Genomic DNA, 72,089 nt, shown 5'->3' on the forward strand with positions numbered 1-72,089 from the left:
AATTAAAAATAAATAAAAGTAGATTGATTAAAAACTATGACATACTACGCTAAACTATGGGTTTTCCGATGCGTAAGTCCCAGGAAAGGTTATCTTTAAAAAGAGCAATTATTCAACAGTTTATGTACTCTCTTGGCCAATACTCTAGGTAGAGTTTTTTGTTGTTGTTGTTTGTTTGTTTTTTGGCCAGTCCTGGGGCTTGAACTCAGGGCCTGAGTCCTTGGTCTTTTTCTTCAAGGCTAGTGCCATGCCACTTGAGCCACAGCACCACTTTCAGCTTTTTTATGTATGTGGTACCAAGGAACTGAACCTGGGTCTTCATGCATGCTAGGCAAGCACTCTACCACTATGCCAAACTCCCGGCCTTCAATGCAGAGTTTTAAAGCAATATACCACACCTCATCCTGGGCTGATGGGTAAGACACGTGGTATGCCTATAGGAAAATTTAACCTCTTCTCCCTTTCAGATATTAGCTTCACCACCTATGTGTCAAGGAAACTGAAGTTAAAACTAGACATCTTTAGCTTTGTCTTCTCCCTTTTTTTTCCCCTGCGCCTTGCTCTTCACGTCTGCTCAATTCTGACCCCCAAAGACATCCCTCCATTCTCATTCTCTGATGGGTGTACATTTCTTTGCTACAACTAATATAACAAAATACCACAGATGAGTTAGTCTAAATTTTCTCACAACTCTAGTGGCTAGAAGTCAATGATCAAAGGGTCAGTGGATTGGTTTCTTTTGAAGCCTTTCTCCTGGCTTATAGATGGCATCACTCTGTATTGTCAGATGGTTCTTCCTTCTAAGTTTCTGTCCTAAATTCTTTTAATAAGGATAATAGACTGGATTAAGAAAGACCCAACCATATAACCTTGTTTAATATTCATTATTTCTTTAAAGGTCTGTCTCCAAGTGCTTTCCCAGCATGTATGAAACCCTGGGTTTGATTCTTTGGTACCACATACACAGCAAAATCCAGAAGTAGTACTGTGGCTCAAAATGGTAGAACATTGGCTTTGAGAATGCTCAAGGACATTGCCTATGCCACGAGTTCAAGCACCAAGACTGGAAAATAGTAAATAATTTTAAAAAAAAGGTCTGTCTCCAAATACATTTTAAGGTACTAGGGATTAAAGTTTCACTTATGAATTTTGGGGAAGCACAGTTCAGTGCATAATAGAACCACAAACAAAGAGTTTCACAAGTTGGCCTCAGTCTTATATCTTCAATTTAGCTTTGTACACTGTGTTCCACACATTCCAGATACATTCAAGACCTGAAGCTTTCTCAATATGGCTAGTAACTTTGGCCCTCAAGGCCTTGGTTAATGCTGTTCCTTCTGTCTGGACTCCTAGAAGATCGAATCCCTCCATCTTTATTCCCTTACACAGCTCCTCAGCATGGTAAATACCTATTAATTCATCATAGAAAAAATGCCATCCCTTTAGCAAAGTCCTTTCTGAATTACCTAAGTGGAAGGAATCCATCTCAGTGCTCTGAGAACCAGTATATAATTAGCATAGCTTTCTTTCATTGCCTTAAATTTCAATTTCTTTCCTTGTTAGAATGTGACATATTTGCATACTCAGTGTGCAATGAACAGTAGGCACTTAATGCAACTTGTTTAGTGAATGAGAGTATACTACTAATGAAACAAATTCTGCTACAATTTAAAAGAAGATATTATCATATAATAGAATAAAGAAAAATTACAAAACAAAGGCAAAAAGAAATTGCAGTCTAGTGATTTGGGGCTCTCTACTGTTTCCTGGTTATGTTGTTTTCAGACTCACCTTACAGGTAACTGACATAATTACCTGGGTTTGACAAATTAATTTAGTTTATGCCATATCTTACTTTATGTTATATAAATATATTTTCTCAACTTAATTCTAAATGTTAGATGTCAAAAAGAGCCCCAATTATTTAAAAAAAACTTTTTTTATTAAATGAGAAACTATAACAGGTGTGTATATTTAAATATTCTTTACATATTTATAGGTACAACAAATAACTTATCAAAATTACAAGTTTAAAGAATAGAACTATTCTGAAAATACTTTCATCCATAATCAGTGAATATTACCTTTTAAAAAAAGTAATTTATGCTTTGGGGAAAGAGATTAAAAAAAATTACCAATGTTTACCAAAATTGTCCAGGATCAGTCCATCCTTGTAGATCTGAAAGGAGACATACACTTGCTGAGAACTATTTTACCACAGGGCTTCAAAATCACTTGTGCTTTCCTTTGGGTTTAGATGAATTCTAAATTTCATCCACCTTCAGACCACAAAGCATCAACATACACAAAACCAAAACAAGAGTGAGAGTTTTGAGTTGTTTTTCTTCATACAGAGCGAAGAACCTTCTCTTTGGCTGGGTGAAAGACCATGGTATACTGGGATGTCCAATCTACTATGCAGGGCTTCACTAAGCCAAAGCAGCCACACTGAAAGAAATCTGCAAGGTTCTGTGTGAATCCAAGGCTGCCAAGAAAAGAACATGTGTCACTACATTCACTATGCAACTCTTTACAGATACTCATTCAAAATACATTCTCTCTGAGAATCTATAATGCAACATCCTGTAGAGATCCTGAAGAAATCCAGAGGTAACTAGACCTGGAATTAGGCTTATGTTCCTAGGGACATAAACCTAGTTCCATGAGCCTAATTCAATTTCTGAACCTGAGTCACTGTTTTGAGTTTCTCTGAGTTCTGTTTACCAACTTAATTGGGCTTTTACCACTTTTTGTGTTTCCTACTTATGATACTGGTCACCAATCCTTTTTCAGTGTCTGACCCAATCTCAATATATTCAAAACACATGTGTATATAAGGATGCCTGTGTACTATCTATTTGATTGTGTTCTGCAAGAGAAGGCTAGTGCTGCTATCAGTACTTGAGAAGTAGCATTCTAAGAAGAGAGTGTCCTATACAGAATTGATGGAATGGCAGTGGGAAAAAAACAGGTTAGGAAAGCCAGGTGTGGTGGCTCATGTCTGTAATCCTAGCTACTCAGGAAACTGAGATCTGAGCATCAAGGTTCAAAGCCAGTCCAGGCACTAAAGTCCATGAGACGCTTACTTCCAATTAACCACCAGAAAATGGGAAGTGGGGGTGTGGCTCAAGTGGTAGAGCAATAGCCTTGAGCTGAAGAGCTCAGGGACAGGGCCCAGTCCCAGAGTTCAAGCCCCACGACTGGCAAAAAAACCCCAAACAAAAAAAGAAAACAGGTTAGGAATGAAAAGGTCTGTATCAAGACCAAAAGTAACTTGGAGGAGGGAACAATTCTTGGTTGGGGCAGAATTTTGGAATCTAGATTCAAAACAGCTCTAAGGATTTACCTTTAGTTTCTTAAGAACCTGCTTTCATTTCTGTCCCTTGCTTCAAACTTCTTCAGTGCTTGGCATGCCCTTCCTCCCATCTGTCAAGCCAGGCCCTGCATCTCAAAGCTCAGCTTAAAAATCTACCCCTATTACACAGCTTCCATGATTTAGTGAAACAAGTACTTATTCTTCTAGCTAAAATAACTGTCACTGTCAGTCTGAAAATGATCATCATACGTTTTCTACTACTTTCCACTCCCATTACTGTGGCCAATTCTTCTTAATTAAGTCAACTTCTCCCCTCTCAAAGTCCACACAATATTCACACCCTACTCTCTAGTTTTCTTGTCTAGCAAGCTAACAGTTTCATCTCAGATCAAGAGTAGTCTTTAAAATAGACTGCTCATGAGATATGCAGTGAGTGTCTAAATCCTTCAAGGGCTCTGGGTCACCTCTGCAGCACTCCTAGCTTCCAAGACCCTGATGTAGGCAGCAGGGAGATAAAACTTCAAAGCCTAATCTTTCATGTCACAAGATGACAGCCTTCCTACAAACCCTCTCATTTTCAAATGAGAACAGATTTTATACATTGAATGCTTTAAGGGGAAAATATATTAAATCTGAAAACTATCTTCCCTGATATAGGCAGGCACATTAAACTTAGGGCCAAAGAATTACTGGGATAGAAAGCCAGGTTGAAAACATTGGCAAAACACACAATCTAACACTTTCTACAGACAGCCTTGTGGCTGGCTTGCTCAAACACTTGCTCAATTACCTCACACTGATTCCTAGCCAGCAACACAACCTTGTGACCATGAAGCTTGACTGAAGAGATTCTCCATCTTGGCAAAACTTCAAAGTCACTATTTGTGTTGAATCCAAAACTAAATTCCTTATTACCTAGGGGCTTATGACTTTACTGTTCCAAACCTGACACAGGTCTCCAAGAAAGAGGGGCTCAATGGCATCAGATAGCAGGATAGAGAACTGCAGTACAGTCAGGGGTGGTAGCACTAGGTAAGGAAATCATTGGCCAGAGCAAAACTCACTTACTTGTATGGTGTTTTCCTGAGGGATAACGCCTGTTTCATATGCCTGCTCTGCTTTATCAGGCTGATTCTCTCATGAGAGGTCAGGCCTAGAAAAGCAATCTGAAAAAGATGGTTGGAAAGCATATGAAAAGTACCACCTTAAGGTTCCATCACTCTGAGGAATACACAAAAAATACTGGCATTTAGTCACTACTCCAAAGGCTGTAGGACAGTCTTCTAACCAAGAATCACGGTGGTAGCAAAGATTGCACAGCCTTAAACTGTACTCTCTTACATAAATATAGTTTCTGGGATCTTCCATCGATTTTTATCAACCTTCAGAAAGCACTGTGCACTAACTTAAAGAGTTATAAGTAACTTTTATTAATACAAATTGTGGCTTATAGTCATGAGTAGATTTCTCAACAACTTAGTGCACAAGTTTTGGATAAATAAAGCAACATAATGTCAGTATTGGTGCAACTAATTATCTCAATTTGTGTGTTCTTCTAAGAATCTCTTTGAAAAGATGAAGTAATGAATTTCTAAATACGTAAGGTTAAAAAAAAGTAAGAATCAAATTGACTTAAAAACACCCAAACCATTAACCCCCCCTACCAAAAGTAAAAAATACAAGATTATATCTTAAAAATAATTAAAATAGAAACCGGTAGAGACATAGCTCCAGTAGTAGAGCACAAAGGATCTGAGTGCAAACTCTAGTACTGTAAAAAAAAAAAATAATACTCTGTCAATACTATCTTCTCTCTTCTTCCACCTCCCCCTTCTTTCTAATATCATTATTTTAGAACTGGTTACTTTCCATGAAAGAATAATACACTTTGTTTTTCCTGAGTAATGTTTTAATTATCTAAGGCATTACAGTAACTGGCTTAGACTGATCATTGCTGCCTTTTTCATGTTGTAAGGTCAAAGCAACAGTGATAATCAGATTAGGCCAATAGGAGAACATCAGCAGGGAAGGGACAAAAAGCTTTGTAGAAAGCTGAGGGCAACTATGGTCTTATACCTTAAACTTTCTAGTGGCCCTGATTTCTCCAAAAACTATATGTCGACTGTTAGGGGCTTTCGTTTCTTCCTACTCTCATTTACCTAGACATTTACTGCATTAGGCAACAGAGTTGGAAAAATTGAGTAAAAATAGTTGCCTCACATTTGTTATGATGCTTTATAGTTTCTTTGCATCATTCTTTCACATGCCATATGATTTAATTCTGTGACACAAGAGCCTTTGAATGGAACTGTCAGAGGAACTAAATTGTCAATTTTGATTTAGTCACTCACTTTGAGCAACTCTACTGACCTATATGTAACCATAATACAAAGAGGTCAATTTAGATTAGTCCTCGTTAGGTCCAGCCGCAGCAAATTATTTATTATTCTACCCTTTCAACCTTCTCTATAGAGTAGACAGAAATGATCCTCATGTTAGAAAAAATCTGAAATTCAAGACTGATCAAATGTCACATCTACACTCAGAAGAAGGTTGAGAATCTAAGTCTTCTGATTTTAAGTTCAAGTTTTTTTGTTTTATTCCAGGTTATTAGACATTTATTCAGACATTATGAGAAATGCATACCTGAAAGAGTTGATTTATTAATAAAAATGTTGACCATGAGAAATGGAAAGCGGCTAGCATGAAGATATATAAAACCCATGGAGAGCAGGCCACAATCTGATTAAGGTAAGTCCACAGTCCATCTTCTTTGAATGTTGTAGCACAATGATTTGACCAATCTGTGAATAAAAAAAAAAAAAAAAGATTAAAAATGGCAAAAAAAAACCCCAAACCCAAACAAACAAAAAACTCTACTAAATCCAGTGTTGGTTTTCCAAGAAAATAAAATCACTGCAATTCTATTCAGAGAGAAAAGAAAGATAGACACGATATGATGGCATAGATCATTATTTGACTTTAGAGATCGGGGAGTAGTTCAATGGCAAAGAGCAAGGAAAGAACATACAGCGAAATTTAAATAGTCATAGTTCAGTTTCTTCCCCAGGGCATTTGTCAGCCAGTTAAAAAAGAGAACATCACTATGGCTTTTTTTAAAATTTTGAGCATTAAATTTTGCAAAGGTACCTTTGCAGCTAAGAGCAACAGTAAGGAGAAAACAGGTAAGTAGCAGCAGAAAAAAAGGGAAGAGATATTTAAGGTTACAACTTGTACAGCCATCTTGACTATACATGAAGAATAAGTAAATTATTTCTGCAATGAGAATCATGTACATTAATACCTTAAAATTTCATAAAGCCTTCTGATAATTTGATAAGTAGTTTCAGATATTTCTCTAAAAAGCTTCTGGGCAGGAAGAAAATGAGTCCATGACTTTGCTTTCAACTGTCTGATCATTTTAGTCTTACACATCTGGTTTTTTTGTTTTCTTTTGGAGTCTCATTTGATTCCTGGCCATTTTCATGAATAATGGCCAAGAACATTCTAAAAGCAAACACCACAGAATAAGAATCAAGGAAATAAGGAAAATTCTACTCTATTTAGAACTTCTCATGAGAGAAAGAAGCACTCTGTACACCTGATATCTACCTCCTCTTGTACATACGTGCGCGTGCAACCCCCTCCCCACACCTAACAAAAGTGAAGTAAATAGCTGTTGAGTAGGAAACAATATTTTCTTTCAGATTTCTTTTAGATTTCTACTGCTTCTTTTTGGGAATTTCTGACCTATCGCTACACTGAAATTCTCATAGTGAAGAACTGATTTCAGACTCATTGTCAAAGATACAACTGCAAGTGGCTATCTTCATTATCTTATGCAATACCATAATTTCATGTATGCTAATGTGTTCTGATCAAGGAGTCCAAAGTTTATGATAAAGAACTTATTGTTCTAAGCCAATCATTTTCATCTTTAGGTAACTCTGACAGTTATACAGTTCTTCTTGATACTGAGCTAGTTCCTTTGTCACCTTTACCTGTAGACTGCTGACACTTTATAGTCCTTTTACTGTTCACCCAGAAAACATACCTCACAAAAGATGAAGAGGATGAAGGGTATGCAGAGGCAGAAGTAGTAGCTATTAAATCACAAGAAGAGGAGGCCATACAGCAGGACTATTCTGTAATAGCATTAATGTAAATACAGGAGGTGGATGGCAGTGAGGCCTTACTAGAGAAAAGGTGGACAAAGCACAAGTTCATAGCTCCTGTGCTAAGGATAGGGCTCAAGTGGTAGGTCAACCACCTGTATAGCAGGCATAAGGCCCTGAGTTTGTGCTCCAGAACCACCAAAACACAATCCATGTTTCCTGTCTGGGAAATTAATAGTGACATAATTTCAGTGTAAATAATGTTAGAATACAAAGGAAAGTATATGTAGCTAATCCAGAGCTGTAAGCCAGTTCCTCAAAAATAAAATATAATATAAAAACAGAGCCAGAGAAAAGTGTTAAAGTGTGGTGGTGGGGGGGAATATATAAAATAAAAAACTAATATGGAAAGATTGAATGTGATGGAAAACTGCTTGTGTCCTTATCAATATAGTTTTAGCCTCAATTTAGACACCAAATGAAAGTGACTATTTTTAGTGAGGAGAGACAAGAGTGGTGTAAAATTTGGCTTCTCTTCCCTAGAATCAAGTCCAAGGGATAAGCTGGTCCATGGGCCAACTTAGAAAGCTTTTCCAAGAACATGCTTTATCATCAAACCTTAAAAAGGCAGTCTCTGGGAAGCACTGTCAAAAGTCTTATTTATGGCTGGGCACCAGTGGCTCACGCCTATATTACTAGCTACGGAGAGGCTGAGATCTGAGGATTGCAGTTCAAAGCGAACTTGGGCACAAAAGTCCATAAGACTTTTATCTCCAATGAACCACCAGAAAACTGGAAGTTGTGCTATGATAGAGTGCTAGACTTGAACTGAATAGCTCAGGGACAGTACCTAGGCCCAGAGTTCCAGCCCCATGACTAATAACAACAACCTCAACAAAAAGTCTTATTTATGCCACAAAACATAATGTGCAAGAGACATAATCTAGGCCTGCTAGAGAATGTGATGGTTACCTTTACTTAAAAAAGCACTCTAACAGAACCCAAGGGGTCAGGTAGGAGACTGTCAGGCAAGGTAATTGAAGCTCATATAATATCTATACCAAGGCAAAAAAGCAATCCATTTCACACAGATACTAAGAATTTCTAAACATGAAAAACCAAGCCAGGCAAAATCTGTACTGGATATTTTTAGAGAGGAGAATTAATAAGTTAAGGGATAAGCACATTAGGAGATCTTTCAAAAATGAAATTTAAGCAAGGAAACAGGTGAGAGAAGACAAAGATGGCAAGAGTGCTAGGACTCAGGATATAGAAAACATACTTTCCTAGTATCTTCCTGCAATGATTGTGCTCAAGCAACAACTAGTACTCTATTGGTAACATTATGTAGATGGGAACAGATTAGAAGAGAAAACTGTGCCAAATTTTTTCCTAAGGCTTTCAATAGAAATCAATGTTAATAAAATCTTTTAAAAAAATAGGAAGAAATTCTTCTTAGGGACCTTAAAAGAGAGGAAAGCATATTGAAAATGGCAAGTTTATTCTATATCTACAAATCATAGCTTGCAGAAAAAAGTACTTTTTCCATCTGTAAAACATCCTTTCAGTAAAGGGAAAAACTAATTCCTTGTGAAATAAATAGCCTCTGCTTTTACTGCTATGGTGATAGCTAAACAGAATAAAACACAATGGTTCTAATTGATGCAATGACTTTTAAGAAAATCAAAGAATGTATAAGTAAGGAGAATACATTTTGTACTTTGAGGAGAGATTTATCTTCATAATTATACTTTGCTTTGCCTAAATTTAAAACTACACAAACAGACTAAAGAAAACCATATACCAGAAATATTTAAGAGGTAATGGAGTGAACATATTTCTAAATATTCTATAGAAATAAAGTCCTCAAAACTTAATGAAAAAATAAATAATTAACAGTTAAAGTCCAAATAAATAGACAAATTGCCAGTACTACAGGCACTGAGTTTTTCCCTTAGGTAACTACAATAAAAATTATAAAATTTAACAGCTAACCAAGCTAGGTTCAGTGGCTCACACCTGTAATCCAGCTACTTAAGAAATCAAGAGGTAGGTCAGGAATGTGGCCTAGTGCTACATTGCTTGCCTGGCATGCACAAAGCCTGGGGTTTGATTTCTTGGTACCACATACACAGAAAAAGCTGGAAGTGGTGCTGTGGCTCAAGTGGTAGAGGGCTAGCTTTGAGAAAGCTCAAGGACAGTGCCCAAGCCCTGAGTTTAAGCCCTAGGATTGGGGAAAAAAAAAGACAAAAATAAAAACAAAAACCGAAAAAATCCAAACAACAAATGCTCAAGAGGATCACTATTGATACCAGCGCAGGCAAATGACAAGGTCCTAATTTTAGGAGACAAGTGTAAGTATACTCTTGTACTCCCAGGTATGTGGGAGGCACAGGTAGGAGGATCACATTCCCAGATCAGCATAGGCAAAAAAAGACTATCTGAAAAATAACCCAAAGCAAAAATGGTTGAAAGCATGGCTCAAGTAGCATTATCTGACAAGCACACAGTCCTGAGTCCCAAGCCCAGTAACAATCCCCTTTTCCCTAACAAAAAAAGAAGCTAACCAAAATGCTTCTGCTTAAATTTAAATCCTGACTTTAGTTGCTCCTAAAAGTTGTTTTCTTTTCTTAAGGCTGAAGTACTTTAGCTCTAAAGTTTTCTAAGATTTTATTCTTAATCATCAACTGCTCATTTTCCCATCAATTCTCAGTTTCACTCTATACTTACCAAATGATATGTACTTTCAGTTTTCTTCTGTAAATCACCAACCCCCTCTCTACCACTATTCCTTTTTCTTTATTTTATTTACTTAAAACATTCTTCTTTGTACTTGATCATCTAGCTTTTCCTCTACACTGGGAGCAAACCTACTACCGTAAAGTAAATTTCTATTTTTGGCCACTTCTCACATTTATCATGGTTCTCCTGCCAAGTACCTAGAACTAACCTCTTTCAGCATTTCTTAAAGCTTCCCAGTATTAAGAGATTTTCAAAGGCCTAGTCTTTGTATTGGAGGGATAGTTATAGTTATCTAGACAGAATGAGACAGGGGTTTACAAATAAGATAACTAGGTTTGGCTAAACATGGAAACTGTGGAAAGCAGCATTAAAAAAATGTGGAGAAGAACTGCTATAAAGTAGGGTATGTGAAAGTGTTCGAAAGGACAGATGCAAAAAGGAAAAGTGCTTGGAATTGTTTTGTTATACCTTCTCATCATCTATCGAATTTATTTTTCAGATTATGTTAGTTAAAACTAAAATCTTTTTACAAATAAAAAAGATAACTAGGAGTGAGTATGTAAGACTGTAAGAAATATGTATACTTACAGATGAAGGATCCATAGATAACCCAGTCACATACCAAGGAAAGGAAGAGTAAGAAAAATATATAATAATGATGGTTGCCAAAACCTAAATCAGAGAGAAACAAAAGCATATTTACTTATAGTGTTTTCCCACACAATAACTTAGCAACTACTGTCTTATAAAAAGCCTTCATCAATGTAAATCAGAAATAAAGCAATTGCTTTTAAATACTACTAAACCAAAAACAGTCTTGATATGATACACTCTACAAAAGTAGCAATACCCAGCAGCACGAGTAATACTCACTAGGAACATTAGGTTTATGGATAGTTGTCCTTTACTTTCTCTAATCCAGATTTCATATTTATCACAATAAGAGGATATACTACCTATAGCAAGGCAATTAATTGCCTGTGTTAGCTCAAGTGATAGAGCACTAGATCAACAAGAAAAAGGCCCAGAGCTCAAGCCTCAATCTTAGGAAAAAAACTGCAAAAAATTATATATATGATATATTCATATATCATATAGGAGTATATATGTACACACATACATACTAGTATGCATACACGTGCACACACATATATGTACATAGACAAGCTCATTACTATTGTTTTCTTATTGCTATTCAATAGTTGAATGAGGATCAGGAAGCCTGGGACCTCAAAGTTTTCTGGTCAACTTTCTCAAGAAGAAGAGAACATCAAAGCACATCAAAAAACAAACCACTTGAGCTAAGGTAGCCTCCTGTTTCTCAGGACTATAAAAGCAGGCCCTCTACTGAACACTAACACTTATAGCTCCTTAGAAATTCCTCATAATAAACTTCTGGCTTTTACTGTGGATAGTTCAAAAGAAATTCAATGGGAATCTTTACCACCCATTTATTTCCATGAATCACACACACAACCAAATATATACCTAAGTACACAAGAGCAATTGAAAAATTAGGCATCTTACCTACACACCGTCCAGTCCAAAAGCAGTGTTGATCATATCGAGCCACACAAGAGTTGCACACATGGCAATGGAGTGACCTTAGTGGCTTCCTTATCTAAATGGGCAATTAAGAGAGGTCTAAGCAAAACAGTGTCTCTGTGTATTAGCAAATCATGAGCAAAACTTTAACCTTAAGTGATCATAAATACACCACTACAAACAGCCCTTAACAATCAAATCACATAGAAGGAATGGAATATCTTATTAATATTTACTTCCTTTTGTCTACTCTGATTAAACTACCATGAAGGGGAATTTAAATTTCACAGAACACTAAACTAAGAAGAACTGACTGAGGCAGTCCCATAAAGTAGATCAAGCACTGAACTAAAGACAGTGGGGGGAGGGGGCTAAGAGCATAGCATAGAGGTAGAGTGCTCGCCTAGCATGGGTTTGACTCCTCCTTAGTACCATATACACAGAAAAAGCCAGAAGTGGCACAGTGGCTCAGGTGCCAGAGTGCTAGCCTTGAGCAAAAAGTGTCTAGAGATGGTGCCCAGGCCCTGAGTTTAAGCCCCAGGACTGAAAAAAAAAAAAAGAAAAAGAAACAGAAAGTGTACTCTTTCCCCCGCCTCCACCAATCCTGGAGCTTGAACTCTGGGCCTGAGCACTGTCCCCAAGCTCTTCAGCACAAGGCTACCACCCTATCCCTGGGCCTGGGCCTTGTCCCTGAGCTCTTCAAGCTCAAGACTATAACCCTATCCCTTGAACCACAGCCCCATTTCCCCTTCCCATTTACTACTTCTTCCAGGCTTTAATTCTTCAGTTTCAAAATAAAAGGTTTCATTGAGTGGTTTCTAGGTTATTATTAGTCTATGAACATAGGCTCACTGGTTTCCCTCATTTGTCATAATCAGTAGAAACCTTGGGCTCTCCTAGCAGAGATTTGCAATAGAGCAAAATCTAGACATATAAAGCCATACAGTATGATGCTAAATGAAAGGACCTCTAGGATATAGAAACAAAAGCCATATAATGAGTGATTGTGGTCCTTAATGTACTGTTATCTCTCATCTCTGTTGCTGTCTCTTGGTTATCTTATATTGGTTCAGTATCTCACTTTGTTATCTGATATACTGGATATATTTGTATTTGGTTATTTGAAATCGGATAGGGAAGGGGGGAAAACAAGGTGAGGGGTGGGTGTGGGGGGGAGGGAAATGGGAACCAAGACATGAGAAAGGGTATCAATGTATGTGAATGCACCTTCTATCTGGCGAATATAATGTAACCCTTCTATTAATTACAATAAAAAATATATAAAAATTATTTACATGCAAAAAAAGAATATATGCTTTATGACAGAGAAAAGCAAAAAACGCATTTCACAAAGATAATTAACTATCAACAGTGTCATAAGATTATCAACATTCCTCCATATGTTAATGGCAGAAAATTCTTCCTGACAATATGACAAAAATAGAATCGGGTAGAAACAAAGGTATATAAATACGATATGAATATTTGTCAAGTGCTTATAACAGCAATGATACCAAGAATTTGTTTTTACTACGGAAAACAAATTTATGGAGAAAAGACTCACAAGACACAATGTACAAAATGTTCTGAAGTCCAGGCAGCCAGTTTCTGCAAGGGTAACAATATTCTGAAAGACACAAAATTTGACCTTATGACTTTATTTTATTGGCGAACATATTATGTATGATTATATACCATTTTCACAGCTCTTACTCATAAGTAGCTAGAAAAGCAATTTGGGACACTTGCCAACAAATCATTCTCTGCTTGAAATACTATATCATTTTTCCAGGCTGCCTTTTACTAATAGTTATTAAATTCAACTATAAAATTAATAACTTTGTCCCACCTTCCTTATCACTTTCTCATCATGAATTATAAACTTTCCCCAGTTATAATCTTGCTAGAGAAAAGTAAGTATACACATAATTAAGAAGAAATATCAAATATAAATAAAAAAACAAAGGCTATATGCACTGAGGGCAGAGTCTTTGAGGATTAGCTTTAAATAACAAACGATAATATTCTAGCTAACTTGTAAGCATCATTGAGCATGTGAAAAGCATATCCTGTCATCTGACAACTTCATAGTTGAAGAGAAAGTGTATCTTCTTAGCTAGTAAGAAAAGTAATTCTCTTGGTCCCTGCTTATGTAGTAAGTGCAAAATGCAGGCTAAATGATCCTTATCTAACTTATAAAAAAGAGAAAACTTGTATCTGATAACAAAAATCAAATCTGAAAAAAATCTTGATGATACTATTTTCAAAGAAAGCTTTCATGTACATAACTAACATAACAAATACATATTACATACTTATATATTATATACTTATATATACAAATTACATATATTATATATAGAATATCTGTAATATAACAAAAGTTTAAGAATAAAGAAATCATATGTTTGCTAATTTAATCCCTGTACATTTATGGCATTTGCATTGGGTTGCAAGAATTAGATAGCCATGACAAAGAGCAACATGGCCATACCTTGATGAAGTTTATAGATCCTTTGATTACAAAGCAAAACATAAACAAAAAATTACATAGAAAGCTCACCACTTTCCTTTCTTCTTCAGAAGTCTTGGTAAATCCTGGATCAGTTGCCCAAGTCTTGTAGAAAAAGTAGAGAAAAGCTAAAATGCTGAAAATGAAAACAAAGTAGAAAGGGCTACCTGCTGTATGTTAATGACTAGTTAAGGAATATATTAGCCTTCTACCAATAAGAGTACATTGTGATATAAGCAAACTTCATCACAGGTGCAACAGAACTTATCTTCTCCGCACTGTGCCCCTATGACATACATCCCTATCTCCAAATGTGGCTCTCTCCTATCTCTTAATCCTACAGGAATCTGTTATTATTTGGTTAATAATTAATGCTTCCTCATTATCTGAGACTGTATTAGATATTGATGAGTCACAATTTCTGAAGACTATAGAAACTAGAAAAACATTCAAGACTCAAATAAATTAACCACTTAATTCCATAATTGTGGCTCTCCCACAAGTATCCAGAAAAATATTTTCAAAGTTCACAAATGACTTGAATCAGAAATCCAAACTAAAAAAAAATTGGGGGAGGGGGTAGCAGTTCTGTATTAGAGATCAAACTTAGTGCCTCAAACTTGCTATGTAGGTACTATGCCATTTGAGCCAGAACTCAAGCCTCTTTTTACACTGGTTATTTTTGAAATAGGTCTTGCTTTATGACCAGGCTAGCATTCTTTCTTGTACATTCTTACACTGGTAGGGATGACAGGTGTGTGACTGTCCCCAGCCATTGCGTATTTTCTTGTAGTTGAAACAATAAGCCCAATAATTGGTTGACATGGCGTCTCAAAAACTTCTTTGCCCAGATGTCCTTGACCTTTGATCCCTTGGTATCTGACTGTCAAGTTACCACACCTGGCTTTCCAACCTACAATATTTCTCTACATAGCAGATGAATGCTTATAAAACTTCCTCAATGGAAAAGTTTAAATATCCTGATTACTGTTTCTGGTTAACTTACGAAACCATTCTTCATGCAACAATCATTATAAATCACATACTATTTGAAAAAGAAGGCTATTACACATAACACAAAATAATTTGAGGATAAACATTATTTGCCTTGAAATGTATACTAAATTGGTACAATTTGTGTAAAAAGTTAACTTTTGGGCTGGGCGCAGTGGTTCCCTGTAATCCAAGCTAATCAGGAAGCCAAGATCTGAGGATCACGGTTCAAAGCCAGCTCAGACACTAAAGACTGTGAGACTCTTATCTCCACTTAACCTCTAGAAAACAGGAAGTCGTGCTGTGGCTCAAGGAATAGGTTGGGTAGCCTTGAGCTGAAGAGCTCAGGGACAATGCCCAGTCCCAGGGGTAGGGTGGTAGCCTTGAGCAGAAGCGCTTAGGGATAGCACTAGAGTTCAAACCCCAAGACTGGGGGGGACGGGGTGGAAAGAGTAAAATTTTGCTATAGAAAAAGAAAAGCAAATATGTAATAATAAATCAGTAAAACACGAGAAAACTATTTTATTTATTTTTTTTGCCAGTCCTGGGCTTGAGCTCAGGGTCTGAGCACTGTCCTTGGACTTTCTCAAGGCTAGAGCTCTACCACTTGAGCCTCAGCATCACTTTTGGTTTTTTTCTATGTATGTGGTACCAAGGAATTGAACCCAGGTCTTTGTGCATGCTAGGCAAGCACTCTACCACTAGGCCAAACTCCCGGCCCCAAGAGAAAACTAATTTTTACTGACACAGTAACTCTATGTACCTTATAGTATGTTGCCAAGCTAAAATCAAAATTTCAAAGTGGTCCTAAAAGGAGGCCATAAAATAGATTCTAAACCCTTGCTACTCAAAAAGTGGTCCATAGATCAGTAGAAAATGCTGAATTTCAAGCCTCACAGCAGACCTACAGAATCAGACTCTGGCTTTTAACAAGATCCTCAGAGACTTCATTCCTACACTGAAGCATACAACTATTATTTTATCCAGAGACCAGCACAACCACAATTGGTTCAGATAGGCAGGAACAAATCTTGTAAGTTGTTTATCATAGTTTAACTGCACTTGGGCCTACCTTTAAAAGAGAGATAAGAACCAGGGAGTTTGGGTGAAATTAAATTTTAACAAAGTTCACTCAGAATACACTAAGAATGCTACTAAACAAAACATAAGGCAAAATAATCCCATCTGTTTATTTTTTTCCCCATTAAGTCTTAATCAATCTATGGCACATTCTCAAAAACTTATCTGGTTGGGGAGGGGATGGTGAAGATTGGAATACTTTGCAGACTTGTATGAAAATGTCACAATGAAATCTCCTTTGTGTGGTTAATGTATGCAAAGACAGACAGACAGACAGACAGACACACACACACACTTGGTTGAGTCATATGGTGATCCTGCAGAGTGAACTGTCTGAATTTGAAGCTCCTGCTCTGAATAATTTATTGAGATTAATCCCAAGACAATCACTGGATTCCTCCCTCCAGGTAAAGTGAATTACCTTGTCCCTTCACATAAATCCAAACACATATCCTGCTTTCTTCCCCTTGCTTATGTGGCTGCCTGATTACAAATACTTTCAACTTCCTCTAAAGGCACAATTTTAGTATGTCCAAGTCCAAATTTTCCTTAAGATTTAATTCTCCCTCTCCTCGTTAATCTTTTCTGGAGCCTTGGAGAGGATATTCTCCCTTCTGTAAGCCTAGGATTGCTTTTTTCTATGGTCCTTAGACTGTAGTTATTTATATATTATATAAATAACTGGTGACTCTTTTTCAGTTAAAGTCTCTCTATAGATCTAAAATTTGGCATTCTATAATGTGATCTATTGATTTTCCATTCATTGGCTTCATTAAAGCTACAATATAGCTCAACTTCAGATTTGCTCTACATAATAAGCATAATCCCACATTTGTTCAACCATTTTTAAAATGAATGTCCACCTTCCCTCAATGGCATTGAAATAATAAGATTTTCAAACACTTGGAAGTAGGAAGCAATAATCCTACCTCAAGAAAAACAGCAATATTATTCCACACACAAATTTATTCAGCATGTTTCTTTGTGTGCCTATTCATTATTATCCCTAAAAGAACAGAATTCAAGAAAGGAAACACATTTTGAGTACGCAGTAATCCATGCAGAGGACAGTGAGATTATTGCCCTTTGTACATTCAAATACTTATAACATGAGAATATACTGGTTTCTGTGACAGCTTAGTCACTGGATACATTGGCCTGTTCTCTTTCCTTCCTATCCTCTTTTTTTTTTCCTTTTCTTGTGGTGTTGTTGATCCAACTCAGGTCTTGTGAATGCTATGCAAACACTGTATCACTGAGGTACACCCCAGCTTTTGTTTTTTTTGAGACTATCTGCTACTAAGGATGGCCTTGGACTTGTTAACTTGAGTGGTGAGATTACAAGCACAAGCTATCACATCTGGCTTCTATTTTTTAAATACTGAAACTATATTGTTTCTCTTTACAGCAAGGCCTTGTAAATTGAGGTATAGCTAGTATTATAAACATAACATTAAGTAGATCATTATTTCTTTGCCAAGTCTTCAAATTTATTAATAAGGTTATATTTACTTCCATTCATTCCCCCTCATAAGGACCAAATACGTTACTTGCTGAATACATAAAAAGGACCTAAAGGAGCTGCTCACCTGAGAAGCCAACTTTAAGAAAGATTTTCCTAAAATTACAACCTGCACCTACTACAATTTCATTCAGCAACAATATCAAGTATGCAATGCCAATATGGTAATAGTTACTGTGGCTGGCCTTTTAGAGACAATAGCATAATAACCCTTGCAACTATCCCACAAGATTGGTACTGTTACATCACTTTATACAAAAACTGAGACTTAGGTGGGAGGAGGGGAAAAACTGAGACTTGGTGAAATCAAATAACTTGCCTAATGTTACATTACTAGTATTAAAAAAAAATTCTGCCTGATTTCAAAGACCATATGCTTTTCACAATACTCCAGCTTCTGTTTCTTTAACAGACTGAAGCCTGTGGGAAGAGAAACCACCACTCACATCCTTCCTGGAAAACCTGAAGCAACATTGGTTTGATAATCTGGGGTAGGTGTACAGGACAGTTCCAAGAGCTTTTCACATTCCACTTAAAAAACGCTGATCTATGGTAAAGTGTGCCACCTAGTGACTCAATGCTCTATCAGCAAGCAGCAGGTTCATTCAGATCAATGCCTACATCAAATGGTTTCATGGTGTACAAGCCAGTAAAACCTTCCACATTGACAATCCAAACATATTAAGACTATCCATAGATATAATATAGAAATAAAAGGAATATGCTAAAAAGTATGTTCTTTTTTGCCACATCCCTACTTACCATATCCTATATGCAAAGCAAGAATATGTAATGGACTCCTATGCAGGATCTTTAGAAGAAGGAAGTCCTGAAAGACCAAAAATGGTCCAACCTAATTGGCATTATAAACAGACATTACCCAAGTAGTCATCTTCTCTAGTTTCTAGGTGACTGGCCTTGGCCAGCCTTAAGAGAACAACACCTCTTTGAACTTTACTCGGAAATGGGCCCTGATCCTCAACTTATAAACTTATCCAACAGATAGGAGATTGCTTTCCATTTCAACCATAGGTTGTCATTCATTAGTAGGTTATGAAAGGATTAATTGGGCTGTTGCTACAATTTTTTTAAAGGATATGCTTTTTTAAGTATGATAAAATAAGGCTGAGCACACAGTGGGAGTATTGTTTTCTGAAACCCATGCCCACATGTATTTTTGAGTGGCAAAGCAAATGTATTTTTGTTCTACATTAAGATCACTGCCTCAGATAATGCTATTTATTAATATGAAAAAAGCTATGTTTTCTTGACTATCTCTCTTACATAAGCCATTTTGGTACCCAGATGATTGACTCATGAACTGTAACTGCTGACCAAAGAACCATCTGACCTTGAAGAAATCTCAGAGGCAGTCCAATATATTACTACAGGTTCAAGTAAAGTAAGAATTCAGTCTACTATTCCTCTAATATATGGAATAAATTCCAGATGCTGTTTTCACAGCTGAGTTTACTTCTAGTCAAGTAGATTTTCAGTATAGAACACCCAAACAGAACCAATGAATGCATGCAATTAAAAGCTGCATTCCCTGTATCTTTTGGAATATACAGATTAACTATAGAATTATTTTTAGAGGCAAATGAAATATACATCTAAATTTAAGCTTAAAGGATATCAGGAAAAAATAAGATGAACCAAGTTATAAATATCCAAAAAATGGAACTTAGCAGAAAAACTGCTGGTAAATATATAAGGCTCTTATATCCAACCAATAACCTAAGGGGGGAAAAAAGACACAGATGGGTATTAGTGAAATAGTATATTAGCATAATTCATACTTAAGTAACAATTATAGTAGCTTTCACTTCCTAGGTGTTTACTCTAGGTCACATACCACTGCTTTCCATGAAGTAATAGACAGGCACTATTATATCAACCAATCTTACACATGAGAAAATTGAAACCTAGTATGGTGGCTTATACCTGCAATCCTAGCTATTCAGGGACAGAGACTGGGAAGATCAAGCTTGGAAGCTAGCCAGGGAAAATGACCATGATAACCTTGATAAGTGATGGTTTAGATTTTAAAAATATTTTTTGCCAGTCCTGGAGCTTGAATTCAGGGCCTGGGCACTGTCCTTGAATACTTTTTGCTCAATGCTAGCACTGCCACTTGACCCACAGCACCACTTCCAGCTTTTTCTGTGTATGTGGTACCAAAGAATCAAACCCAGACTTCATGCATGCTAGGCAAGCACTCTACTCTAGGGGCTCCCAGTCCCTGGATTAAAATTTATTTAGTGATCAAGTCAATACAATCGATGAACAACAACAACAACAAACTCCCCCCCCCTTTTTTTTTGGGTCGTGGGATTTGAACTCTGGGTCTGGGTTCTGTCCTTGAGCTCTTCAGCTCAAGGCTACAGCCCTACCCCTAGAACCACAGTGCCATTTCCAGTTTTCTGGTAGTAACTGGAGATAAGAGTCTTCTTTTCTGGGCTCGCTTTGATCCATGATCAACGGATCTCAGCCCCCTGAGTAGCTAAGATTATGGCGGGAACCACCAGTGCCTGGCAAAAACAATTATTTTTAAGTTACAAGTTTTCTGAAAAACTGATAGTTTCAGGTGTTTTGGTAATCTTCAGAAATTTGAACTTTCATTTTTAGCCAAATTTAATTCATTTATATCCAGTTGTCCTCCTCTAATAATATGGCTTTTTTTTTCAGGTCAAAAGCAATGCAGGCTTACTCCAGAAGATGCTGGCAAGCAAAATGATTTAGAAACTTGCATGACACCCTATAAATAGCAACACTGCATTGCCTTGTAGATTCTTTTCTATGTATCATCACCATTACATATTTTTGTTCAGTGATGGAAGTGCTCCACAGAAGCTTTATTTACTTAGCACTTACTTTACTTAGCCTTACTTACTTAACCCTTACTGTAGGCAAATACTATGAAGGGAATAAAGTAAGTGGTGCAACAGAGTTAATCAGCAATATTCTCTCACTAAAGGAAGTCTGAACTGACTGACACCTGAGTCACTTCTCCAGCTACTCAAAGATAGGGTATCAGAACAAACTACATAAGCAATAAGACGTGAGAAGCATAGGTAGGGCAGCTTGTTGTATTCCAGGAACAGAAAGGTGGAGTGTGGTAGGATGGAAGGAGAGGGATAATGTCAGTGAGAAAGGAACAAATCACATAACACTTCATAGACAGTCTGGTTTTTATTCTGAGCACAGTAACAACTATGAGAGGGATATAAACCAAGAAAAATGGATATAAACTGACCTGTACACTACAGGAGAAGTATTTAAGACACTAATTAGAGGCCTGATATGCCACTGAGTAGAAGTACACCATGAGGACTGGTTATAGAAAGTGAGAAGGATGTGGCAGGAACTCAGGGGTGATAAATACATTCATGTGAGGAATTGGATACCACTTCACTGAGACACAGAGAAGAAGAGAATGGGATATGACAGTATCATTGAGTAATGACTACATGTCAGGCATTGTCCTAAGCACTTGTTTTATCTATGAAGCAGGTATGATCACAGTGATGAACTATATTTAACAGATGAAGTAAAACTAAGGCTCAGAAAGGCAAGCAATTTGTTTGAAGTCAGGCTTCTATGTGTTAAAGCTTGTCGTGGATCCATGCAAACTGACTCAACCATGAGCTAAATACAAAGAAGTATAAATATTCTCATAAAAGAAGAATCACAGCTGGGCACCAGCTGTCATCCTAGCTACTCAGGAGGCTGAGATCTGAGGATTGTGGTTCAAAGCCAGCCTGGGCAGGAAAAGTCCATATGACTCTTATCTACAACTAACCACCAGAAAATGGGAAGTGGCACTGTGTTTCAAGTGGCAGGGCACTAGTCTTTAGCTGAAGCGCTCAGGGACAACACCCAGTCCCAGAGTTCAAGCCCCCTTACTGACCAAAAGAAAATAAAAAGAATCACTCCATAGATACTATTTTAAGTTATCTCCCATTTAAATTAGATTGTTCTAACAACAATTAAAAAAATCATTGAGCAAAACTATAAAATGAACTTAGATTTTTTTAAAGGCAAGTTCTGAAAAATGGAAAATTAAGCTTTAACATGCAAAATAACTATAAAAATCTCTATTATTCACCAAAACGATTAAAAAAGTAAACTGTGTAATCAAGTCAATCAGGTACTAGATTGAGCAAAGTGCTTCCAATCAAAAAATATGTAACAAAGCTCTTCCTTCCCACCAGATCCATCATATTGTCATATGGTTAACATTTATAGCTCAAAAAAATCTGCGATTTTCAACAACAGAGATAAGCAATTACATTGGAAATATAATAACCAGCCTTGTAAAGACTAATATACATACCTTGGAAATAAAGATGTCAGGAAAAACAATGTCACTAGAAGACATCCTTTTAAAAGCCAAGAATCTGAATTGAAGTCCAGAATGTATCCAACAGCCCACAGGGTACTCACAGACAGCAACAGCAGTAGGAAGAGCTAAGAGAGTAAGATTTTTTTAGAACCGCCTAAGTAGTTAATAATAATTTGTTCTGTATAAGAACTTACTAAATATATAAAAACAGTATAGCAAGAGAACCACCACAAAGATTTTTCTCATTAAGTCTGAGCAATTTATACATCTTGGATGTCACAAAAACCTTATAGTCCCTAAAATGTTATTTAAGCATACTTTGTTCACTTCAAGAAATAGTGGGATGGGCCAGGAATTTGGCCTAGTGGTTAAAGTGCTTGCCTAGCATGCATGAAGTACCGATTCCTCGGTACTACATACATAGAAAAAAAAGCCAGGAGTGGTGCTGAGGCTCAAGTGGTAGAGCTCTAGCCTTGAGAAAGTCCAAGGACAGTGCTCAGGCCCTGAGCTCAAGCCTGGCAAAAAAAAAAAAGAAAGAAATAGTGGGATTTATTATCTTTTGTTGTCATTATTTAATTTTTTAGGAAAGTACCCATGAAAATTGACAGTTTTCATATAGTACTCTGTATCAGAAAACATAAAGCAAGCTAAAGGTACCACTCAAAAAACCAGTACTCAATTGAGGGGAGACAAAAGCTTTAATTTGAGCACTGTGTTACATCACCTTCCAATTAAAAATGTAAAGAGAAACAGTTCTGCAAAAAAGATAAGCTTGGTTTGGGACAGGTGAAATAAACAACTAAACCATACAAGAAATAGCCAGGGGGCAGTCAAAATGGCAAGTTTTACTATTACCAAATATTTAAAATTTATCAGTATGTCCGTAGTAAAGGAACAATGTCTTCAAGAATGGGTGTAGGTTCAGCTCTTCCTGTAAGTGACCTGAGGTGACCTGTAAAAATGGTTCTCTACTTTATAGACCCAGAAAATACTACAAAATCATGTAAGTCAAGAGGCTCAAATCTTTGTGTTCATAAGAACACCAGAGAACAACCCAGGCTACCCAAGGTATCTGATACCCAAGGTATCTGATACCCAAGGTATCTGAAAAGCTACAAAGTATCTGAAAGAGGTAACTTTAAAGAAGCAATGTGTGCCATTCCTGAGTTACAATGGTGGAGTTGGCAGGTGTGCCCAGGCCAACAGTGGGGTTGGACACAGGGTCAGTGACCCAAAAAGAGTGCTGAGTTTCTGCTGCACGTGCTAAAGAATGCACAGAGTAATGCTGAACTGAAGGGTTTAGATGCAGACAACCTGGTCATTGAACACATCCAAGTGAACCAAGCATCCAAGATGTACAGTTGAACTTACAGAGCCTGTGGTAACCCATACATGAGCTCCCCACGCCATGAGATGGTTCTTACTGAAAAGGAGCAAACTGTTCTTAAACCAGAAGAGGGAGTTGCACAGAAGAAAAAAGTATCTCAAAAGAAACTGAAGAAACAAAAACTTATGGCACGAGAATAAATTTAGCATAAAATAAATGAAAAAAAAAAGAATGGGTAAAGGTTCAAAGGGTCAGAAGTTGGGCAAGATGGGCTGGAAGAGGACCTATTGAAAGAATATTCTGGATAAACCAGAAAAGTTTCAAGAAGGGTAAGGTTCTCCATTCTAAATTTCACATGGAGATGAAAGATGGAAATATCATCCTTCCTTCCTTTTTTAAGGCCAATCCTGGGGCTTGAACTCAGGGCTTGGGCAGTGTCTTTGGATACTTTTTTTGGCTGAAGGCTAGCACTCTGCCACTTGAGCAACAGTGCTACTTTCAGCTTTTTCTGTGTGTTTGGTATTAGGGAATCAAACCCAGGGGTTCGTGCATGCTTAGGCAAGCACTCTACCACTAGGCCACACTCCCGGCCCCCTTCCTTCCTTTTTTATGCCAGGTCCGGGGCATGAACTAAGGACATGGGTGCTATCCCTGAGCTTCATTCTGCAATTCCATTTGAGCCAACTTCTGGCCTTTTCTGAGTAGTTTATTGACGACTCTCCCAGACTTTCCTGCTCAGGCTAGCTCTGAACCCTGATCTTCCTCTTGAACAGCCAGGCTTATAGTATAAGCCATTAACACCTGGCATGCAGTATTTCATGAGGATGATAATGACTCAGGTTTTATTTAACAAAGTTAACAGAATAAATGCAGACCAACAATCTGTCTACACAGAAGTAAGGTTCCACATTTGTTCAACACAGTCCCTTAACTATAAGTTACTGGACCATGAAAGAAAGGGCTTTGTAACAGCAAAAAGGTAAAATACACTTTGCTATTTTAATTTCTCTGAGCCTACTGTGGGATGAAATAATGCATCTAATCTTTTAAATGTTTTCAATTCTAATATGCTCAGAGACATGAAGTAAGTTTAGATTTGTTTTCTTAAAGTAAGTTTACACATATATAAGCAACACAATGTCAGAACAGAAGAGCTGGGTGTGGTGATATATACCTGCCTACTTGGGAAACTAAGGCAGGAAGATCTCAAGTTCAAGGACAGTCCTAGGGGCAAGGTTATTTCAAAAATAGATACAGATCAAGGGGTAGAATATTTGTCTAATATTCACATTCTAGTACTACCAAAAAAATTTGATTAAAAACTAAAAGTAAAAAATGGAATGTGATCTCAGTGTTAAATTCCAGACATAACGGTCTTACAAAAGAGCCATACTGTTTCTTTGTTCCATAAGTGTATTTCACAGGGACAAATCAATGAACTTAAGGTCTTTTTCTCATGGAACTTAAATTCTAGCTGGGAAGACAGACAAATAAATGTGTGAATTTATAGTAAATAAAAAGGCAAGCCACATGAAGTCTAGCAGGCTATTGTTAGGATTTAGCTTTTATACTGGGAAAGAGACATCAAAGGAATTTGAGATTAATGACAGGCTCTAACATTTCCAAAGCACAAAACATGCACAAAGAAACACACAGTTTTACAGTCATCTAGCTGAGGACTAACACTTAGTAGTAGAGTATATGGGAAAGATACAGTCAAGAGATCTGATACATCACACAACGAGACAGACTCTACTTGAAAATACCTCACATTTCTGTAGCCATTTCCAAAGCCTGAACTTTTGGTTGACTCTTGTTTTGGCTTCTGTTTTGAGCATATGAATAATGAGCTGATTTTTGTTTTGTAGAGCCATATCAAGAGGTGTTTCTCCCTTTTAAAATACAAACAAAAAAAGACAGTTATATTTTTGACATATTCAAGGATTTTAAAACATTTTCACCAGATACACAGATTCAACACATTTATCTTAAAGGTAAATAGCTTTTATGGTTAGTATTTATTTTGAAATGCATAGTTATCTACATATTAAATTATCAATCTTCTGTCTAACTGAAGCTATAATAAACTATAAGAGGCTAATACCTGGTCATACCTTAACATTTCGGATGTCTAGGCTAGAACCAGCTTCCAAAAGTTTATCAACTGCATTAACATTTCCCGATGCAACTGCCCAGTGGAGTGGAGTGTTTTGATGTACTTTATCAACAACATTGAGAGAAGGGTTAAACTTTAAAAGAAATCCAGTTGGTTCTGATCTGTCTCAAAGCAATGAAATGGCAAGAGGTATTAAAAGAATAACATTGAGAAGTAAATTTAAAAAATAAAAATTTCAAGCTAATGTTTCAATTACAAGCAGTAAGAATTCTGAAAAATTAAGTTTATTATACTATTCTAATAGGAAAGAGTACACAAACAAGAAAGACATCTCATCAATGACAGCCTACTAAACAGACATTATAATTTAGACATTAATAACATAGAATTTTAAAAAAATCTTTTTTTCATGTAATTTTTATTGGATTTAATAGAGGGTTTACATTATATTCACCAGAAAGAAGGTGCATTATGGGACCCGGAGTTTAGCCTAGTGGTAGAGTGCTTGGTAGGGTTCAATTCCTCAGTACCACATACATAGGAAAAAAAAAAAAGCTGGAAGTGGTGATGAGGCTCAAGTGGTAGAGTTCTAGCCTTGAGAAAGTCCAAGGACAGTGCTCAGGCTCTGAGTTCAAGCCCAAATTGGCAAAGAAAAAAAAAAAAGAAAAAAAAAAGAAGGTGCATTACTTCACAAACATTGATACCCTTTCTCATGTTTTGGTCCCCAATTCCCTCCCCCCACTCCCGCCCCTCAGCTTGTTTTCTCCCCTTCCCTATCCTATTTTAAATAACCAGATAAATATATATATATATATACAATATATGAGATAACAAGGTAAAATGCTGTAACAATATGAGATAACCAAGGGACAGCAAAAGAGATGAGAAATAACATAGTACATTAAAGACAACAATCACTTATTATATGGTTTTTGTTTCTATATCCTGGAGGACTTTTCATTTAGCCTCATCCTATATGGCCTTATGTACCTAGGTTTTGCTCTATTGTAAATTTCTGCTAGGAGAGCCCAAGGTTTCTACTGATTATGACAAATAAGGGAAACCATTGAGCCTATGTTCCTTTGAGTCTGGCTTACTTCACTTGATATGAATTTTTCTAAGTCTTTCATTTCCTTACAAATGGGGTGATGTCATTATTTCTGACAGCAGCATAGAATTCCATTGTGTATAAATACCACATCTTGTTGATCCAATCATCAACTGAGGAGCATCTGGGTAGGCTCCATATCTTTGCTATGGTAAATAGTGTTGCAATGAACAACATTGTGCTAGTGGATTTAGTATGTTTTTGTTTCTGGACAAGTGGGGAAATGCCAAGTAGTCAAATTGCTGGGTCATAAGGGAGCTCTATGTTTAGTCTTTTGAGGAACCACCATACTACTTTCCATAGTGGTTTACACTCCCATCGGCAGTGTAGTAGTGATCCCTCCTGGCTACATCCCCATCAGCATCTGTTGTTATTAGATTCCTTCTAACTGGAGTGAAGTGGAGTGTTAAGAGTGGTTTTGATTTGCATTTCTTTTATGGCCAGAGATGCAAAACATAAAAAAAAAAGCTTTTTATGTTCACGTTGTCAGTCTATGACTGGTTAACACTTTTTCCATGTGTGGATTTCACATTAGTCAATTTTCAGTGCTATCTAATTAAATATTAAATGTATGTTTTAGTACTTGAACAGATAAACTAAAAGCTACTTTACACTCTCCTTCAAATTATTTACTACATAGAATAGGTACAATGTCAGGCTGAATATCTCTTATCCAAAATGCTTGTGACCAGAAGTGTTTCAGATTTTGAATTTTTTTGGATTATAGAATATTTGATATACATGAGATATCTAAGGGACTAGATACATGTTTTCGATTTGGAGCATTTAGGACTTTGGATTTGGGAACTGGGAATGCTCAACTTGTAATGCCCTACAAGTACTTTTTAGAAAGCCACAGACTAGAAAATAGAATCCAGTAAAATATTTTCTCCTTACTATCAATACTTTCCACTCCTTCACAAATACTCAAAGAGATTCTTTCAAAAGAAACAACTGTTCTAGTTGTTTCTATTAAGATCTTTAGACTGGTTTTTGAGTTATCAGTAAACATAAAATGTGTTGTTTGTTTTTTTGTTTGTGCCAGGGTTTGAACTCAGGGCTTTCTCAAGGGTAGAGTTCTACCACTTGAGCCACAGCAACACTTCTGGCTTTTTCTATGTACGTGGTACCGAGGAATAGAACCCAGATCTTTGTGCATGCTAAGCAAGCACTCTACCACTAGGCCAAATTTCCGGCCCCCAAAAAATGTTTTCTAAAAATATTCTATTCCTTCTACTCCGTAAGAAGGAAATGACATTTAGAACAAACTTAGTTTCTAGAAGTCCTAAAGGAAAAACCAAAGCTAGAAATTCAGGGTAATGTTAGAAAAATTTGATGAAGTAAAATGTGGTAGCACATATTTGCCTATTTGAAGTTGGGATACATGGCAGATATTAAGAACATTGTTTATAAATAGAAAAGTTGCTGGGCACGGTGACTCATGCCTGTAATACTAGCTACTCAGGAGGCTGAGGGTCTCAGTTCAAAGCCAGCCCAGGCACAAAAGAATGACTAAAGATAAGATGACTCTTATCTCTAACTAATCACTAGAAAAAAAAAAAAAAAAACGGGAAATGGGGCTGTGGCTCAAGCAGTAGCTTTGAGCTGAAGAGCTCAGGGACAGCACCCAGGCCCAGAGTTCAAGCCCATGACTAAATAAATATATAGAAAAACCGAAATGTTTAAGTGTATGGTGTGAATATGCAAATGATTATTTTCATAGATTAGTTATAATTAATATTTTCAGAGATGTTAACATTGTAAAAGAATTTCAAAATTTATTATTTTAAGGAAAGTATATTATCATCTAGATTTCAACTTGTAACAACTTTTTAAAAGGTAAGATAGGAATATCAATGTTGATTATCAACACAGTGCATGTGATGTTTTTCTATAAACTTTAAAAATTCAGCAATTATCACTAGAAGAAGCAGTGGTATTTTGAATATAGATATATAACAAGTAAAAGACAAAACAAACAACCAAAACCCAAATATATGCTAAGGAATATTTACCTCTTCTTCTTTTAAAAAAAATTTTTTTATTGTAATGTATAGAGGGGTTATAGTTATATTCACCAGATAGTAAGTGCATTACTTCTCACACATTGATACCCTTTCTCATATTTTTGTCCCCATATTCCTCTCTCTACCCCCTTCTTTACCTCTTCTTTAAGGAAACTTTTCTTATTAGTAACTTTTGAATTTTTCACTAAAGCTATCAGAAAAGGGAAAAATGTATTTCAATAGTGCATTTATAACTACAGCTACTTAAAAATTCATGTAACATAGTCCCAGGGTGGAAAATATTTTTTAACAGGTACTATCATATCACACAGACTAAGATACTTGAGAGTATATTCATAGAAATTAAACTTACCCAATTACTTTGTATGCTGATAACATGAGAGGTGTCTGCCCATTTACATCTGTCATATTCACACTCTATTAAAGAGCAGAATCAATTAGCAAAACTGTAAACACAGTCAAAACTTTTTCTTCTAGTGCCAGGAGTTTGGCCTAGTGGTAAAGTGCTTGCCTAGCATGCATGAAGACCTGGGTTCCATTCCTCGGTACCATATACATACAAAAAAGCCAGAAGTGGTACTGTGGCTCAAGTGGTTGAACTCTAGCCCTGAGAAAGCCCAAGAACACTGCTCAAGCCCTGAGTTCAAGGCCTAGGACTGGCAAAACAAAAACAAAAAATCTTTTTCTTCTAATAGAATCATTTACTTGATACATCAGTTCTACCATTGTTCTATAGAAAAATTCAGTATTATTGAAATGAAAAATGTTCTAGTAGTTTATTGAAGATAAAGAGTCTCATGAATGCTGGGTACAGTGGCTCACGCCTGTAATCCTAGCTACTCAGGAGGCTGAGATCTGAGGATCAAGGTTCAAAGCACAGGCACAAAAGGATCTGAGACTCTTTACTTCCAATTAACCTAAAGAAAAAGGGAAGTGAGGCTTGGCTCAAGGGTAGAACAGTAGCCTTGAGCTGAAGAGCTCAGGGACAGTGCCCAGGCCTAGTTCAAGCCCTATGACCCACCAAAAAAAAAAAAAAATCTTATAAACTTTTCTCCCAAGCTGGCTTTGAACCATGATTCTCAGATCTCAGTCTCCTGAGTAGCTAGGATTACAGGTGTGGGCTACAAGTGCCCAGCCTGCTTCACTTTCATAGAGTAAAAATCCACAAATTTTGCCAGGAGGGTAGCTTAGTGGTAGAGTGCTTGCCTAACATACATGAAGCCCTGGATTCAATTCCTCAGTACCACACACACAGAAATGGCCGCAAGTAGTGCTATAGCTCAAGTGGCAGAGTGCTAGCCGTGAGCAAAAGAAGCTCAGAGACAGTGCCCAGACCCTGAGTTTAAGCCCCAGGACTAATAAAAAAGAAGATCAACTGATTTTTTTTCTTTTTTCACTCTTTTTTTCTTGTCTTGGTCCTTGAACTCAGAGCCTGAGCACTGGCCTTGGGCTTTCTCAAGGGTAGAGCTCTACCACTTGAACCACAGCACCACTTCTGGCTCTTTTCTATGTATGTAGTACCGAGAAATTGAACTTGGGTCTTTGTGCATGCTACGCAAGCACTCTACCAGTCAAATCCATGAATTTCTACAAAATATTTATTTATTTATTTATTTAATTATTTATTTATTGCCAGTCCTGGGCTTGAGCTCAGAGCCTGAGCACTGTCCTTGGACTTTCTCAAGGCTAGCACTCTACCACTTGAGCCTCAGCACCACTTCTGGCTTTTTGCTATGTATGTGGGTTACCGAGGAATCGAACTCGGGTCTTCGTGCATGCTAAGCAAGCATTCTACCACTAGGCCAAACTCTCGGACCTTCTACAAAATATTTTTAAAGGAAAACATGTGAATGTATAGTATGAGTTATATGATGAGTTATAGAAGTCATGCATCTCATATATGAGTTATATAATGTGAATGGAGGACATCGAGAAATACAATGTTGACAGCCACCAAATATGAGAGGCTTTTGAAATCATCTAGTTAATTTAATTCATACATGAGTTCATGCTCTCATTTATCATGCGAAGTGTGCAGTTTCTACTTGACACAATGCCAGTAATAGTGAAATCCCTATCTGAATCCACTTGTATTTTTGCACCTAATTTCTTAATATTAAAACAAAATATATGTATTTTCTAGAATACAGGACAGAGAGAAGAGTCATACCTCAATGAGGATACACTCCTTTACTAAAACAGGCAAAAATTTAAGGTGTACAATGATAAAGTGTTTTGCTTGGGCCTTGGAGAAAAACTTGGGAAAAAACCCAGAGAAAAGCAGAAAGCAGCCAGGCGCCATGGCTCACGCCTGTAATCCTAGCTACTCAGCAGGCTGAGATCTGAGGATCATGGTTCAAAGCAAGCTCAGGCACTAAAGAATGAGACTCTTATCTCCAAATAACCACTAGAAAATGGGAAGTAGAACTGTGGCTCAAGGGTAGGACAGCAGCCTTGAGTTGAAGAGCTCAGGGACAGTGGCCAGGCCCAGAGTTCAAGCCCCATTAACAATTAAAAAAAAAAAAAAAAGCAGAAAAGACATTTTCTCAGACATTACTCCAAAATGAACCTTAGAGGCTGTAATTATCATACTTCAACTGGATACGCATGAGAGAAAAGTATATACATATTGAAAGGCAGCACAGTCATTGCAATAGCATTTGTGCAAACACATCTCCATGACTATTCCAGGCAAGACTGCTAATATGTAAACTACTTTGTGTCCAGAAAACACATTCCAGAGACATACAGCTGACAGTGAAACTCTCACTGACATTAACCTATAATTCAACCTGTGCCTCTTAAGGCAAGTCATTTTTCATGGAATTACTTCAGATATAAGAAGCACATATTCATCAAACATATTCATTTCGACTCAAATGGTGAAAGCCAATGATGGGTTAATATAATGTTATTATTACTATCATCTCTACATTCAATAGAAAGAAATGAAATGCTCTGAAAATGTTTTCAAATTACTGAGTTCACAAGAAACACCATGAGAAGCTTACAAGTATCAGAAACCTATATTACTGACAAATAATCTGTACTTTTCCCTCCAATGAAGCTGAAAACAAAGTATTTATTTAATAGTTAGACTTATTGAGGTTAAAGTTTGCCTATCTGGATAGTTGTAAACTTCTACTATAAAAATGATGCAGATTATAACTAATAATCTCAACACTCCTCAAATTATAGTAACTGGAATAGAAGATACATTCCAGAACATGCCTGCCCCAGGCTGGGAATGTGGCTTAGTGGTGGTGTGCTCACCTGGCATGCTTAAAGCCCAGGGTTCGATTCATCAGTACCACATACAGAGCAAAAGCTGGCAGCAGCACTGTGGCTCAAGTGTTGAGTGCTAGCCTTGAGCAAAAGAAGCTCAAGGATAGTGCCCAGGCCCTGTGTTCAAGCTCCAAGACTGGCTTAAAAAAAAAAAAAAGAGGGCCGGGAGTTTGGCCTAGTGGTAGAGTGCTTGCCTAGCATGCACAAAGACCCGGGTTTGATTCCTTGGTACCACATACTTAGAAAAAGCCAGAAGTGGTGCTGAGGCTCAAGTGGTAGAGTTCTATCCTTGAGAGAAAAAAATCCAAGGACAGTGCTCAGGCCCTGAGCTTACGCCCAGGACTGGCAAAGAAAAAAAAAGAGAGAGAGAGAGAGAGAGAATATACCTGCCCCTTTGAGATGAGATATGCTATGATAGGCATGTGCTGAAATAATACTGCTAGGTGAATGCTGCTGAATCCTTCTCCGTCAATAAGAGTGGGGTCTGCACCACACTGGAGTAACAATATGACCATAGGTAAATGCCCTTGCCTGTAAATAAAAATAAAAATAATGCTGTACAGAAATACATGCAGAAAAAGAAAAAAGTAGAAATAAATATCCCCAAGGACATTTCCTACCAGTACTATTTTGGAAACATTGGAGATTTTACTTAAATGCTTCAAACCCAGAACTACATACATACTGCTTCCTGCCAGCAAGTGATAGACTAATAACTTCTCAATCTTCCTTAAACACTATGCTGCTATCATGTGCAAAAGTTTCCTATGACTAACAATGAAAACTTTAAAAAGCCTTAGACTTCATTGTTGCTAAACCATAAACCATCAGAAATATACTATTTTGACATTCAGGAATATAATATTTAGACTGTGGGTACATAGTGACAGTATTAAGAAACATTCATTAACCTAAATACAGTTCATACAAAACAATAATATACTTTATTAGCTTACAGGGATGATTTACCCTAGGTTCTTCAAAAGTGTAAAAAAGAAACAAGTTTCAAACTCTTTACTTTACAGGAACAACTGTTTATTTGCTTTTTCTTTGATACTGATACTTACTGGGACTTAAACTCAGGACCCCAAGCTTTCACTTGGCTTTCTCACTTAAGGCTGGCACTCTACCACTTAAGCCACACCTCTATTTCTGGCTTTTGGGTGGTTAACTGGAGACAAGTGTCTAGGACTTTAGACTGGCTGAACTGGCTTTGAACTTGGATTCTCAGGTTTCAACTTTCTGAGTAGCTAGGATTACAGGCATGAGCCATTGACACCCAGCTCGTAATTTCTTTTGCAAAGGAAAAGGAAAAAAAAACAAAACAACAACCAAAAACAAAAACAAACCAAAAAAGCCATTCAACTGTTTTTAACTGTTTCTCAGTTGTCTAACTGGTTTACAATATGGTGGCCACTAGCCAAATAGTTAATTTCAGCATTTAAAGAAACCTTACCTGATAGCCCAATGAAGAGGAGTTGAATTTAAATCTCCACCCAACTGATCTACAACAGCACCTTTTGATATATAAAACCTGTTAAAAGCAGACACAAATGCAAATAAGGTTTGAAACTTATACTTCACATTGAGAGAGAAAACACTATTTTTTTCCCTTCGTAATAAATGTGCCATAAAATAGAAATTATACACTTTCTTTAGGGTCCCAGATTTACAGTAGTCTCAATGATTTACATGGCACAAACACCTAGTAAAACACCATGGTATGTAAATAATTGATCCTGCTATAATTTACATTCCATTGTAATTAACATACTAAACATGATAAATATTCTGCAAATCCCAACTAGCACAATAACTCTGAAATTGTTCACAGTAAAAGATTTGGAATTATAAATTCTACTTAACTTGGGAATATAAAGACAAAATTATGTCATATTTAGTGGTTCAGAATGAGAATTACTATGTCAGAATAAATTTTTGAAATAATAAAAAAATGAAAACCTTTTAGAAAAGATTTGAAAATATTTTGAATGATTCATTTTCTATTTTGGAAGCACAGGTATGCTTTCATCTATTATGAAAGGAAAACCTACAATGTAACAAACATGACTTAGAGAAGTTAACTGTATGACTTCAAAGCTGTATCGTGTTATCTAAACAATCTACCTATACCAGGAGTTTTTAAATATGCGTCAGTATATTTCAAACATTAGTAAATTTTCATTTCTTAAACCTCAAGGATTTCAAATATATAAGTCTATAATACAAAACATTCACATGCACATTATATTTTGCATGTTAAAATATTTTAAAAATGAGGTAAAAGGGATTTATGAAGGGGAAATATTTTATAAAAATCCAATGCAAGCCAGGTGCGGTGGCTCAGGAGGCTGAGATTTGATGATCAAGGTTCAAAGCCAGTCCATGCACAAAAGGACCTGAGACTCTTATCTCCAATTAACTTCTAGAAAATAGGAACGGGAAGGGGAGAAAACAAGATGAAAGAGAAGGAAATGGGGACAAAAACATGAGAAGGGGTATCAATGTGTGTGAAGTAATGTACCTTCTCTCTGGCAACCATAACTGTAGCACTTCTATTAACTACAATTTTAAAAAAATTAGAAGAAAATGGGCAGTGGGGCTTGGCTCAAGTGTCTTGAGCTAAAGAGTTCAGGGACAGTGCCCAGGCCCAGGGGTAGGGTGGTAGCCTTGAGCTGAAGAGCTCAGGGACTGCGCTCAGGCCCAGAGTTCAAGCCCCATGACCCCCCCCCCCCCACACACACAAAAGTCCAATGCATGCTCACCTAAAACTGTACTCTATATCTAATTGTGAAAAAATAATTCTCTGCCTTTATATTACTCCTGACATTAAAATGCAAAATATTTCAATGTTTCTTCTTGAATCAGATGAAACTTTCATCTGTTCTGAGAAAGTTTTACATGTTTTTCTGTTTAAAAAATAAAAAAGACATATCCTGGTGGGCCCCTTTGACTTCCTCCAAGTTTTTCTTTTTGGGTCAATAAGAATCCTGGAATTGTGGATCTCTAAGTTCCTCTTCAATCTGTAGCAACCACAGGTGCGGCAGGAAGTTTCAGGTACTCATTCATAATAGAGATTGATTATAGGCAATTTAATACTCATACTTTGAGAAAAAGACAAACAAAAGAGAAGTGTGGAATTATAAATATATAATTAGCAAAGACATATTAATCTTACTTTACAAGATCTAGTCTGTTGTTAATAGCAGCCCAATGAAGAAGTGACACATTTTCTTTGTCTGGTTGTCTGACATCATAGCCTGCTTCAACCAATTCTTTACATCGGTCAAAAATCCCATATCTCAAATAAGAAAAACAAAGGTATAATTAATATCATGAAAATAATTTCATATAGCAAAATCTTTTCTTTAAACTACCTTTCTGACAACAGAGAAATACAATATTCCATGTAAGATGGGTTTCAGGATACCTTGTAAATAAAAAAAACTATTACATAAGTGTATATACTCACATATATATTAATCATCTCTAGATTATACCAAATGTCTAATATAATGTAAATTCTACATAAACAGTCATATTATATTATCTAGGCAATAGTAACAAAATCTATATGTTCAATACAGACACAATTTTTTAAAATTTTGAATCCTACATCAGTTGAAACTGTGTAATTGGCTAAATATGTGATGCAGAACTCATAGATACATAGGATCAACTATAATTAACAGATGTAAAAAGGGAATATAATATAAAGATCAACAACAAAAATGCTTTAACAATCATATTAACTCATTTAGAGTTTAGTTTGATTTCTTTTTTGTATTTTAAAATTTTTTTATTGTCGGGGTAACGTATAGAGGGGTTACAGTTACATTCAACAGATAGTATCATATATTGATACCCCTTCTCATGTTTGTGTCCCCATTTCCTTCCCCTCACTCTATCCCAACCATCTTGTTTTCCCCCCCTTCCTTTTCCTATTTCAAATAAATAAATGTATATACAATATACCAGGTAACAAAGTCAGATACAGTAACAATATGAGATTAACCAAGGGCGACAAAAAAGAAAAATAACATAGTACATTAAGAAAAACAATCAGATAAGACAAACCTCTTGTTTCCATATCCTAGAGATCCTTTCATTTGGTCTCATCCTATATGACCTTATGTACATAGGTTTTGAGCTATTGTAATCCTCTGCTAGGAGAGTCCTAGATGTGTACTACTTATTACAAATAAGGGAAACCATTGAGCCTATGTTCCTTTGGGTCTGGCTTACTTCACTTAATATGATTTTTTCCAAGTCTTTCCATTTCTTTACAAATGAGGTGATGTCATTCTTTCTGATGGCTGCATAGAATTCCATTGTGTATATGTACCACATCTTTTTGATCCAATCATTTACTGAGGGATATCTGGGGAGTTTGATTTTCTTAAGTATACTTTAATATTCACATTTGCCTTCTTTCATTTAACAAATTTCATTGGATCTTTTACCATGTGCCAAGAACATATGGTGCTGCTATCCTGACTACATCTTATCCTTGTGAGTCAAATCAAGTCTGTGCATAAACTCATGATCTGGGACAAAAACTAATAGCAAAGTTTGAATGGGATAAATTGAAAAACAAAATGTGGACATGATATAGATTTGGCAGAGGAAGAGATAACGAGCCCTTCTCAGAGGGGATGAGATAGATAGATAGATAGATAGATAGATAGATAGATAGATGATAGATAGATAGACAGAGATAGAGATGCTGTATGTTAAAAGCTGATAAAAGAATGAAGAACATTTTGGACAGGGCAAATACAAAAATCTATGTGAAATAATTCATGGATATTCATTATCTTGCATTACAAATAGAAAAGCAAAATATGTCATAAATAAAAGGCAAACAAAGCACAGGGGCCTTCTTTAAAGTTTAGACTTTACCTAGATCAATGGGAAATAAATAAAAGATCTAAAAAAGAGAAAAGCTCAGAATTTTATGAAAGATCTCCTCAGTGGCAGTATGGAAGCTGCTTAGTTCAAAGTGAAAACAGAGTCTGGGAGGACCAGCTTAGTGTTTCCTATAATGAAAATAGGTAATAGGCAGTAAAAGATTGAAAAAATAGAAAGGGGAAAGGAAGAATGAACCCGAAAGACAGTCAACTGACTGAATGTAAAGTATCCTTTTAAATGCTTTAATAATTTAAAACATAAAAAATAATTTAAAATGCTTAAATAATTGCTTTTCAACAAAAATTACAAAAGACCTCTGAGCAGTTTTTTGAAACTTATTTATACTAGAAGGTCTCAAAGTTTCAAAAGGTCTTCAAGGGTCAAAAACAAAACCAAATGTCAGAATTGTCTATTTCTTACACTATTAAACAAGAATACATCCTATTACCGGACCTCCTACCCTGAGCAGTTCCTATATCCCAACCCCCTCCTGCCTCTCCTGAAGAGGCATATAAACTCCTGTGTGAAAAATAAAATTTGCAGCTTGATCAGGACGCTTGTCTTGCTGCCTTCAAAAAAAAAAAAAAAACCAACAAGAATAATTTATGAGGAGGAAGATGTGCATGTGTATCCTTTTGACAAAAAAAGGTTGAGACACCTCCCTGACAATATAAAATGAAAATAAGTAAATTTTTCTTTTTTTTTTTTTTTTGCCAGTCCTGGGCTTGAGCTCAGGGCCTGAGCACTGTCCTTGGACTTTCTCAAGGCTAGAGCTCTACCACTTGAGCCTCAGCACCACTTCTGGCTTTTTCTATATATGTGGTACTGAGGAATCGAACCCGGGTCTTCGTGCATGCTAGGCAAGCACTTTAACCACTAGGCCAAACTCCCGGCCCCGGTAAATTTTTCATAATGAAAACACACACTCATACATATACCATCTTTTCTTTTCCTTCCTTCCTTCCTTCCTTCCTTCCTTCCTTCCTTCCTTCCTTCCTTCCTTCCTTCCTTCCTTTCTTTCTTTCTTTCTTTCTTTCTTTCTTTCTTTCTTTCTTTCTTTCTTTCTTATTTTTGCCAGTCTTGGGGCTTGAACTCAGGGTTGACCACTGTCCTTAGGCTTTCTCAAGGCTAGAGTATATCACTTAAGCCACAGTACCACTTCCAGCTTATGTTTTTTCCTATATATGTGGTACCAAGGAATCATACCTGGGTCTTTGTGCATGCTAACCACTAGGCCAAACTCCCAGCCCATATATCATCTTTTAAATGTCAATTTTAATGTTTTACTGGAAAAAAAGACAGCCTATTTTAGAAATACTTTAATTAGGATTTTGGTGGTTTAAAACACATAATCACGCACATATACATGCACACAAGCACATGCAAACACTATCTTTGGCTCTTCTCAAAGTATCTAAAGATCTCTCCACAACCAGCCCAAATCTTAAGCAAGATATGTGAATTTCTACTGAGATTTTGTGAATATAGCTAAATTTGAAACATTTATGTTAACATTGCTTATTAGGTAATAAACATGTAAATGTTTCCACTCTGTGTAGAACTAATACTGACCTTAAGAAATTCTCATCCCCAGGAAATGGGGGCAAAAACATGAGAAGGGGTATCAAAGTGTGAGAAGTAATGCACTTACTATCTGGCAATTATAACTGTAACCCCTCTATACATTACAATAAAAAAAAGAAATTCTCATCCCCAAATAAATATAAACAAAATAAAGTAATATTCACCTGAAGCATTGAATCACAGGGTTTATAAAGTTCACTTTAATATTGAAATTATCAGTATATTTTAAGTAAATATACACATTAATCAATGTTAAGTCCAAACAGGTTAATCACCAAACATCTTTCCTTTTAACACAAATGTTAGTGGGCTAGCTAACACCAATACCTTTTATGCTAATTAGGTGGACATGATTTACATGGGTAATCTAATGGAGAGATTTACGCTTGTTTACCAAAATAAGGGTTATTATGTGTTATAGTTTGATAAACAAAGTATTTCAAAATATATTCAATAGCAAGATACAACACAGCTGCTAATAATTAACGAGATCCAAGCAAATGATTGGCTTAATAATATAAATAACCACATATGGTGATCTGAGAAATTTTAAAAATGTATTTCTGAACAAGTAAAACAAACTCACTATATATTTCAAGTGATCACATTATTCCCTCTTCCTTCTAGCACAACAATAGCGCAGGAAGCAATAAATGTATAAAATATCCAGAAGTGTATGTTGAGTGCCCATGGCTCATATCTGTAATTCTAGCTACTCAGGAGGCTGCGATCTGAGGATGGCGACTTGAAGCCAGCCCAGACAAGAAAGTCGTGAATTTCAATGAACTATTCCTCAACAAAAAAGAAAAAAAAAAAAGTGGAGCTGGGCACCAGTGGCTTATACCTATACTCCCATCTACTCAAGAAGCTGAGATTTGAGGATCACACAATTCAAAGCCAGCCTAGGCAGAAAAGTCCATAAGACTCTATCTCCAATTAAACAAAAAAGCTGGAAGTGGACCTATGGCTCAAGTGGTAGTATGGTAGTCTTAAGCAAGCAAGTTCCGGGATAGCACCCAGCCCGTTAGTTCATGCACCAAGACAGGTACAAGATGAAAAAAAAAAAAAAGCAAAGTGATGCTCTGGCTCAAGTGGTAGAATGCTACCTTAGAGCAAAAGAAGCTCAGGGACAGCACCCAGGCCCTGAGTTCAAAGACCAGCATACACATAAATGATATATCCAAAAGTGTTAGCTGAAATTTTCATCCCACTCATGTATTTAAGTTGAAGCACATTTTACACTCAAAATTTAGTTTCGACATCCTTCTAAATCATTCATTTGTTCAATACTTACTGAATACAGAAATTATATAGTAAAAAAAAAGCAAAAACACACCTTTTTGTACAATGATGAAGTTCTTCAGAAGCTTCTCACTATCTAATGAGAGACTGATATACATAACAGTACATGCTTTGATAATGGTATGTCAAACATACTTAATGCTGTATTAGTGAATTGCAGAGTGCACTGAAACTATAAAGTACCATAAGTTGTACATTACTTCAATCAACACAAAATAAAGATAAAACAAAAGCATTTGGAAGACTTACTGGGTAGCTTTGACAATGTCACAGTTACTACAGTCCTCTATAAGAGGAAGAACTTCTCTTGCCTTGGCAAGGTCTTTGTTCTCATGTGCACAGATACCATGTCGACCAACTCCTGGCAGGTGGGGGCCATGGCTGTGATTTCTGCACTGAGGAGTAAGAGCAATTTGATAAAACATACAAAAGAATTAATGTCATGTTCAATTACACAGGGAACATGTACTCCTATCAATAAATCAGCATTATCTTAGAATCTTAGAGGTACATCCTAGGGAAGATTTTCTTCCTCCCTGAATTGCTTACTAAAAAAGGAAATTTAATATTAGAAAAATCCAAATAATATATTTTATCATAAAACAAAGATCACTTAATAAAGTATGAATGGTGTTTCTTAATTTGTAGTGGGATAGAGAATTGTGACTACTGACCAGGTACCAGATTGTTATGAGACACTCTATGAATACTGCTCCTAGCTCCACAATGATCAAGTTCTTGAACTATCTCTTCCTCTGTAACTTGCTTATAGCTATGCCAAAAGTGATAGGACAATCCCTCCTATGGTGCAGTCATATTATGGAAGCCTGCTGCTTTCCATATGAGAGAATCATATGAAAAGGAACTGCAAGAAGTGTCTGGGAGTCAACGTTCCCCCTGAAATGATAGCCAATAAGAAAAAAGAAATCTGGACTAAGCATTTACAAAGAACTGAATTCTACCCATAATGACACAAGCTCAGAAGAGAATCAGCATGGAACATGGTTGTGCCTTAATGTCAGATTTCTGAGACTGAGCAAAAAAAGGACCTGAGACGCTTATCTCCAACTAACCTCTAGAAAACAGGGAGTGGGGCTTGGCTTAGGGGAAGGGCAGTAACCTTGAGCTAAAGAGCTCAAGGACAACACCCAGGCCAGGAGTAGGGAAGTAGCCTTGAGCTGAAGAGCACAGGAACAGCGCCCAGGCCAGGTTCAAGACCCATGACCCACGGAAAAAAACAAACTATCTGAATTTTGTCTTGGCATCATAGCTATGGAAACAGGGTACAGTGTATTTACTTCATCTTATCCAGAACCAGAACCACAGATGATGTTTTGAATGGGTAAGAAGTGATTTTTTTTTCTAGTACATACTCAGAAAGCTATACACAGGTAGAAGTAATCTGTAACTAGTTATATTAAAATGTAAATAAGCAGGGTTCAGTGGCTCATGCCTGTAATTCTAGTTACTCAGCAGGCTGGGATTTGAGGAACAAGATTCAAAACCAGCCCAAAGCACTAAAGTCCATGAGACTCTCATCTCCAATTAACCACTAGAAAACTGCATGTAGTGCTGTGGCTAAAGGGGTAGGGTGATAGCCTTGAGCTGAAGAGCTCAGGGACAACACCCAGACCCAGAGTTCAAGCCCCACAACCTACATACATACATACATATATATCTATATATATATATATGACTAGTGCTTTTAATGTACCTAAAATTGCAATCATATTCAACTGGAAAAAGAAATAAGGTTAAGGAAAAGCTTAACTAATTTAGCACTCTCAGTGTTAATAAGTAACAGAAATAAAAAGCACAGTTAAGATTCACAGAAAAAATACTCTATTGTTTTGATGGAAATTGAAAGCTGGTAATATCAATTTTACAAATGCAACAGTACAGAAGTAAATAAATGGTCAATGTTCAACCACTATGGAAAGCAGTATGGCAGTTCCTTAAAAGACTAAACATAGAGCTCCCCTATGACCCAGCAATTCCACTACTTGGCATTTACCCAATCGTCCAGAAACAAGGACATACTAAATCCACTAACACAACAATGTTCATTGCAGCACTATTTACCATAGCAAAGATATGGAACCAACCTAGATGTCCCTCAGTTGACGAGTGGATCAACAAGATGTGGTATTTATACACAATGGAATTCTATGATGCTGTCAGAAAGAATGATATCGTCCCATTTGTAAGGAAATGGAAAGAATTAGAAAAAATCATATTAAGTGAAGTAAGCCAGACTCAAAGGAATATAGGCTCAATGGTTTCCCTTATTTCCTAATGTTATATGCAGCTTTCTAAACGTAAAAATAGTTCTACAGTTCTACTTGTGTATGACTGATTCCCCAAAATAGAACTTCTGGGTTAAAATATGCATTTTAAACAGAAATACATACTGAGTAAATATCCTTCCTAATTCATACTTTCAATAGCTAGATATGTAGGTGTGCTTTTCCCAAATAACTGGGCAGATTACAATCTCGTCAGTATAATGGTTACAAAAAAAATGGCACTGTACTTTTCTTTAACACAGCCCTAGCAGCTAATGAGTTTGAGTGCTTTGTTGTTATATATACTGGTTCCCAAAATTTTCTCTTTGGTGATCTACCTTTCTATTTTTACTTGTTTATAGTGTACTATGTATAGCTCTTTTTGCTTCTGCTTATAAGTTTATATATAGATTTGTCATCCCAGAAATTTGGATTCATTCTTACAATGCTTTTAAGTGTTATAATATCTTTTATTTTCCTTTTATTACACATTTCAAGGTATAAAATACAATTAAACGAGTTTATTGATTCAGGAATTGATTACTATGTGTCTATAATGTATAAATACACTGTCTATCCTTCATGAGCTTAAGTGTAATAGGGGAGATACATCAAAGATGCACCTACTTAACTGAGAATGAAAGACAATCAATGATTAAATGGCAAAAACAGATAAGAGACAAGAGGTACTTCTGTTCATGACATAATTTTTTTAATCTAAATCCAGACCAAAGCAAAACCAAAAAATGACTATATAAAGTCTATGTTTGAAGTCAATGGTCTTCGAAGTGAGATGTATTCAGAGGCAGTGAGCTACTAGGTAACAGAGTTACAGTTGAAGTATCTATTTTAATTTTCATCTAAAAAGAAAAGATGTTGGGGCCAGGAGTTTTGCCTAGTGATAGAGTGCTTGCCTAGCATGCATGAAGAGCCAGGTTCAATTCCTCGATACCATATACGTTTAAAAAAAAAAAAAAAAAAAAAGCTGGAAGTGGCACTTTCTCCAGTGCTTTGAGAAAGCCTAAGGACAGTGCTCAGGCCCTGAGTTCAAGGGCCAGGACTGGCAAAAAAAAAAAAGTCAAAATTTGTCAATTTTTTTAAGCTTTATTACTTTTTATCATTGCTATTAGATTTGTATATAAGCAAGTCATTCCTTATAGCCTGCTAACAAAGTAATGTGGGGATTATACAACCAGAGAGACTAAAAGTGAAAACTCTGGCTTACTTACATGCTGAGCTAAAAAAAAAAAATCTCCAAATATTATCCAATTTACCTTTCCCAAATGAGCATGTAGTTTGACATGGCTTCTACAAAAACTTAAAGAATTAAAATAATAACAATATAAGAACAAACAATAAAATGGCAGAGCTGACATGTTTATTCATAGCAAGTGCTTTTTCATTATTCACATAAACTGTAAAACTAAAACAATCTGTCATTCCCCCAGTCTAAGAATTCAAAATTATGAAAAGGATTACTTTGAAAAAGTTTATATGCATTGACCCTCACTAAAAACTTAATTAATGAACATAATTTAGAAATTTGTTGTGAAGTGTTAGAATAATAGAAACTGTGATTATATGAATTTGGCCACTGGCTCATGCCCCCATGTTCAAAGAGGGGGAACTGAAATTTTGTTTTGTGTGAAATTAAGGAGAATTAAGAAAATGGTGATGAAGACATATAGAGAAGTAGGATAAAAACCACCAGTTGCAAAATTTAGGAAAGAGGAAACTGAGTCTTGTTTCTGTAGTATTCTTGGAACCCATTTCCACCTGACTGAACTGATGAAATAAGTGCTAACCACTCAGAGCCTTTCATGATTACTGTTAGAGAGTAGTGAATCTTCTACTATATTTTTGGTTCCAGTTTCTAGTTCCTAAAATGAGTACAGCATATATACATATAAAGTCTTATCCAGCTCCTGTATCAGATGGTCCTAGAAGGAGCTGTTACAACAGTCAATACTGACTGAATAAAAAGAGCCCTTATAAATTTGGAAACTTTTCTTGTTCTGCCTTGAGACCGGTTGCCAGGGAAACACCTGTTAGAAAAGGATGCCCTATATCCCTTCTACTTGGCATAGAACTTGTACAAAAACCATCGTTCAGAAAAAAAAAGGATGTTGAATACATAAGTAAATGGACCAACAAGAGCTTCTAACTCTGTGAATATTAGAGAATTTTATAATATTAGAAAATATACACTGAATAAAGAATATATACAGAATTTTAAAAAGTAAATAAATATGGAAACTTAAAATACTACAAAGCTATCTACAATGTTTAGGGAAGAGAACAGACAAAGTAATTTCTTGTGAGATTTTTGCAACTCCCAAGAGTTTTCAATTAGGGAAGTATAAAGAATGCCATAGTAGTCAAACAAGATCATTATCATAACTGGACCATCTGAATAACAAGATAAAAAGAAAGGCACTGCATCAGGAATCTTGAGACCTAGACTCCTCTGCTATACTGCCACAAATCTACAGAAAATAAGCTAATACTTCTGAATTTCAAATTTAAAGGGAAATTAACCAGGTTAGATTAGACCAACAGGTATAAAATCCTATTCTCATGCTATTAAAACTTAATGATATTGACCTCTTCGCAGCTCTTGAGATGCCTTTTATTTAGGTTTCTTACTCAGAGAATACACAAAACTATACAAACAAACTAGCTTTACATATCATTTTAAGATATTCATGGATACCCTGAAGCTTATTCACAAAAAGCTTTCCAGCTCCTTAGTACTTTGTGATTCAATTTCAGTTTACATCCTCTGTCCAAAAATGCCTCAAGACTATGTATTAGGATAACATGTTTGTTTTGGTTGGCTTTTAAGTCAGATATATAAGGATAGGAAGTGGGGAAAGTAATATCAAGAAAGAGACATGCATTTGGCTGAATACTCTTTTCTATAAAGGGGAAAAAAAAACAGAACAAAATATTTGGAAAATTATGTAAAGGATATATATGTATGGTGATTTGAACTCTGGGCCTGGGTGCTGTCCCTGAGCTCTTCAGCTCAAGGCTACTGCCCTGCTCCTGGAGCCACAACACCACTACCAGTTTTCCAGTGATAAATTGGAAATGAGTCTTACAGACTTGAGTGCCTAGGCTAGCTTTGAACCGAGATCCTCAGATCTCAGCCTCCCGAGTAGCTAGGATTACCGGCGTGAGCCACTGTACCCAGCTCTATGGTGATTTAAAAAACAACAACAACAATATATCCTCCAAATTCCTTTCTACATCTCCATCAGTGTGTGTGAGGGGAGGGGGACAGAAGTCTATGTTTCTTCTAGTTCCTAAACTATGTGACTGTTTTACTATCGAAATCTTGCAGAAAGTAATCATGTGCCAGTTTATAAACCTAGGCCTTAGAAACTGGCAGCCTCCTCTTCCTGTCTCTTGAGAAGTCTATTTTTAGAATCTTGCCACCATATGCTGTGCATTGCCTAAGCCACATGTAGGTGTCTCTGCTGAAAATTAGCATTGACTGCCAGTCCTGTGACTGAAGACACTCCTAAATAATACCATCCCAGCTATTTGATCTGCCTTCACATTAAGGTAGGCTTTAGACATAGCAGAGCAGAAACAAACCACCTTGAACTAACTTGTCCAAATTCTTGAAGCACACAGTCCATGAGCATGGCAATAACTGTTTCACAGTACTGTTTTAGGGGTGGTTTGTTGCACCATAATAGGTACCTAGAATATCTTTAAGCTATTAGGGATCATGTAATATTCCTTGCTTAAAATACCAAATTATGCTTTAGATAGTAAATAAATACAACATTAACAGAAAACCAAGATGTACTAACTCTAATGAGGGTCACTATCTGTCCTTATCAAATAAAATACCAGTTGGTGGGAATATGAGAAATAACTATTAAAATCTGTCATGATACAAAAGTACCAGAGTTGTTTCCAACTAGTCACTGGTTCTCAATGCTGGGACCTGGATCACTGTTGTCATACAACTTACATTCAGTGGAAGGGAAAGAGACCATCCACAGGATCAGTGAATATGTTAAATAACATTCAATTTTAAAAAGGTAGGGGCAAGGGAATTTTGCTGACAGTAGTTATGATGAGAGAGCCTGAAGTTTTAAACTTCATAAGAGTCAGAGGATACCACATTGAAGTGACATTTGTGACAAGACCTTAAAGAGGTAAGGGAAAATAAGCCATGAGGCTATAAGAAGAGCATTTCAGGCAGTAATGGTAATACAAAGGCATGGAGGCCAGCATGGCTGGAATTCACTGAGCAACCAAGAACACAGTAAAAGATGAAGTCAGAACCAGATGAAGGGAACCAGACTCTTCAAGCAAATCTAGCAAAAAGCCATCAAACTTCAGCTTGATGTTTCTGTCCAGTTGTGTTTTCCCTGCCATCAAGAATGACATCAATTTCTAGTAGAAACTGAACATATATCTGCTAAACGAATGAAGTCTTTGCTCTATTGCTTCACTACCCTTCTACAAGTGACACCAGTATTATGAGCGTCAATTCTCACCCCTAAAATTTGAATCATCGCTTCCCACTTCATAGAATTACAATCAGAAAATAGAAAATTATTTTGTAAGCTGTATATAGTTTTATAAACTGTGTACAGCACCATGTTCAGGTAAGATCTTCACATCATAACTGAAAAAACCTAACAGCAACAATTATTAGTAACATCAAAAACAATCTTTCTACCTTGACTCATTAATCTCAACCTCCAAATTATTCGCTTTTCCTGTGCCATAGAACTGGAAGAGTTATCTCCCCTTCAGAAAGGAATGAAGTTTAAGTCCTTGAAGGCATTTATAATTTATACATGAGTGGTAGTAATTAAGACATAGTAGTTACTCCTACCAACTTGTCTTTGAGGATGTGTGAGAAAAATAAGGAGACATAGTATCCATAGGATACTATGTAAAAATCTAGTTTCTTCTGCAAACAGTTTTTAATTCATTCAAAGTTCAAGAAAACCCAATAAGACCTTTAGACTTCCCCACGGTAAGCCTATACTAGACTGTTAGAAGGGAAGCAGAGCTGAGAGTATCAGTCACACTGTCAGGACTGAAAATTTTTGGAATCCAATTATCTCAAATTGTTTGAAAATCTACCACCTAACTATTTGAACTAAGTGAGGTCTTTTTTTTTTCCTTAAAGGATATCTCAATTCTGGAATAAAACAATACATATAGAATTATCTGGCATATATATTAAACATTCACTAAAACTAGCCAAAATTATTTCAAATTGAAAATCTACCACCTACTTATTTGAATTAAATGTTTGTTTAAAGAATATTTTAATTCTGGAATAAAACAATACATATAAAAAACATCTGGCATATGCTAAGCTGAAATCTGGAAATAGACTGTCTTCTTCTTATTGAATCAATTAGAACTACAACTTGCCCGTCGGTATCACAAGCAGTGGGTAAAGGGCCCGGGAGAAGTGACAGGATTCTATATCTCTTGGGGCTAAGATCCACCTCCTTTTAACTTCCTACTGCAGTAGCTTCCAGGGTTCTCCATGTGATTTGGGGTGATGGGAACCTCCTCCACTGAACTGAGTCATGGGATTCTGCACACACCTTTGATCCATTCTACACACACTGTCTTCATTCTCTGAAGGAGTAATCAAGAATCTGGTTCTCCTGCAGACTACTGTTAATTCAAGAGCCAGGACAGAGCTGAACTGAGGTGAGGGGAAGGCCAGGACCTTTGCCCAGGCCGAAAAAAAATAAAACAACTGAATTACTCAGACTCTCCGCCAAGTTCAAGACCGGTGGGGTCCAACTCGGGTATGTGACGTCTCTCCCCAAAGGGCTCCTCTCATCTGCCCGCCCCCCCCCAACCCCGCACTTCGCCCCATCCCCAGCCAGAACCCATGGAAGCCTGGCACCGGGGTCGGACCCTGGGGTGGGGAGGGGGGGTGCCCCGGCCTACGGATGGACGCTGAGAGTAGTCAGTTCCTGCCCCTTGCCCGTCAACCCTCGGTTTTTCCTCCCCGGTCGCCCCAGAGAGAACTGCCACCGACCTCCCCGTTCTCCCCGGCACCCCCCCTCCCCGCCCCGCCTCCGGAGGCCCCTCACGGAGCTGCCGTACATCCACGCCCTCCTCCTCGCAGCCGCAGACAAGACCGACACTGGACAGTCACTTTCTGGTCATACTCACCTGGGAACCCAGCCCCGGCCCCTCCATCTCCTCAGGTAACCGCAGTGGCCGGGATTCCTCCACAAAATGACGGGGGCGCAAGCGTCCACTCAAACCCGGGAACCCGCCGCCGTCGCCGCCGCCCCTTCTCTCCCACTTCCGGCTCCAGACCCCGCCTCCGTCGCTCGAATCGCAGCTCGCTCTCTGCTCCGTCAATCAACCTCACTTGGCCAATCCCCGCCCTCTTTCTGCCAAGGGTGGGACTTTCTCTCCGACTGGAAGGCCAGTGGTGAATCTCCAGCCAAAGGCCCCTCCCCTTGGCCCTCCCTCTCAGCACTCTCACCCAGTCCTACCTCCAGCCAGTTTCTCTCCTCTAGACCTCCACTACCATGGGTATATGTATAAATAGGTAAGGTATCTGGCCATTATTTCAATGTCAACCACTGTCTATTGAGAGAAAACAGATCTGGCTACTTCACAGCTAGATGTCCTTGGGAAAAACCTCTTTACCTCAGTCTCCTCATCAGTGAAATGGGAAATATAAGGCCACCTATTTCATGGAATTGTCAGGAAGATTAAACCAGAAAAAGCCTGTAAAGGTGTTCAGCCAATGCTTGGCATATGAAAATGAATCATATATTACAGACAGTTCTCACTGAGTATGAGAACTGTATTTGATCCATCTCTGAACATTCAGCGCCTAGCATAGCACTAAGACATGGGAAATGTTCACCATAATTGTATGGAATGGATGAGGGTAGGCATGGCTATGTCCTCAACTTTTCCTATCCAAACTGAATGACTAATAAAAGACCAGGGACTTCCTTCAAGAGCCAAAGTAAAAAGCAATTCATCTGGACAAAGTAGAATAAAGTATTGGGCAAGATTTACAAAAAGGAGAGAACTTGTGGGTGTGGTTTATTTCCTTTATGTAATTAGAGCTCTGTTTGTTGATTGTTTAGTATGTGTTGGCAACTGTGCTAGTGTTTTGCATGCATTATGTCTAATCCATGAGCTGAGTATTATTTCCCCCTTTTCTGGGGAAACAGGTTCAGACTGATTACATAAACCCAAGTCAGTCCATTAGTAAGTGGTAGAAAGAAGCTTCAAACACCTTTCCTTATTACTATGTATTTTGGCCTAAGTAATTACGTTCTTTCCTTTCCAAGAACTTGTTTGGAATGCATTATTGAACCTGAGTCTGGAGTCTACTGTTCCAGGCTCCTGATTTTACTTTTCTCATTTGTTTACTGCCTCCAGTGATCTACTTCACATTTGGATACACATATCCATGTCAAATGCCTATATGAAAGTAAACTTGGTGAGTCTGCTAAAGTACTGCCATTACCTCTCACATTACCACTACAAGCTTTGGCTTGTAGACACACCACAGTATGATATCATGGCTGTAAAGACTCCTGAAGCTGCCTTCCTGGATCTGAATTCCTACTCCAGCACTTAGATTTGTGCTCTTGGGAGTATGGCTACTTTCCTTTGCACTTCAGTTTCCTTACCTATAAAAAGTGGGACAGTAATGTTGTTTGGGTTTAAAAAAAAAGTGGGATAATAACAGCATTTACTTCACAGAGCTGTGGAGAACACTTAAATAGCCAGGTAAATGTATTGGGACAGCCTGATTTCTTCTGCATCCCTAGTAAGGGAAGGAACATTGCTTTGTTGTTGTTGAACGGTGGGATTATGGGGGTAATCATGTTTGTGTTGGACCCACGTGATCCTTGGGAATGTTAACACACAAAACAAAACAAAAACACCTCACATGTTTGTAGAGAGCTTCTCAGTGGTTGAGATAATAAGCTAGAGGGCTAGGTGCCGACAACTATGTTTGCTGAGATCCTGATGTGTTTAGAAATAGACTAAAGCACAGAGGTGCAGTGGTAGACACTGAGTCTGCATTTCTGGAGTTCAAGGCAAGAAAATTCTGATGCATCCAGATCAAGATATAGTAAGTGCTAGGGAAAAGAAAAAGTTACAAATATACTCTGACCCACTTTTACATGAGTGGTGGTGCAAGATAAAAGAGTCCGTTTCAGAAAATCATATGACCAGTGCATGCAAAGGAACATTTATAAATGGGGAGACTTAGGGTCATGGAGGAGAAATGACATGCAAATCATCCTATAAAGTAGTGATGAAAACAGAACCAGAGTAATTATTTTTGCCCTCTATGGCTATTTCATCAGTTTCTAGAGCGCCCAGCAGTCTAACTATTGTAATTATAACTCATGGATTCTCAGAAATGGGAGATTAGAAGACAGGATAATGACTCTTCTACTCTTGTTGTTACCAGTCCTAGGGTTTTAACTCAGGGCCAGGGCACTGCCTCTGAACTTTTGGTCTCAAAGCTCTACCACTTTATCCACAGTTATACTTCAGGCTTTTTGTTAGCTAATTGGCAATAAGAGTGTCATGGCTTTTCCTGCCTGCACTAGCTTTGAACCATGACCCTCAGATCTCAGCCTTTTGAGTAACTAAGATTACAGATGAATCTTTTTACTCTTCAACAAACTTTACTCATCAAACAAACAAAAAACCCTCAAATGTCAAAAAAGATGACATTAATCAAGATACAATGTACCATAAACTTCTTCATTAAATGTAAATACATTGTACAACTAAAGATAATTTTAAAATGTAAAAATTTATAAAGATCTAGCCATGAAATGTTAAGATATTTTAAGAACAATTGTTTATGAGTTTGGAGTCCATGTGTACATTTTATTTGTTATTTGCCAGATTAACAAAATTTATGTATTTCCTCTCTCTCTCTCTCTCTCTCTCTCTCTCTCTCTCTCTCTCTCTCTCTCTCTCTCTTTTCTTTCTCTCTCATTCTGTGTGTATTATGTAAGGTATGAAGGGTGTGTATGAATAAGAGAGAGAAAGAGAGAATATTTATGCCATTTTCCCCTGTTTATTATATCGAGTCTTAGTCATTTACTTGTAATGATACACTTTAAATATACTGATATAGAAACATTGTGTGTCAAAATTATGACCATGACACTCAGGATTGGGCAATAAACCCAATAATAAATGTGTGTCAAGATTTCCTTCTCTACCCTCTAAATACAGCTATCCACTGAGTACTTCCTTGGTTTTTGTGTCAATTACCAAAGCCGGGCTTCTCTTCCTTAGGAAGGCCTTCCGAGATTCGTAGTCTAGATTAGTGCACCCTGATAAGTCCACATAGAACCCTCGAATGGAACATTCTGACTTTGTTACCTTCAAATGTAATATATCTGCTTTATCTGCTGTTCTATAAGCACAGTCCAGAGCCTGTCTTAGACTCAGTTGTATCCCTAACACACAGTACAATGGAATTCATGAAAGCTGCTCAACATTAAGTTATTGAATGAGTAAACTATCATTGCCTTTCATTTCTATTTATTTCCCCACCACCTGCCACAAAGGCTCTGTGCTCAGAAATCTTGATCTTAATCTGCATTAAAGAATCTCATCTTTGACTCTATAAGATTTGCAAATATACTTTTCTGTCACTTAGGCTGAGATGCATACAAGCCCAGTGAACCAGGCTGATAGAATAGTATTCCACTTTATAGACTGTGGCTCAGGGAGCCGAAGTAGTGATTTGAGATCATCCTTGAATCCGGGGCCTCTAAGTCTCTCACGTCACCACTATTATCACTGTCACTTTGAAAACTCATAGAGATGGGATACTTACTATAAATTCCATTATGTTGGACATGACTCTACCTCGCTGTTGGTCTTGTTTTTCCCTGTTAAGGACACAAAAATCTCAATGATTTCTATTTTCTGGAATGAATAGACCTCTTCAAATAGGAGCCTTGTTGATTAAGCGTTCCCACCTTGTTTGTTTGTTTGGCCATTCTTCTGTTGGTGTAGAGACCAAATAGGGGAAATACTGCTGTTCCTGGAGCCAGGCTCTTGTGAAGAAGAAAACTTCCCTCCACCAAGTCACACAATCTCTGCAGTTCTCTTCTGACTTCATAAGGTTGTTCAGAATACTAGATGAGAGGATCAACCTCACACGTGTGATGTTAGAGTGGGTACTTTATAAGCTAGTAAGTGCCAAGGTCATTATGGGGTAGGGATGACTTACTTGTGATCACTTCTCCTTCAGAAGAAGTCTACATACATAAATAAGAATGAGATTGAGATGTGTGGAAATGGAAATTCCCCTGCCATTAGCAGGGAAAGGTATGGAATGGAATGGAAAACAAAAAGAAAGAAAGAAAAAAAAAGAAAACCAGTGATGCAGCCAAAGAAGGTACTGTAAAATGAGGATGTGGATGCTTACTTCCTAGTGGCTAACATTGAAAAGAACAGAGCATAGAGTATATGTGCTCTGTAGGATGAAACACTCAATCTTGTCAAAAACAGCTGGTGTTTTGCTCCCTTGTATTGTGATCATTTGTCACTGGGTTTTCCTCATCTTTTATGTAACTCCTCCCCTGCCAAGACTGTAAGTTTACCTTGATGGGAAAATGTTAGCTTCTCTTTTCATCAAGAAATGCTTCTGGGTCATCTTGTTAGTCTCAGCATGTGCCCCCATGAGTGCTGAGCAAAGGTCATCAGCCAGCCAGGCCTGATCAGTTACAGAACTCTATCCAATCACAGTCCTTGCACATCATTAAATCTATGGATACTAGAAAAGACAATTTTCTTTTTTCTTTCTTTCTTTCTTTCTTTCTTTTTTTCTTTCTTTCTTTCTTTCTTTCTTTCTTTCTTTCTTTCTTTCTTTCCTATCAATTCTAGAAACATAGCTTAGGCTCCAACTTATTTAATACATATCAAGTGCCTAGATATCAGCATTGGGAAAGTCCTGCTGTGGAAACATACACCTCTGTAGATACTTTGGGCGGAAGAAATTAACATACCCAGTGTTGGAAGTACTGAAAAAGAAAAACAGTCACTTTGAATTGAACTTCTAAAAGACTGTCAGTTCTGCTTCTTCCCTACAGTTCCTGTGCTCTAACTCAATCTTAGCTGTTTCCCAGGAGTATTCCATAATGCTAATAAGCCAGATAAATTCTAAATGGCATAGAGCCCAATGATTCAGATAAACTGACTTTAAATGATGCTTCTTTTTCTTTACACTTCTAAGTGTAAAGTGGCTAGTTTTCAGTTTCACCCAGAAAATACCTGTTGTGGGCTAATGATTCAGTAAGTGTATTTTTAGGAAGGTTGGAGGTAAGTCTCATGCTGCCTCTGAAGAGGAAAGCAATGTGTGTGTGGGGGGGGTGTTGGGGGGCGGGATAACAGGGAGCCAGACGGATGAACAGAAGAGGCAAAAACCTAGTAGTGATGCTGTTGTTGCTGTTGTTGTGTTTGTTTGGGCTTATTTTTTGACACAAGGTCTTGTTATATAATCCTGGCTGGATTCACTCTCCCATCCTGCTGCCTCAGCCTTCTGGGTGCTAGGATTGTGCCTGGTTTCTGTCACCTATTAATTCAGTCTATATTGAGTTTAGATCCTTAATCTGTGGTTTCTCATCTGTAAAAGAAGATGGGGAAAAGAGTGAGTTAAATACCTTCTAGAATATTCCAAATGGAGCACCATGAGCCATCAGTAAAATCTTCACTGGTGCTGTTTTGACAATGTTTTTTTAGATGACTCTATATCCTACATGTCTTCCTGTAGCAGGTGTTGTCAGTTGAGTATAGCATGTGTAGAAAATTAATGAAAACATAGTGGCACATTGATTCATAATTTTGTGTTTGCACTATGATTATCTTTGACAGCCATCTTCTGAATCTTTGGAATTAACACTCCAAACCTCTCCAAATCTTATTTCATAGCCTCCCCAAACACTCATTCATTCATGGAAAGATTTTATTATTAAGAATTTAATTTCTCATCATGGATTTTCTTTTCTAACTTGGGCTTCATAGGCAATTAGCTTAGATTACATGACTCATTGCTTCTGGTTTGCTGGCCTTGGACCGTCCTGCCTGCGTACTATTTTTTTTTTTTTTTTTTTTTTTTGCCAGTCCTGGGGATTAAAATCAGGGCCTGGGCACTGTCGCTGGACATGTTTTGCTCAAGCTTAGTACCCTGCCACTTGAGCCACAGCACCACTTCCAGCTTTTTCTGTGTATGTGGTACTGAGGTATTGAACCCAGGGCTTCGTGCATGGTAGGTAAGCATTCTACCACTAGGCCAAACTCCTGGCCCCTGTGTACTAATTTTATGGTACATTATGCCGCCATTTATCAGCTCCTTATCACAGAAGGAAAAGCTATATCCTTAACATCTTCAAAACAAAACCTAGCAAATAAAAATATCTCCCACAGGAAAAAAAAAAAAAGACTGGTTTGCTCAAAGCGCTACTATCTTATCCATGCACTATTGAAAATGAGCTAGAAAGATTAGACAAGTAACTGTATTGGTAAGAAATGGTGCAAATGGATTAATTATTAATTAGTATCCATGCAGAATAAGCATTCTGCATCCTGGTAACAACAGTCATTTAAGCTTAAAGCCTATCTCTTTTTTAAAATATATTTTTATTGTAATTAATAGAAGGGTTACATTATATTCACCAGATAGAAGGTGCATTACTTCACATACATTGATACCCTTTCTCATGTCATTGTCCCCATTTCCCTGCCCCCACCCCCACCTCTCATGTTGTTTTTCCCCCTTCCCTAGCCAATTTTAAATAACCAATCAAGCATATATATACAGTATAACAGATAACAAGGTGAAATACTGTAACAATATGAAATAACCAAGGGACAGCAAAAGAGATGAGAGATAAGGACAACAATCACTCATTATATGAAAGCCTATCTCTTCATAGTAGACATCTTTCCTTTTGGCAAGGGAGTATAAATGGAATACATACTATTTATTGTATGTTTCCATATTTTACTTTGAAGGATTGGAAAGAGAAGGAAAATTAATACTTAATAAGTACATTGTTTCTTGTGGCTGTTGTAAAAATTACCATGACAAATATATTCTCGTATAGTACTGGAGAACAGACATTCAGAATCAGTGTTGATGGACAAAAGTTAAGTTGTTAAACAGGATTACAAGCTTTCCAAAGACCTTAGGGGGAGAAACCATTATTTGTTTCCTCAGCTGCTGGTGGCTGCCCTGACAATGTCCCTTGACTTATGAATAGAGCTCTTTCTGTTTCATCTTTATATTACCTTCCCTAGTGTGTGAAATTCTTCACTTTCTCCTTTTTGTAAATATACACATGATTACATTTAGGCCTCCCTCTACAGAAATCTAGAATAATCTTTCTACCTCAATGTCCCTAATTTCCTGGTACTTGCAAAGATCCATTGGCTTCTTTTTGCCTTGTATAATATCATTTACAGACTCTAGGATTAGGACTAGGCTATCATTTGCAGATCTGTTTTCACTCTGCTACACTGAGCCATTTTCCTTTGTGCCATTTTCTGACCTATAGCTGTCTCTGTACCCTTTCTAAAAGTTTTCCTATGAAGAACATGCAGTAAAAAAAAAAAAGGCTGGGGTCCCACAGGCTAGTGACCACAAAACCTAAATCTTTAATTACCCTCTTCCCTATACTTAGGAAAAACATTACTAATAGATCACAGCATTAATTTTTGTTGAACCTTTGGACTTGACCTCAGAATTTTTAGTGCAGTATTTCAGGAAGTTGATGTGAATTAAAGCCTACTTAACACTTTTGTCTTGAACTCTGTTTCCTTTTCTGTAATAAGTGCTCAAATTTACAGGAGTTGCTGTTTTTAAATAAATTGCTTTAATTAAAGGAGATGATATTGTCACATAAGAGACACAGCTAGGCAGAACAGAGGACTGAGTTCAAACAGGGAACCCCACAGAAGCACATAAAGTGTAGGGAGTTGGCCCTGGAAAGGGAGATATAGCAATGTGAAGCTCAAGATAGGTTATACTGGAGTAATCATAATGATAACAGTGGATATTACAGGATGGAATTGCTCTAGGCATGCACAAAGTTATTTAACCCCTCACTAACCTTTGGGTCAAGTGTTATTATCTTCTTTTATAGGTCAGGAAAAATAGGCTCAGAGAAGTGAAATGATTTGGTCAAGTTCACTTAAAAGTCAGGGCTTTGAATCCATATCTGTCTGTTGTTGATGCCCTTGCTCTTAGCTAAAGGTAAAAATGGATCAGGTAGAGTTCCTAGCACTGTGCTGGTGAGAGAACAGTTATTTCCACATTGGTGGCTTTCCTGCCACTGCTATGAGAGTGACATTCTAACCTCAGGAAGGAAATCTTGATGAGTGAATGTTTCACAGAAAAGATTCTAGTATACATTATAACACTTTGTCCATCTTTGATCAAGATGTGAAATACATGGTAAAGCTGTACTAGTTTATTTGTACTGGGCAGAACCAGCATGACCAAGACAAGAAGCCTCAAATGTGTATAGGATTGGCTTTTGGAGAGAGTAGATTATTAGTGGTTCTTCTTAATGGAAAAATATATCAGGGTTAGAACCAAAAAAGACAGATGAGATTGAGGATATAGACTTATGGGAGATCAACGTGGATGCAGTGGAGATCTACCAAATATCTACTGAATGAAGTTTGCATTGAGACTGCATGGTTATGTTTTTGGAGGAAGACTCAACTTTAAAAGGCTCTTCCATTTGACTATCTTCTCTCAATACCCTTCCTTTAATACTACTCCATCATGATTTTAACTGCGATCATGTCAGATAGTGCCTTTATTCAGGGAACAATTCTCTACCTCTTTCCTCATACTGCACCCTGGTCACAAGTGTGTCCCTGGCTCGTACCCACAAAATAGGGAAGCTAGGGAATGTGGTTGTCAAATACGCGATGAAGAAGCCAGCTATGACAGCAAGCAAGGAATTGCTTTTAGGAATCTAAATAGGACATGAAATATAAACATAGAAGCCCAAGGTCGACACCTTCCCTTCCTCCTTCCCTCTCCTGGGCCCACACATTAAGGCAACAATTCCTAGTCAGAGTCAGGCTGGCATATGTCTAGCTGTAATGAAAGGCAGATTGAGATAAGTGCCTAGTAGAAACTAGTATTATTTTATAAGTGAAGAACCTGTGGCTTATTGAGGTTAAATGACTTGTCTGAAGTTTGTGAATAACAGAGACATTTGTCACTTTCAGGCTTTTCAAGGGCTCATTTTGGGCTGTTTCTGCCATACTGCCCTGAGATTGGAGCAAAAGCAGAAGTTTGACTCCATTCTTGCCCTGCTTTCTTCTGTACTTTTTGTCTCTAGTGGCTACACCATTCTGGAACTATTGTTCATCTCATTTGCCATCTCAGTGGGAAATTCTCACCTATGCTTTCAGACCTGTTTTTCCTTAGTGCTCACCAGGACACTGCGTAAGGAAGGGACCAAGCATGAAGTCAGTAGAAGAGAGACATTCTGAGGAGTATGTAGCAATGTGCCTCTTAGCAACGTGACTATCTAATGTGACGATTCCCCTACAAGAAATTTATACTCAGAAAAAAAAAATTTATACTTAGGAAATAAATTAGCATTGTAAAAGCACAAACACAAACAAAACAAGATCTTAGTAAGGAATAAGGTAAATTATGCATCTTCAAAAAAATGGAATACTAAGTAATCATTCAAAATGATGATGTCATTAATTATGTGCAAATGAGCTACATGATAGGCCCCCCAAAAGTTATATGAGTAGTATGATACTATCTTTTGTCAATAAATTACATTTGGGTGTGTATGTATGTTTAGATAGTGTGAACTTAGTCAACTTCTAATCACTTAGTTGACTCACTAGTTGAGTGGGTCCTCCCCTTTCCATCTGCAAAGCCTCTAGGGCTATTGCTTGGGTCCACTGAAAGATCTAAATAAGAGGCTGAATGCTTTGGTTTCCACCCACTTCTGCTTCTACTAGACAGCTTGCATACTTAGCAAGAGATACTTCTATAGCTGTCTATGTAATTCCCTTTATAATGATTTACTGCTCTTGCAAATTCATGATTATATATTAAATAAATTGAAAAAGACTAAAAAGTAAAAATAAAAGCTTACTTAAAGCTAATTTGAATGATTTGAAAAACTCAGTGATTATTTTTTTTGGAGGAAGTTAAACAGCTTTAAAGTTGTGGAGGGAGACATAAAAGTTTCTTTTCCCAGAATAGCGTAATTTCTCTTCTTCAATGTCCAAATAAGAATTTTAAGGGAGAACTCAAATAGTGTACTTTCTTAGAAATGCAAATTCAAAGCCCCCAAAAAATAAGCATCAGGAAATGGATACTTGAAAGGGGTGGGATGGAGCCAAGGAGGAAACGGTAGACAAATGAAGAGTAGAAGTGAAGGAGAATGCAGTCAAAAAGTCAATATCAGTACGACGACATTAAGGAAAGGAAAGGTGGGTGAGAATGTTAAAAGTGTGATATCGATCAAGATGCATTGTACTTATAAACTGCTTTGTTAAATGACAGTTCCTTTGTGCAACTAAAGATAATTGAAATAATAATAAGACCTGTGCTGGTAGCCCATATCTATAATCCTAGTTACTCAGGAAGCTGAGATCTAAGGATCACAGGTTCAAAGCCAGGCTTGGTAGGAAAGTCTGTGACACTCTTGTCTCCAATTAATCAACAGAAAACTGGAGGTGGAACTGTGGCTTGAAGTGGCAGAGTGCTCGCCTTGCCCTGGCCCAAAGTTCAAGCCCTAGGACTTAAAACCAAATAAAACAAAAAAAGTTTATTCATTTGGTTGACATAAAAGAAATACTTATTGAAAACCAACTTTCAAATGTAATCACTCATCTTAAAATTTTAATAAAGCTTAAGATCATACACAAAAGCTCAAATGGAAATAAAAGTCCATTTTTAGTCCAGTGCTTTTCTGTGATATTCTCCATTTCCTTTTTTTTGGAGAGGCTTGAGAGATCTGGGAGTAAATCAAATCAAAACAACCTTGGTAAGTTCAAGTCCTACCTTTGAAAGTAAGATTACTATTACTTTGAAAGTTCTGGAGATCTGGAGTTAGCAGCAGCTCCAAGTGAAAGGAGTCAGGACTATGAGACCACATATCACTTAAAAAGTTCTAGCAGCAGTGTTGGCTTTGTGTGTAGGATCTACAGATTTGAATCAGTTTTCTTCACTTACTAGTGTTTGATCTTGGCAAAGTACTTACCACTTCTGAGCTGAACTACAATACTGGCAGAACCATTTTCTTACTTTTGAGTTCACAGATACTGTGCTTGATATAGAGAAGGCATTTTCATAAATGAACAAACTATGTGGCACAAGGTAGATATTTAATAAGTGTGTTCCTATGTTAATTCTTTCCCACTCCATTTGAAAAAATTTATAGTTTTATCATCTTTACATATTTATACAAAGGCATCACCTTCAGTTTCTAAGTACAATACATCTTGATTATTCATCATTCTCCCAAACTTCCCCTCAGTGTTCCTAGATTCCTAGGCTATACATTGAATACTGTGTATTCCCTTCCTCCATTTCTATCTTCATTCATCTACCCTCTTCTTCCCCTTGACTTTCTGCCCACATTCAAGTACATGCTTAGTGGCATTCATGTTGTTAGCCTGGAAGTTAGTTGTTCTAAGAAGTTACCCATTTGAATTCTTCCCCACACCACTTTTTTCATATATATATATATATATATATTTAATTTTAATTGTAATTAATAGAAGGGTTACATTATATTCACCAGATAGAAGGTGCATTACTTCACAAACATTGATACCCTTTCTCATGTCTTGGTTCCCATTTCCCTCCCCTCACCCCCACCCCTCATCTTGTTTTCTCCCCTTCTCTATCCTATTTCAAATAACCAAATAAACATATATACAATATATCAGATAACAAGGTAAAATACTGTAACCATATGAGATAACCAAGGGACAGCAAAAGAGATGAGAGATAACATAGTACATTAGAACAACAATCACTCATTATATGGATTTTGTTTCTATATCCTGGAGGTCCTTTCATTTAGCATCATACTATATGGTCTTATGTATCTAGGTATTGTTCTATTGTAAATCTCTGCTAGGAGAGCCCTAGGTTTCTATTGATTATGACAAATGAGGGAAACTATTGAGCCTATGTTCCTTTGAGTCTACCTTATTTCACTTAAATAAGCTTTTTTCTAAGTCTTTCCATTCCTTACAAATGGGGTGATGTTGTTCTTTCTGACAGCAGCATATAATTCCATTGTGCCCCATACCACTTTTTAACATACTATTTTGACAGTTTCAAAAAAAAGAGTAAAGAGAAATCCCACATACTCATTATCCAGGTAACTGTAATGGTAACATCCTACAAATCTATTATCAATTGTTGTGAATCAATTTCACCAAATTCTGCATGTACTCATTTGTACATCTTTGTGTGTGTGTATATATGTATATGTGTGTGTATGTATATATGTATATAGATAGATAGATATAGATATAGAGAGAGAGAGAAGAGAGAAGAGAGAGACACTGGTTATCACACTGCCACAATCAAGCATAACTTTTCACTACCTTTAAGGAGCCCTCGAGGATGGCCCTTTCTCTAATCATATCAACATATCCTTCATCTTTTTAAAATCTTCTCCATCTCTGTAATTTGTTATTTTGAGACTATTTTCTAAGTAGATTCACATAGAATCTTACCTTTTTTCATTAAAAGATTTTATTAACACGGATTTTTACATCATATTTCAAATGTCAAATTTAACAAACAAGTATTCAAGAATCTCTATATGCAGTCACTGGCACATATATTTAAGAACAAAATTAAAATTAAGCTGAGTCTTTGTATGTCATAGATACATATTGATGTATATATCAATATATCTGTAAAATATATATCCAATCATAGACATATTTATTTCTCCAAGTTCATGTCAACATCTTTGAGTACCTGAGTAGTGAGTCATCGCTCTTATATTGTTTGGATCTAACATCCACATATCAAGGAGACCATGTGCCTTTTATTCCTTTGGTCTTGGCTTATCTCACACAACACGATTTGCTCTAGTTCCATCCACTTCCCAGAGAATGCAATTATTTTATCTTGTCTGGTGGCTATGTAGAATTCCATTGTATATATGTACCAGAATCTTACATTTTGAGAGTGGAATTTCTCATTTAGCACAGTAAATTTAATGCCCACACAAGTTGTTTTAAGTAACAATAGTTTGTTCTTTTTTGTTATTGGATAGTATTCCAGATTGTGGAGGAATCAAAGTTTATTCAAATGGACATTTGGCTTGTTCCTAATAATGCAAACAGTTTGGCTATTTTAAATAAAACTGCTATGAAAATGTATATACAAGTTTTAAAAAAATACAATTTCACTGCTATTATTAAGATGTGAACAGAGGAGTTACAATTTCATAATTCATTTAATGCATACATTTTTCTTTTGGATAATATCACGTCTTCCTTTGCCTTCCCCTAAACTATACAGGTTTTTATTCACCTTTTGAGGTAGCCAGAATTGTGATTGATGTGTCATATGCCAAGTATATACTTAATTTTAAAAAATACTTCCTGAAAGATTTCTGGAGTGATGCTACCACATTACATGTTATCACAAATATATCCAGTATTTGCTTTATTAGTATTTTTAATATTGGTATTCTAACATGTTCGTAGTAGTGTTTTTAAAGTTGCATTTCTTTAATAACTAACAATGTTAACCATCTTTTCATATGTTTTTTCCCATCCGTATATCCTCTTTTGTGAGGCATCCCAGTCTTTTGATAATTAAATTATTTGTTGAGTTCAGAGAATTTTTTATTTTGAAAGCAAGTCTTATTAGGTATATCACCTGCAAATATTCTCTCTTTGGACTTTTCATTTACTCTCTTGAATTTGGTGTATTTCACAGAGCAAAACGTTTCTAGTTTGGATAAAGTCTAATGAGTTCTTTTTCCCTTTTGAATTGTGCTTTGGTGTCATGTCTAAAAACTCCCCTAATTTAAGATGATAAAAATTTTCTCTTAGGCTTTAATTTCAAAGTTCTATGCTTTAATCATTTACTTTTAGATCTATGATCTATCTGAGTCCATGTACAAGGGTAGGTCCAAGTTTTTCATTTTATTAACTGTTGAGTTACAGAAGTAAGATAATCCACAGGGAGGCAAGATGTCTATGTAGCCCATTGTAGGAAATTAATTACCCTCCTATATCTGTCTAGAATGATGCCTAATGCTATAGAAACCAAACAGGTCAGAGAGTCTCTCTTCTGTAACCACGTTGTGCAACTCAATACTGCCCATATTGCATCCCGAGGAAACTCCTGTTTCCCTTGTATCATAACCTAGAGCCAATTTCTGTTTGAAGCAGAAAGTGAACTTTGCAAATACCTGTTACACATGATAACATATCATCTATGGGTAGAAAAGGGTGTGTCCTATAGAATCATAGTCCCAGAGATAGAAAGCAGGAGTCTCTTTTATAACTCTGTACCAAAAAGGTCAGCCTTTGATTCAACAAGGATATACTGGTTTCTACTTTTTGTTAGAAACTACACAAAGTATTGTAACAATAGGATAGGGAAGGGGGGAAAACAAGATGAGAGGTGGGGATGGGGGGAGGGAAATGGGGACCAAGAAATGAGAAAGGGTATCAATGTTTGTGAAGTAATGCACCTTCTATCTGGTGAATATAATGTAACCCTTCTATTAATTACAATAAAAAATATTTGGAAGAAAAAAAAAGAGGCAACTAGCATCGGGTTTGGAGCAGAAAACAGTAAGGCCCTCCCTTGGTACAGAATAAAAGCAGAGAAATTTTTTAAAAAAGAAACTATACCAAGTAAGCAAAGATGAAAAAAATCACACCAGGTCCCTACTCTCTGGTTGGGAAGGAGGTAAAATATTGACTCATTTTACTAATTACATAGACATTCCAATATTATCTGCCAAAAATTCATAGAGTGTTGAGAGAATAAATGACACCTAATCTTCACTTGGGAAATTCTTTGAAACTGAGACCCAGTATTTTCACAGAGTGGCATAAGTTGGTGGGACAAGTGGTAAGAAAGAAGAATCTTCCAGGCAAGGAAAAATGGAACATGCAGACGTCCAGAAGTCAGAACAAGCATTACAAGGCATGGCATCTCAAGCGCCCAGTATAAGTGCTAGTGGTAGCCAAGACAAAAAGAACCTTGAAAAATCATGGTAAGAACTTCATCTATTTCATGAAGACACCAAAAATCCACTGATGAAACTTGCTCAGGAATATAATATATCCAGATTTGTGTTTAAATCTCACTCTGGAAATATGGAGGCAGATTTATGAGTATCTAGACAGGGTGCTGGAATAGGGACTAGAAAGACTATTGCCAGAAACAACAGAACCAGATACGGGGGATGGAAACCAGTTTATTCATTTATATTGAATCATGTTTAAGGAAGATGAAGAAGACTTAATTTTATTTATGTATTCTTTTATTTTGAGAAACAGAGAGACTACTGCAGAAAAAACAGAACTGAAAGCCTGTATTGAAGGAATAGTTGAGGTTGAAACATTGGCTTGGATATTCTTAATGGAAAAAAAGTCAGCTTATTCCTTCTGTGACCTGTCCATGTTGATTGGTTCTGTTGAGCCAAATTCTGTTTCCTGTAGCTTCATGCCTTGGTCTAGCTTTGGCATCTAGACATGATACACAATCAGTCTACCTCTTTTAGTCCATGATATCCCACTGACAGTCTTAACAACATGGACCATTCTTTAAGTTTTATTTCCTGAGTTCCTATAGCTACTTCCCATAGCATGGTTTGCTTACCCCTGCACTTCCCAGATTTCCCATTTCCCAATTTTTATTAGTCATGCAGTATCCAAACTTGGATAAAGTTTGAGTAATTGGAGACTAGAGAGATTCCTTTCTGGAGCCTGGAATTGTATCCTTAGCTTTCACATACTATTTTACAGGGAAGCTACTTCCCTTCTGCAAATGAATGTTTGGGTTAACCAACACCACCCCTGCCCTGCTCTCCCAGTGAGATTTATGATCACCTTGGATTTTAGGAACAGGCCTGAGCCAGGAATCTCAACTAGAGGAACGGGTTTAGTGAGTTTCCCATAGACACACCCTTCCACAGCAAACAAGCTGGGCTTGGAAACCTATGATCCAGTCTCATCAGGAAGTAGATTTCCTGTCCTTTCCTCCAGTGAGAATGAAGGCATCAGGAATCATTCACTGATGACTACTGGGTGATGACAGTGGGGTAGGGAACACAAGAGTGAGACATAGGCTTTATCTTTAAGAAGTGCATCCTTGGGGCTGGGAGTTTGGCCTAGTGGTAGCATGCTATGCCTACCACATACATAGAAAAAAAGCCAAAAATGGTGCTGAGGCTCAAGTGGTAGAGCTCTAGCCTTGAGAAAGGCCAAGGACAGTGCTCAAGCCCTGAGCTCAAGCCCAGGACTGGCAAAAAAGAAGAAGAAGAAGTGCATCCTTGTTGCAAGATGCATACACACACACACACACACACACACTCACACACGGGGGGGGGAGAGAAAGAGAGAGAGGGAGAATATACAGAAAGGATAATAAGGGAAGGCTCTTTATAGAAAAGAGAGGGACACTGCTGGGCCTCGAAGGGCAATATCAGCTATTGAGAAATATGAATACAAAGAACTAGGATGAAAAGGGAAAGGTGTAGGCGTCAGTGCATCTAAAAAGACCTAGGAAAGGAAAAGAAGACATAGGCCATAGCAGAGGGTGTGTATATGTGAACATTGAAAAGCAAACTACATAAGTAGATTGGAGTCATATTGAGATTCTAGCTAGAGAGTAGTATCATTCATAGGCTAGGAAGACCACTGAGGCCAGATGAACCCAAGAAGCAAATGATTAAATTGGTCAATGGTTTGATATTGAGTCTGGTGAACCTTGGAAATCAATCTGGTGTGCTACTGTACCCAGGAGCACAGAGTGCCATAATGTTCAGATAAAACTCTAGCAGGAAATGGTTCAGGGAATCCAGAAACACTCCTTATCCTAGCATTGTCTCACTCTAAGATGGTCTTTTCAGTACCCCTTCCTAGGGGGATATAAGTAGAAAAAGGAACAAAATATTAAAATGCTTTGAGTAGCAACAATAAATATTAGAATCTGAGAGAACTTGTCAAAATCCCCTATACATAAATTGTTATGATTTTCAAGATAGCACCATACTGCCAATCATGGAGTGATTCTAAACATGGGGGTCTCATGCAGCTTCCTGTCATGATGTTGGCTGGCTATGGGATAAAGAGGAGGGCAGGTTTCTAACCAAATGCACACAACAAATCTGAATGAACTGGGCTTTCCTCTAGTAGGTTTATGGCTAGTCCCTCCCAGTCCTGGGAAGGTAAGAACTCAACATTCCCACTAACTTAGTCAGCTTATGGCTCTTGAAAAGAATAATGTGGAGAACAAGGGTAAGGAAACTTGACCAATGTAGAGAACAAGGGTAAGGAAACTTGAATTCTGTTTCTGGCTTAGCTTTGAAATTTATGAGTCATTTAACTCTTGAGTCTTAGTTTTCTGTTCATGTTTAGTGTTCACTAGGTTTTGTTTCTCCCACTTTTTATAAAGAGGGCCCAGTTTTAGGACCTCTACAGCATAGCCTTCTGCTGAAATATTTGAAGGATGACACATGGTTCCATGGACTCGGGGAAACACATTTGTATATTAGAGCAATCCGTGTGTGTTTATATATATAAGTATATATATACATCTAAATATGTATAAACATGTAGATATAAACATAGATATGAATATATAAATGTGTAAATATATATGTACACCTTTGTATCTTAGAACAATCTATATTTATATATGTATATACATACATCTACATATGTGTATATATGTATAGTCGCATACCTTCTTATTTTACTAAGAAAAAGTCATCATTGGCCATTCTCTCAAGAGTATATGTGAAGAAAGTCCAGGAGTCTGGCCTAGAGGTAGAGTGATTGCCTTGCATGCACAAAGACCTTGGTACTACATACACAGAAAAAGCCGGAAGTAGTGCTATGGCTCAAGTGGTAGACCTTAAGGCTTCAGAAAGCCCAAGGACAGTGCCTAGGTCCTGAGTTCAAGCCTCAGGACTGGCAAAAAAAAAGAATATATCGGAAGAGACTATTTCAGGTCTGTTATTAACTATCCTACCAACTCTGTGTCAAGTAAAACTTTCTTAATTTTTTTATAATGAATAACTGAAGCAGATTTCTAAGGCTTTTTTCAGCTTTCAGTTCTGTGTTTTCTTTAAATCTCTCAAGCAACTAGTCAACTACTTAACATTATGTGGTACTAAAATGAACATAATTACCTGTTGACTAATGTTAAGCTCCTTAGGATCAAGAATGTGCATGATTCACCTCTGAATCTCCAGTTCCTAGCACAGTACTTCATACCTAGTTAAGAGTTAAGACAACAGAGCTGTCAATAGATGGAGAAGGTTTGTGGGAGAGAAGCTTAAAACAGATTAGTCCAAGGGTAATTCAATGATAGTCATCAAGAGAAGTTAAGTACTGAGTGGCCAACATCTCAAAAGCAACAAGAAAATTTAAAGCTATAAAAATAAACACCAACCTGGGCACTAGTGGCTCACACCTATAATTCTTCGCTACCACAGAGGCTGAAATCTGAGGATAGTGGTTCAAAGCCAGCCCAGGCAAAAAAGTCCATGAACTCTCTCATTAAAGGCCATAAGAGGAGCTATGGCTTAAGTGGTAAAGCCTTAAGCAAAAGAAGTTCAGAGACAGAACTAGACCCAAATTTGAAGCCCCAGGATTAGAAAGAAACACACACACACAAAAAGACACCAGCTGAGTGCTGGTGACTCATGCTTATAATCTTAGCTAGTCAGGAGGTTGAGATCTAAGGATCATGGTTCCAAGCCTTCCTGGGCAGGAAAGTCTGTAGAACTCTTATCTCCAATTAATCATCAGAAAACTAGAAGTGGCACTCAAAGTGAAGAGTGCTACTCTTGAGCAAAAGAACTCGGGGACAAAACCTAGACCCTGAATTCAAGAACCATGACTGACAAAAAAGAAAAGCAAAACATAAAACCCTCACCAAATTCCATAATTAATTCAGTAGTAACTTCTTGAGAGATGAAATGCTATGGAACATTAGGGGATGGGAATGTCGTGAATAAATGTGAACAGCTAGCATAGTAAGTCTTTCAAGGAAATCTGGTGGCAGAAAATAGTAAGATAAGAAGACTGCTGGATTTTGTTTCTATGAATGATTGTTGTCCTTAATGTACTATGTTGTCTCTCATCTCCTTTGCTGTCCCTTGGTTATCTCATATTGGTAAAGTATCTCACTTTGTTATCTGATATATTGAATTTATTTGTATTTGGATATTTGAAATTTGATAGGGAAGAGGGGAAAACCAAGACGGGTGGGGGTTTGGGGGGGGAGGGAAATGGGTACCAAGACATGTGAAAGGGTATCAATGTATGTGAATTAATGCACCTTCTATCTGGCAAATATCATGTAACCCTTTTACTAATTACAATAAAAAAAAAAAGAAGACTGCTGGAACAGGCAAAAGCAAAAAAAAATCCTTTGTATGTATTGTTAGTCTGTCTAATTTAATGAGGACCCCATATATTTGTTAACCAAGAGGAAGGAATGAGAGAGGAAAATGCTGAAAATTTTATAGATGTAAAGAGGAATCAGAGGATGGGTTTGTGGCCTGAAGGAGTCAGGAGAGAGGAAGAGTACTAAGAATATAGTTCATTTTCCCCTCTTCTACTTGCAAATCTGAAAGCTAGATTTCCAGATCCTGTAGAAGTAAACATTTCCATTCTTTTCTGTGACCACCAGGTCTACAGATCCTTATTGTCACATATGGTGTATAAGAAAATGGCCAATAATATAAATAGCATCTTTGTCACACAGTCCTGTATGGTCAGCTTATCCTAACCTAATCAAAGAGGAAATGGGCCCTGTCCCACAAGCTCCACTTGTTTGGCAATGTGGCTTCAGGAGAAAGAGTGGAGCACAAGAAAAAATCACTAGACTGGAAATCCTCCTTCAGAATTTGTCTGATAATTCATTATGTGCCCCTGGACATACCTCTTCCTTGTATTGAAGTTTTAGTAAAACAGTCATTTGGAATAGGTGCTGGAATATTTCCACATACTCTGGTACTAGGTATTACAGAGTCATCCTGAAAGAACTTGGGAAGCTGCTCTGGGCTTAATGCAATTGTCAAATACACAGTGAAAACCAGGTCTTATACAGATTGAGCAAATAGGTCCTCCTTGGAAACGCACACTCCTGACACCAGTCTCATCATCAGCTCCAACAGGAAAACCCACATACTTGTCAGTGACATTCTGAACCCTCCCCTGTGGGCTGTGGCATTAAGCATGTCTGAGTCATGCTTGGCCAAAGAAGACATGTTTGGCAGTGTGCTGATGACGTCTATGAAACTGAGTATTGCCTCAGAGAACTGAGTTCTAAGTTCTGAGTTGATGACTTGGCTTGCCATTTGTCAACTAATGGGAGGCTGGTATATTTTGTCATTGAACATATCATGACAAATTATCCATTTATTGATTTCTTAAAAATATGCATTGGGCAACATTTGTATGTGCTGAGCCTGTGGTTTGTATTCAGGGCCTGGGCATTGTTGCTAAGCTTTATTTCTCCAGGATAGGGCTCTACCACTTAAACCACAATTCCACTCCCACCTTTTTTTGTTTTTATTTTTTTAGTTAATTGGAGATAAGAATCTCATGGACATTCCTGCCAAGGCTTGCTCTGAAGCCACAACTTTCATTCCAGTTTTAGTGGATGTCCTGCCAAAGTGAGCACTGAGCCACTACTTTCAGATCTCACTCCAGCTATAGCAAAAATTATAGGCATGAAGCACTGGTGTCCAGCAGCAGACAGCTTTTTTCATATATTTTTATTGTAATTAATAGAAGGGTTACATTATATTCACCAGATAGAAGGTGCATTACTTCACAAATATTGATACCCTTTCACATGTCTTGGTCCCCATTTCCATCTCCCCACCCCACCCATCATCTTGTTTTACCCCCTTCCCTATCTGATTTCAAATAACCAAATAAACATATATACAATATATCAGATAACAATGTACAATACTGTAACAATATGAGATAACCAAGGGACAGCAAAAGAGATGAGAGATAACATAGTACATTAAGGACAACAATCACTCATTATATAGATTTTGTTTCTATATCCTGGAGGTCCTTTCATTTAGCGTCATACTATGTGGACTTATGTATCTAGGTTTTTCTCTATTGCAAATCTCTGCTAGGAGAGCCCAAGGATTCTACTGATTATGACAAATGAGGGAAACCATTGAGCCTATGTTCCTTTGAGTCTGGCTTACTTCACTTAATATAATTTTTCTAAGTCTTTCCATTTCCTTACAAATGGGGTGATGTTGTTCTTTCTGACAGCAGCATGGAATTCCATTGTGTATAAATACCACATCTTGTTGATCCACTCATCAACTGAGGGGCATCTGGGTTGGTTCCATATCTTTGCTATGGTAAATAGTGCTGCAATGAACATCATTGTGCTAGTGGATTTAGTATGCCCTTGTTTCTGGACAATTGGGTAAATGCCAAGTAGTGGAATTGCTGGGTCATAGAAGAGCTCTATGTTTAGTCTTTTGAAGAACTGCCATATGGAACTGCTTTCCATAATAGTTGAATGAGTTTGCACTCCCACCAACAGTGTAGTAGTGATCCCTCCTGGCCACATCCCCTCCAGCATCTGTTGTTATTAGATTTCTTGATCCTGGCCATTCTAACTGGAGTGAAGTGAAATCTTAGAGTTGTTTTGATTTGCATTTCTTTTATTGCCAGAGATGTTGAGCATTTCTTCATGTGTCAATAGGCCATTCTTATTTCTTCTTCTTCAAAGACTCTCTATATAAGTCTTTGGCCCAATTTTAATGGGATGGTTGTTACTTTGGAGATCAGTTTTGGAGTGAGTCAATTTTTTGAGCTGTTGATATATTTTAGATATGAGGCCTTTGTCTGTTGTATGGTTGGTGAAGATCTTCTTCCATTCTGTAGGTTTCCTAATTAATTTATTAGCTATGTCCTTTGCCATACAAAAGCTCTGCAGTTTAATGCAGTCCCACTTATCCAGACTTTCTCTGATTTGTTGTGATTCTTGGTCCTTATTAAGAAAGTTTCGACCTGTGCCAAGGAAGTCTAGTGTATCTCCTGTTCTTTCTTGTAAAGTTTTCAGTGTGTTGGCTTTTACCTTGAGGTCTTTGATCCATTTGGAGTTAATCCTGGTGCAGGGTGACAAAGAAGGATCCAACTTTCATTTTCTGCAGGTGCTTAACCAGTTCTGCCAGCACTACTTGTTGAAGACGCTGTCTTTCTTCCATTCTATTTTTTTGGCTCCCTTGTCAAAGATTAGGTGACCATAGTTCTGTGGGTTAATATCTGGGTCCTTAGTTCTATTCCATTGGTTTTCAGGCCTGTTCTTGTGCCAGTACTAAGCTGTTTTGATAATTATAGCTCTGTAATAGAGTCTAAAGTTTGGTATTAAAATTGCTCCTGCGCTGTTCTTTCTGCTAAGAAGTGTTTTTGCTATATGGGGTGGTCTTTTATTATTCCATATGAAATTTTGCATTGCCTCTTCTATTTCTTTAAAGAGTCACTTCGGGATATTGATGGGTATTGCGTTGAATTTGTAGATAGCCCTTGGCAAGATTGTCATTTTCACGATGTTGATTCTTCCAATCCAGGAGCATGGGAGGTTTTTCCATTTCCTCAGTTCTGCTTTAATTTCCTTTTTCAACGTTTTAAAGTTTTCATCAAAAAGGTCCTTTATATTCTTAGTTAAGTTAATTCCTAGGTACTTTATTTTCTTTGAGGCTATTGCAAAAGGATTTGCTTTCCTGATTGTTGCCTTGTTCCTCTCATTGTTGGCATATAGGAAGGCAGTTGATTTTTGAGGATTAATTTTTAAGTGGACAGCTTTTGTATATTCTAAATATATTACAATAGATGACTGGCTGGATGGATAATGAATAAGGAAGATCATCAGGATGAAGTGTGGCAATGATCTGGGAGATCCAGAATCAATTCTGTGATATCACTTATCAGCTAGGCTTATGGTCAAAGGTGACCTTAGTTACAAATGACAGAAACTTAAATCAGAGTGGCTTATGGAAATGAAGAAAGGTACTCATTTAAAAAAATAATGAAGAGTTTGCAAAAATTTCTCATTAGCCTGTAGCTTTAGTTTCTTTGATACTAACATTATCACTGGTCTTTCCCTGTTTACGGGCAGGTTTCCCCATTAGCAGAAGCTCTAGATTTTGCATTATTTTTCTTTCATCTGCTTTGTACTGGTACTAGGACTTGAACTTGGTGCCTCTTGCTTTATCATTTGAGCCAAACTTCCCCTTCTGCCATTTTGCTGATTAATTGGAAGCAAGAGTTTCATGAACTTATCTGTCCAGACTGGCTTCAAACTGTAAGACTCAGATATCTGCCTCTTGAGTAGCCAGGAGTATAAGTGCAAGCCATCAAGGACCAACAGGCTTCCATTCTTATAGCTTTGGAAGCTCTGAGGATGTCTTTCCCTCAAGAATTGGAGAAAAACATCCTCAAGAATTTTCTCACTAGCCCAGCTTGGGTTATGTGCGCGTTCCTGAATTATCCTATGGCCAGGTGGGTTCTAGGTGCTGAGTGACAAGGTCTGTCGTGGGTTCATCTACAGAATGCAGAGGTGATGCCATCTGTAATGAAGTCCATGAACTAGAAGTGAGGACAGGTAGCACTTCCAGAGAAAAGAATGGATATCAACCAAATCCTCAAATGTTCTGTCACCAGGTGACACCCAGTTAGTCCT

At 37.1% G+C, this 72,089-nt stretch overlaps 1 protein-coding gene across 1 annotated transcript; it reads right to left on the reverse strand.

Moving 5' to 3' along the window:
- Positions 1-1,926: 1,926 nt before the first annotated feature.
- Zdhhc13 (zDHHC palmitoyltransferase 13) lies at positions 1,927-48,420 on the reverse strand. The gene is made up of 17 exons (XM_090348011.1): positions 48,293-48,420; positions 40,080-40,225; positions 35,212-35,334; positions 33,490-33,567; positions 32,420-32,564; positions 29,101-29,165; positions 25,612-25,774; positions 25,264-25,389; positions 22,162-22,295; positions 19,462-19,562; positions 14,282-14,406; positions 13,283-13,345; positions 11,701-11,794; positions 10,762-10,845; positions 5,963-6,120; positions 4,385-4,482; positions 1,927-2,485 (listed from the first exon to the last, which is right to left on the reverse strand). The coding sequence occupies exons 1-17, from the start codon at positions 48,317-48,319 to the stop codon at positions 2,347-2,349; spliced, it is 1,869 nt and encodes a 622-aa protein (XP_090204137.1). The 5' UTR covers positions 48,320-48,420; the 3' UTR covers positions 1,927-2,346.
- Positions 48,421-72,089: the final 23,669 nt, after the last annotated feature.

This window comes from Megascapheus bottae, chromosome 16 (genome assembly GCF_031878675.1).
Source record: "Megascapheus bottae isolate mThoBot1 chromosome 16, mThoBot2.hap1, whole genome shotgun sequence".
Classification (NCBI taxonomy): Eukaryota; Metazoa; Chordata; class Mammalia; order Rodentia; family Geomyidae; genus Megascapheus; species Megascapheus bottae.

What these genes read in the sequence shown, in the direction of transcription:
- Zdhhc13 (XM_090348011.1), bottom strand. Translation starts at nt 48,319, where the DNA reads ATGGAGGGGCCGGGGCTGGGTTCCCAG. An exon ending in CCTCTTCATTGGGCTATCAG is followed by an intron (nt 32,565 to 33,489) that starts GTAAGGTTTCTT and finishes TTTTATTTACAG; the next exon opens with GCAAGGGCATTTACCTATGG. An exon ending in TAGACATCCGAAATGTTAAG is followed by an intron (nt 25,390 to 25,611) that starts GTATGACCAGGT and finishes GTATTTTAAAAG; the next exon opens with GGAGAAACACCTCTTGATAT.